The sequence below is a fragment of the Chionomys nivalis genome, chromosome 3, assembly GCF_950005125.1.
Source record: "Chionomys nivalis chromosome 3, mChiNiv1.1, whole genome shotgun sequence".
NCBI lineage: Eukaryota > Metazoa > Chordata > Mammalia > Rodentia > Cricetidae > Chionomys > Chionomys nivalis.
In genome coordinates, this window is record NC_080088.1 from 2,291,492 (window position 1) to 2,350,530 (window position 59,039).

At 46.5% G+C, this 59,039-nt stretch overlaps 2 protein-coding genes and 1 non-coding gene across 4 annotated transcripts; 2 read left to right on the forward strand and 1 right to left on the reverse strand.

Annotated features, from left to right (window-relative positions):
• Positions 1 to 11,729: 11,729 nt before the first annotated feature.
• Positions 11,730 to 56,098, reverse strand: Get1 (guided entry of tail-anchored proteins factor 1). Of its 2 annotated transcripts, none has more exons than XM_057764332.1 (5): positions 55,935 to 56,098; positions 49,787 to 49,952; positions 47,804 to 47,871; positions 45,554 to 45,668; positions 11,730 to 11,807 (listed from the first exon to the last, which is right to left on the reverse strand). In XM_057764332.1, the coding sequence occupies exons 1-5, from the start codon at positions 56,034 to 56,036 to the stop codon at positions 11,794 to 11,796; spliced, it is 465 nt and encodes a 154-aa protein (XP_057620315.1). In that variant the 5' UTR covers positions 56,037 to 56,098; the 3' UTR covers positions 11,730 to 11,793. The 2 variants fall into 2 exon arrangements, with proteins under 2 accessions (XP_057620315.1, XP_057620314.1); XM_057764331.1 differs by lacking the exon at positions 11,730 to 11,807 and adding an exon at positions 39,360 to 43,509.
• Positions 19,814 to 38,275, forward strand: Lca5l (lebercilin LCA5 like). The gene is made up of 8 exons (XM_057764329.1): positions 19,814 to 19,868; positions 21,802 to 22,133; positions 25,112 to 25,626; positions 27,043 to 27,180; positions 31,728 to 31,812; positions 32,792 to 32,895; positions 33,388 to 33,505; positions 37,599 to 38,275. Exons 1-8 carry the CDS (start codon positions 19,864 to 19,866, stop codon positions 38,273 to 38,275), a joined length of 1,974 nt encoding a protein of 657 aa, XP_057620312.1. The 5' UTR covers positions 19,814 to 19,863.
• On the forward strand, positions 54,191 to 54,263 carry Trnak-cuu (transfer RNA lysine (anticodon CUU)). The gene has a single exon. It is a non-coding gene; the product is annotated as a tRNA-Lys (tRNA).
• Positions 56,099 to 59,039: the final 2,941 nt, after the last annotated feature.

Here is a 59,039-nt window from a genome sequence, read left to right on the forward strand (position 1 = left end):
CACGACACACCTGTTGAATGTATGATCTCAGAGCAGCTGTGGTTACCTGCATAAGGCCCGCACAGGATCAAGCCAGTTAAAAGCCCCAGCTTGGAGAGTGGATAGGCTCCTGAAGCTCAGTCCTCGGCTAAGAAGCTGTTGGCAATACATGGTTGCTTGCAAAGGGAGGGTCACTTTTCTTTACAAGCGTGGCCCCCAGAAGATTTCCCGTGTCCCCACAGATGATTCCAGTACTGACTAGATTCAGAGAGCTAAATAAATTAGCTTAAAGTGGGAGGGGTATGTGATGGAAAGCCCTAGGGAGAGGGGTGGATATGGCCAAGACACTTTATATGTGTCTATAAAATGTTCAAAGAACAAATAAAAGTTTAAAATTTTTAAGTTAGCTTTAGACTTCAACATGCAAAGTTAACTATTCCCAAAATTAGGTCTTCCATGTAGAGGAAAACATTCTCCAAACTTGTCTCTAGAACTATTTATTTTCTCCTAAGGCCCTCTGAAGATTATAAAACAATTGTATACTTACTCTTTTCTCTGTTTTCAAAATATCTACACCGTTTATATACCGGTTTTCCTACACACTAAAATACTTTTCATGTCTTAAAGTCCATTATATGAGCATGATATTTTTCCCTCTGAAGACTAAGACAGTAATAAGCTCGGCATATTTACTTCCGAGATCAGATGAGAGTTTGGGCATGTTCAGGGTGGTATGGCCTTACCCCAGGTGTATTTTCTAATAGCTGTGTACATTAGAAATATAAACTGTGGCCGCAGTCTCGTGTTCTGTGGAGAACACACACCCCTGCTCAGAGGATAAAATATGTGTTCAATAATGGTGTTCCCTCCAACTGCCAACTGCAGGGTCCACGGAGAGAAACAGATGCTGGCTGAAGTCACAGCTGCCCGTATTTTGGAGCTGATGATCAGCCAGCTCCACTCAGGTATTTTGCACAAACCCCTCTTTGATAAAGACAACCTTACCTTAGCTCCCACTGAGGTGAGGACGTAGATCTGGCTCTCTTAGCAGGATACAAATGAAGCTCTACAAAGCTTCCCTCAAATCCCCAGGGCCGATGTTTCATCGAGTTTGTGATGGTTTTAATGAAAACGGATGGTCCCCATAGGATCATGGGGAGTGGCACTGTAAGGAGGTGTGGCCTTGTTGGAGTGGGCGTGGCCTTGTTGGAGGAACTGTGTCACTGGGGACAGGCTTTGAGGTCTCAGATGCTCAAGTCACATCCAATGGGTTATTCTCTTCCTGCTGCCTGCCAGTCTAGATGTAGAACTCTCAGCTACGTCTCCAGCATCAAGTCTGCCCACTATGACCATAATGGACTAAATCTCTGAACTGTAAGTGACCCCCAGTTAAATGTTTTCCTTTATAAGAATTGGTCGGATCATGGTGTCTCTTCACAGCAACAGAAACCCTAATTAAGACTGATTTTTTTTTAAGTAAACATTTTTGGGTTTTGTTGTTGTTGATGATGATTTGTCAGTTTGGTTTTGGTTTTCAAATCAGAGTCTCTCTACATAGCCCTGGCTGTCCTGTAACTCTCTATTGGAACTAAGCCACCCTCAAACTCACAGAAAATCCCCAGCCTCTGCCTTCCAAGTGCTAGGAGTAAAGGTGTGTACCACCATGACAGGCCCAAGTACATTATTTTTTAAATAACCATAAAGGTGTATACTTAGGATTCTGAAAAACTCAAGAATTCCTTAAGTGTTCCATTGACATTGCTGAGCTTGAAGATGACAAATCATTGTCAGATATTTCTAAGTCTTAAACTTCAATATATTTCTGAACTGTTTTCCACCTCAGACTGGAGCTGTGTGGCCACATAAGTGTGAAGGGGTGAACCACTTAGCCCCTGTGGTGGTTTGAATGAGAATGGCCTCCAGAGGCTCATATATCTGATTTTGATCCCCAGTTGATGACATTGTTTGGGAAAGATCAGGTGTGGCCTCGTTGGAGAAGGTATGCCACTGGGAAGGGCTTCGAGGTTTCAAAACCCACAACAGGCCCAGTTAGCTAGTTAGCTACCTCTCTCTCTCTCTCTCTCTCTCTCTCTCTCTCTCTCTCTCTCTCTCTGTGTGTGTGTGTGTGTGTGTGTCTGTGTCTCTGTGTGTCTGTGTCTCTGTGTGTGTCTATGTGTCTCTGTGTGTGTGTCTCTGTGTGTCTCTGTGTGTGTGTCTGTGTGTGCGCACACACACGCGTGCACCTTTCTTGTTTGTGGATCAGGACGTAAGCTCTCAGATACTGCACCAGTGCCATGCCCACCTTCATGCTGCCATGCTCCCTGCCATGGTGGCCATTGCCCTTTCAAACTGTAAGCCCCCAGTTAACTCTTTCTTCTATAACTTGCTTTGGTCATGGTACCATAGAGTTCCTGACCACAGGGAAAGGACCATAGAGTCAATCCAAGTATAATTAAAAGATTTATTAATTACTGCTAGCAGGACAACAGTCTTGGAGCCAACGTTGAGATTGCCACGCAAAAGGATGTGAGGGGAGAATTTTTAAAGTTGAGCATCTGCACAAGTGAGATTAGGTAGCAAGGCAACCTCAAAAGTCCTTCAATGTCTGCATAAGCGGTTACAGAAGCCAAAAGGTAGTCACAGCGTAACAAGGACATGGTCATGGCTGTACATTTTTGGGTTGGGGAAGGATCACTGAGGCAGCGTTACTGGGCACTTATCTTCCAGGAACTGTAATCAGAGACAAACAGCTGGTGCCTACCAAGATGGACGCCTAGCATAAAATGGAGTTTCTTTAGACATCACAATGGGAATACAAAAGTAACCAAAACAGTGACAGAGGCTATAATTCCAACACTTTGGGAAGTAGAAAAAGGAGGTCAAGGATTTAAGTTCCTGGAAGGTGACAATTGTATACAAGTACAAATTTGGCAATATATATATATATATATAAATTCTTTTTGTTGTAGGTTTTTGTTGTTATTCTTTTTTGCTATTGACTTTTCTGGGGATCTCTTTTTCTCCCAATCCCCTGTCTGAATCTATATAACATATCTTTAATGATATCTCCAACTCTGCTTCTGGCTGGAGAAGAGCTCAGCAGTCAAGACCCAACCAAGTCCTACTTTCTCAGAGGACCAGAATTCAATTCCCAGAACCAAACTGGAGTGGTTCACAATTCCAGCTCTCCACCTCCATGGGATCTGAAACCACAAGCACCTGTGCCTGCATCCACACATCTAGACAGGCACATACAAACAATTCAAATTAAAATAAAACTTAGATTAAGGACATGGTGGCACACACCTTTAATGCCAGCACTCGGGAGTCAGAGACAGGCAGATCTCTGAGTTCAAGGCTAGCCTGGTCTACTTTAATGGTTCCAGGCCAGCCAGCATTACATAGTAAGACCCTGTCTCAAAATAAATAAATAGGGGCTAAAGACATAGTTCAACAGTTAAGAGTACTTACTGTTCTTACAGAAAATCTGGATTTAAATCCCAGCACAGCTAAGAACAGGGGCTGGAGAGATGGCTCAGCAGCTAAGGGTACTGTACTTGCTGCTCTTACAGAAGACCTGGGTTCAAATCCCAGTACCCTAGGACAACTTAGAACTGTCTGCATCTCCAGTACCAGAGGACCCAGCACTCTCTTCTGGCCTTCTTAGGTACTGCACACATGCACCTAGTACGCACACACACACACGTGCACAAAATACCTAATTACATGACAATCGTGAGACCAACCTGGACTACATGAGATCCTGCCTCAAAAAAAAAAACAAAAACAAAAACCACACACACACATACAGTATTAAAGAGGGTAAACATTTTTAAAAACCTAACTCTACAGACACTTGAAAACAAAAGATAAATGACAGTGGGGCAGGGTGGCATATATCTGTAATAGGCAGAAATGGGATGATTTCTATGAGTTCAAACGCTAATGAGTTCAAAGCTAGCCTGGTCTATATGTGGAGTGAGGCACTGTCGGTAAAAAATATAAAAAAGTAACTGACAGGGCTGGAGAGATAGTTCACTGGTTAAGAGCACCAGTTGCTCTTCCAGTGGTCCTGAGTTCAATTCCCAGTAACCACATGATGGCTCACAACCATCTGTAATGAGATCTGGTGCCCTCTTCTGGCCTGTAGGTATACATGCAGGGCCTTCACACATAAAACAGAAATAAATAAAACTTTAAAAGGTGATTGACAACTTGGAAGTATTTACAACATGTATCACAGACTGTTTCCATACATCAAAAGTTCTTCCAAAACCAGATTTACAAAGATTTATACGAAGTTCAGAAGTAAGCTAAAAAAGCCAGGTTCACCCTAGTAGACCAGGTCACTTGGGAGGCTGGGTTGATAAAACCACTTAATCCCGTAAATTGGAAGCCAGTCTGGCCCGTGTGGTAAAATTAAAAGTAAAAACCCTCAGGCACTGGGTTGCATCTCCAGTAGCGATACAACAAGAGGGAGTTTGGGGGAGACTACAAAACAACGATAATGGGTACTGTGAACGGCATTCACCCCCCCTCCAGAAAAGCCACACCCATGCTAAAGATTCTAACATCTGATTGGCTAATTACATAATTTCATAACTGTGGTTTGGAACCAAATTACCCTGGGCTATCTTTAGTCTTAATAGCCTGTCACTGTACACACTCTGATTGACATAACATTTTTATGACCGTTAGGTAAATCGTTTTAGAAAGGACAAACAGACCCTACACATTCTCCTGGCTTGCTATAACCGGCTTGGTGTCATCTATTTTGCAATTGACTTATTATTTATTTTGCTCTGTAACTATCAAAACTTTACAAGACATCTACCATGTTGGAACATGATCTTTGAGGTAAGATCTATCTGTATTCCCAGGTCACGGTTGTTATGATAAAAATAAAATGCCGCAGGTCCCTAAGTGGTGGCAGTAGGCAGCGGGTCCCAAGACCACAGTGGGCCATGAAGGCAACCAGGTCCCAGGCAGGGAGCCAGGCCAGCAGGTCCTAGGCACAGAGCCTCATGGTAAGTGAGAGACCTAGATGGGTGGGCACACCATACAGAGCGAGGTTGGATACTTATTTAATGGGTTATGGAGGGGAAAGGGAGAAAGAGAGAGAGAGAGAGAGAGAGAGAGAGAGAGAGAGAGAGAGAGAGAGAGAGAGAGAGAGAAAGGGGGGCTCAGGCTGGAAGCAGAAGGAAGATCTGCCTGCCTCAGTGGTGGACTGGGGAGGGAGTAGGCAGGACTTGTCTCTTAAAGGGACAGGACAGACCATTACAATGGTCGCTCACATTAGTTCCAGAATAAACTCCTCTTCCTTGGAAGGTGAGAACCTTGGTGGTTGTTGTTGCTGTTGTCGTTTTGCGTGACACCAATAAAAATATTAAAACCACCTACCCTTCTTAGTAACTGGAAACTTACAATTAAAGATGCCAGTTTTAACGATCAAACTCATAAAATTCTACCATCTGAGTGACTTCTGTCTCAGCCTATAGTCAGTCTGTAAATTATTTTACACCAAACACATTGTTTTTGTGCTTGGATTTAGTGTAAAAAGCCCCGCATGTATAAAACCAAGGATCTCTGTGAGTTGGAGGCCAGCCCAGTCTGCAGGCTTCAAAGTTACAGAGCAGGCTTCAAAGTTACAGAGCCTGTCTCGAAAAAAACCAAAAAGAAAAAAAGGAACCACCAAGTTACCAGGGACACTCTGTTCCCTGTTCCCGGTCCTCTCCCTTCCTGGCACTGCCACCAGGAGCAGGCTCAGCTATAAATTCCTTCTCTGGTCGCTGCTCCAACTTCTCAGCACGCATGCACAGACCTGGTGCCCCGCCTCCACTCCTGAGCACCGCCCCCGCACATGCGCAGAGCACGCATGCGCACACCGCGCGGCCTGGTGCCCCGCCTCCAGCCCTTCCTGTGGTCCCAGGAGGCCCCGCGTGGTTTCCATGGCGACGCCCGCGCTTCTTTAGGTCCCAGGTTGAGGCAGCTGCGGGAGCAGCGCGGAGCAGGTAACGGCCTTGCCGCCGCCGTGGTCGTCTTCCCGCCTCCCCCCCCCCCCCGCAGTCATGGTCCGGTCAGCTGGCGCCGGTCTCCGCGGAGCCGCCCCACAAGCTCCCCGCGGGGGTGCGGCGCTGTGGGTCCCCCGCCCGCTCGGGCTTCCTGCCTCGCCTTACCTCGGCCGAGCTGGTAACGTAGCCCCAGGCGCCTCCCTCCCTGCCCAGGAAGTGCGGCCTGCACACACTGGAGCATGCGGTACCCGGGGTCTCTGGTCGTGGCCCTCGAAGTGAGGAGAATGCGTGTGGGGTCCGAACCTCGGTGCCCCCTTCCCGGCTTCCAGAGCATCGTTAGCCCGAACCTCCGTTGTGCATTGCCGCCCCGCTGGGTTGCTTTCCTTCCCTCGAGTGTTTTACAATTACATTGGCAACAGTTAACTCGTTTCCGGCCAGCTTTTGTTGGCCTTAGGTAACACTGACCCTGTTTTCTGTTTGCACGAATCACTTGGACGGATTCATCCAGTTCCAGAGACTCAAAGCCCACATGAATGCCAGTGAGCCCAAAGTGTGTCTATTCAGCCCCGGCCCCTTCTCTGACCGTCAGCCGGGTGGACTTAGCCGCAGCCTGACTGTCTCACTAGGTGCCCGAGGTGCCTGATAAGCCCGCAGCCAGGCTCCACCCATGCTTCCCAAAGGTACAAACAGTATTTTAGGCCGGGTGGCGGTGGCACAGATCTTTAATCCCAGAACTTAGGAGGCAAATGAAGCAGATGTCTGTAAAGTTCGAGGCCAGTGTGGTCTGGTCTACAAAATAAGTGCCAGGGCCACACAGAGAAACCCTGTTTTGGAAAAAAACGAAAAAATTCATTATTTTAGTATATGTTTTTGAAAACTCCCAATTTTAAGGCAAGACTACCTAAGCATGGTAGGGGTGACACAGAGGGGTTTCTTAAGAGCTGGACTCTTAGGGACCCCGTTAGTCCTTGGTTTAAACTGTGGAGAGAACTTTAAAAGGGACTGTACAGAAAAACAAACCCCAGAGCTGCCTCCTAACCCTAAGCTCTCCTTCTGTCCCCATGCCTTCTCTCCCTGGCTCCTTAACAATGGAGGTCCTCAGGTTCAGTGCCGGTTTCCTGTCTCCTCAGTCCCTGACACCAAGCATACAACCATAAGCACTCAGCTGAGTGACATCACTTCCTAATATTACTCGTTCAGACCCAGCTTACCGTGCAGAAGCAGTGCTTCTCAGTAGACTGAACAGGAACCTGGTCCAATGTAAAGCAGGGTGCCTCCACCCTTCACCCCACACCAGGTAAACTGCCCAGGCTTGGTGATGCGTTGTGTTGCCAGCAGCACCTTGCTTGGTTCAGGCGGCCACTGCATGTCAGTCAGCTTTGCACAGCTAGAGCCAGTACTGAAGATAGTCAACTTATAAAGAGCAAAGGTTGCTTAGAGGCTTCAGGCCAGGGTCAGTTGGCCCTGTTGCTTCAACCTGTGGTAAGGACCACAATCCCTATTGAAGCCATGTTCCAGGGACCTAAAGAGTTGGATCTTCCCTTTCAGACAGAGCAGACCCCTGAGACTGGTTCGTTGCCCACATAGGAGTTTCCCCCAAAGCATCCTCATTTCGTGACACAGCACATGGTTCCCGGCACGTGACATGTGGGAAAAGTGCCTGGAACGAGTGCCCGCTGCATACAGGATTGATGTCACTGCTAGGTGCTCTAGTACAAGTTTACTGACATAGAATAAAAAATATAGTAAAAAATAAACACTGGGGACAAGTAAAGTTAGGGGAGTTAGAAATAGACATTTCTCTGATGACCATACCAGCTTCCTCTGTGCAGAGCAGTCCACTAGTACCACCACTTGGTGGAAGCAGAGAGGCTGGGCTTCCAGCCCTGAAGGCAAGACTGCTGTGTCCATGAATTCAAAACTAGGTAAACGCCGGGCGTTGGTGGCGCACGCCTTTAATCCCAGCACTCGGGAGGCAGAGGCAGGCGAATCTCTGTGAGTTCAAGTCCAGCCTGGTCTACAAGAGCTAGTTCCAGGACAGGCTCCAAAACCACAGAGAAACCCTGTCTCGAAAAACCAAAAAAAAAAAAAAAAAAAAAAAACCTAGGTAAACGCTTGCAATTGGTAAATGTTCAAAACCCACATGTAACCATCCAAAGGCTCTGGAACTTGACACTTCTCATGTTGCAACTCTTTAAAAAAAAAAAAAAAGATTTATTTATTTTGTATACAGTGTTCTGCCTGCATCCAGAAGAGGGCACCAGATTTCATTATAGATGGTTGTGCACCACCATGTGGTTGCTGGGAATTGAACTTAGGACCTCTGGAAGAGCAGACAGTGCTCTTCTGAGACATCTCTCCAGCCCTCAACTCTTGAAGAGGGGTGTGGGGGGAGGGAGGGAGGGAGGGAGGGAGGGAGGGAGGGAGGGAGGGAGGGAGGGAGGGAGGGAGAGAGAAATGTGTGTTTCACTGATGGAATTCTTTTTGAGATAGGATCTCAGTATGTAATTCTGACTGGCGAGAGAGAGAGAGAGAGAGAGAGAGAGAGAGAGAGAGAGAGAGAGAGAGAGAGAGAGAAATGTGTGTTTCACTGATGGAATTCTTTTTGAGATAGGATCTCAGTATGTAATTCTGACTGGCCTGAAACTCATTATGTAGACTAGGCTGACCTCAAACCCACAGATCCCCTGCCCAACTCCGTTTGCAAAATGCTGGGTTAAAGGTGTGATCCACTATGCCTGGTTCACTTGTAGATTTAGAGTTGGGCCTTAGAAGTCATTGAGAAATCAGCTAATTTCCTGCCTTAGCAGATGAAGCTAAACAGCTACTTGTATTGGCAAAGCTGAAGTATAACCCCAAATATCTTGCCAAGTTCCTTTCTCTCTCTTTTTTCTGTCTCTTGGTGTTAATTCTTAATTTCCCTTTGTCAGTGTTTAGAGTCCTCAAATATCAAAAATGAGATACAGTATTAGAAGATACTGTGTTTGGAACAGCGTTCTTTGAAATCCTCAGATCCTTGGCCCTCCACTCCTGTACAGTGCCGTGTGTAAGCTCAGGGAAGAGCCTTTCCGGCCATTCTTCCGCTGTTCCAGAACATGCTCTGTCCTCTGCCTCATTTACTAAAGGACTGCTTTACGAGTTCTTTATAAATTAAGGAAACTAGCAGCTTGTCATGCATATTGGAACTAACCTCCTGTTTGTAGTACGCCACTTACATTTTGTTTGCTGTTGCTTCCATTTCAGCCTGGGCTTTATGCCAAATCTTATGGGGTTTTCTTGTTTGTTTTTTGGTTGTTTTTTTTTTTTTTTTTTTTTTTTTTTGCTTTTTGAGACAGGGTTTCTCTGTGTAACAGCCATGGCTGTCCTGGAGCTCACTCTGTAAACAAGGCTGGCCTCAAACTCACAGAGATCCACCCGCCTCTGCCTCCCAAGTGCTGGGATTAAAGGCATGCACCACCATGGCCTCAGCCAAAATGTTGTATTTTCATTTAAGATATTTTTCTTAACGCATATCTCTCAAATTCATCTAACAGTTACTTTAGGTTAGGAATGCAGTAAGAGTTCACCTTGGGTTTACAGATGGCAGCTAGCCCATGCTGGTCTTGTCACTCTGCCCACACTCACTCGTCCTGGGCTTCATGTGGCTATGCTCCTCCCTCCCATCATGTGGTACAGCTAGCTGCACAGGCACTGTACCCATGGCAGCTTCACTTCTTCCTGTCTGGGGGGCACAGCTCTTGTCACCATTCCTGTTCAGAGTCTCTATGTTCCCCCACACTTATTACAGGTGATCTGGTATCATTTTGTCCAATTTCAAGCCTTGATGTTTTATTGGGAATGGTTTGGTTATAATTACATTAGGGACAATTACATCTTTAGAATCTTTGTCATTATGGTGTAAGAACAAAGTATTTCTCTTTTTATAAATCTTTTAGTTATTTAAAGGTTCTCTTCATAGTAAATAGATATATTATCTATTTTCTAGGTCCTCTTACCCATTTCACAGCCTATACTTTTATTTAATAATTTTTGGGTATGTGTCATGCATGTGCAGGTACATGTAGGTGTGCATCTGTGTGGAGGTGTCTTCCCCACTAGATCACTACCTTATTATTTTCAGAGAATTTTAAAGAGTTTTGAAGTGTGAGTGTTGGTATGTGCATATGAGTACAGATACCCACAGACGCCAGAAGAGGGCATCAGATCCCCTTGAGCTGGAGTATGCACAGTTCTGAGCCTCATGGTGCTGACACTTGAACTTCTGTCCTCTTCAAGAGCAACAACTGCTCTTAACGATGGAGCCATCTCTCCAGCCCCATCTCCACCTTCATTTTAAGAAGGACCTTCCACTGAACCTGGAGCTCATCAGTCAACTAGACTGTCTGGCCAGCAAGCCCTAGGGATCCTTCTGCCTCTGCTTCCCCAGTGCTAGCATTGCAGACATGAGCCATGGGGCCCAGCCTCTTCCATGAGTGTCAGGAGCCAGAGCCCAGATCCTCATGCTCATATTAAAGTCATTGTACTGACTAAGCCATTGCCACAGCCCCATCTTTCTCAGTGTCTTACAAAGTGCTCTAAGGGTGCATTTCTGTTCTCTGCAGTTAATAAATAAGTTACCTCTCGTTTTCAGTATTTATACCTTTGGTTTCTTTCTCATGTGTGATACGTTAGTTGTGAGCCTTGCCTTTAATGGCTAAACCATCTCTCTGTCTGATTCCATTGTCTAGAACATGAAAAACAATATTAGTTACAGATAGAAGGTATCCTTTTCTTTATCCTTGTGCCAGCTTGATATCTCACCATTGGCATATTTGTTCATTTACCACACTGAGGAAGATTTCATTTAGAGCATTTTCAGCTGGGCTTAGTAGTAGTAAAGTTTTATCAGAAGTAATGAACATGCATACAGAAGTCATGCCCAGAGCTTTGTCATCTAGGTGGCTCTAGATCCTGACAAGATGACAATCAAGAATGATTATGGTTGGAGACTGGGAACATGGTAAAGAGCACTGGCTGCTCTAGAAAAGGAGCACTCATATGGTGGCTCACAACCATCTGAGACTCCAGTTCCAGGGGACCGATGCCCTCTTCTCTCCTCCAGGGACACCAGGCATACAAGTGATGCTGGCAGAACACCCATATGCAATAGATTTTTAAAGAAGAGTAACTGCAACTGCCAATAGTTGATTTCTCTTTGGAAGAAAAAAAGGCCTCAGTGTAATACTGCAGATGAACATAGTATCTCAGTTACTTTTCTGTTGGTATGAGGAAGCACCACGACCAAAGCAACTTAAAAAGACAGCATTTAATTTGGGGGCTTACAGTTCCAGAGGATTAGAAGGTAAGGAGGGTGTCAGCCAACAGACCGCTGTGGTACTGACACAGTAGCTGAGATCTTAGATCTGATCCAGAAGCATGAGGCAGAGAGAGCTAATCTGAAAGCCCACCCCCAGGGACACCTCCTCCAGTAAGGCTACACCTCCCAATCCTTCCCAAACAGTTCCACCATCTAGAGACCACGCATTTGAATACGAGCATTCTCGCTCAAACTACCACAGAGAAGTGATAGATAGATGATAGATAGATAGATAGATAGATAGATAGATAGATAGATAGATGATAGATGTGGTTCTTACACAAATGTGACTGTGAGGTTAACAGGTTAACACTTTTCTTCTGTAATATTTTAGGGTTTTTTGAAATATAGCCTTTATTTTAAAAAGAGACTAGAACATGTCAAAAAGTCCTACTTGGAAACTTCATGAGTCCTGCAGTGAAGAGTGCTCCGCGTGAGGCGTACAGTTCATCTCCAGACACCTTAGGGAATGAGTTTGGAAAAGAGCAACAGATATGCATTAACTCCTTAATAATTCAGTATGTGCTTTTTTTAGCTGCCTTATTGCAAAACCAGGATTGAAAAGCAGAGTGTAGAACCATGATAATTCATGTGTACACCTAGATCTAGAAGTTCCTTACATCTCTCTTTATAATACGCAGATATAATGAATGCAGAGGTTTGCTGCTGATAAGGATATTCTTATGTCTCCCTCAATAGTGGACAGACACAGTGCACAGGTTTGCTGCAGCTAGGAGCAGCCATCCCTTGGGTCTGGTGCGATCCGTGAGCAGACACCATTCAGACCCCCACTGTAACAGCTGGAACAATTTTTGTTTTTGTTCCTGATTCATGAAAGCAGAGAACCACCTGTGTACCGTTCACTGCAGAGTCAAAACTGTGCTTCAGATGAATAAAGCAGATAGCATCATACTGAAAACACTGCTAAAAGAACTCTAACTAGACACTCACTCCTCAGACTTGACAGAGCAAAGTCGGGCACTAGGCGGCACTTGCCTGCTTATTTCAGCATCTTGAAGATAGTTGGCTTCTCTAACCCCGCACCTAACAAGCACTAAACAAATATTCTCTGGCTGTGCTAAGTAATGAAGAACCGTGGGGCTGACCCAGGCCATTATGGGCCATGGTCATGTAAATTCACATGCAGAAACAGCGTAAGTGTTAATTGGGAACTGCTAAATGTGGCGAGTCATGATATTTCACAAACACACTTGAACAGCTCGTGTCAGTTAAAAGTGCACTCCTCCTAATATCAGTCATCAGTGAATTTATGACAGATCAGTGATGAAGCCAGCAAGTTGTAAACTCCAGAGAGCAGGGCACATCTCATTGCTGAGTACAGTTGCATGCAAGAGTCAAAACTTGCTCTTACTTTGGTTTATGTTGCCAATGATGGGTCCTATCTCCCAGCACAGGTGAACCCAAATAGCCATATTCAGCAGCAGAGGTAGAGAATTTAGTACAGTTTTAGGGTCCTGGGAATTCCAGAATCCTAATGTTCTGCCTCTTTGGAGGATATGATTTATGCTAAGTACAGGCACTCCTCCAGACAACAGTGGGACTCTGTTCTGTAACCTTACCATCAAAAATACGTTTGGGGGCACTAGAGAGATGGCTCAGCGGGTAAGAGCATGCAGTTCCCAGCACCACATGTCAGGTCACAGTTATCTGTAACTCCAGTTCCAGATCTGATGCCCACTTCTGACCTCTGAGGACACTAGCACACACATACATATGTGGTAGACATACCACACAAGCTTGGTGACCGGAGTTCAATCCCCCAAACCCACGTAAAGATAGGAGAGAACGGACTCTGACCTGCACTTCATGCCATGGTCTGCGTGTGCCCATCATACATACATACATACTTGGTCTGCATGGGCCCACACATACATACATACATACATACACACATGGTCTGCATGTGCCCATACATACATACATGGTCCGCATGGGCCCACACATGCATTATGCATTCACACAATAATAGTGAATATTTTTTCAATGTTAAGCCAGGAATGGTAGCACAGAGAGAAGCAAGTGGATCTCACAGAGTTCAAAGGCAGCCTGATCTAGTCACACATGATCTGGACAGCCAGAGCTACATAGAGAGACCCTGTCTCAGAGATCCACCTGCTTCTGTCTCCAGTACCAAGATTAAAGCACATTTCACTATGCCTGGCTGCAATCCCCTTCTTATCCTGGAGACACTGCTCTCTACTTCAAGGAAGGAATATGATGATTTGTCAAAGAAATCACTTGTCTCTTTCTCCAAATGGGTGGATGTCAGATTCCAGTGATCCTCAGCAGCCAGAAGTGGACAGTAAGGGTGTTACTTCTGTGTCCTGTTAAAACAGTTAACAAGTGGCCACAATCCAAAACTAGTCAAGTCTAAGTCAAAAGCGTTGACTCTAAGTGACTAGCATAGAAGGAAATGGAACTGGATTTAGTCAGGTTTCTTGTACTGTTTTTATTGAGCTGTGTAGTGGGAGCTGCGGGCTGTGTTCCTACCACCCAGCTCCCAGCCTGGCTAGCTTATGCTCCGAATTAACAACACACAAACTGTATTTTTTTTTTTTTTTGGTTTTTCGAGACAGGGTTTCTCTGTGGTTTTGGAGCCTGTCCTGGAACTAGCTCTTGTAGACCAGGCTGGTCTCGAACTCACAGAGATCCGCCTGCCTCTGCCTCCCAAGTGCTGGGATTAAAGGCGTGTGCCACCACCGCCTGGCTCAAACTGTATTCTTTTAAACACTGCTTGGCCCATTAGCTCTAGCCCTTACTGGCTAATTCTCATATCCCGATCAACCCATCTCTAATAATCTGTGTAGCATCAGTCTTACCGGGAAAGATTCAGCATGTCTGACCTGGCGGCTTACTTCATGGTGTCTGGCTGGGAGAGGGGAGCATGGCCTCTGCTCCAGAGAGCAGAGCTGTCGAGTCTGAGCTCACTTCCTCTTCCTCCCAGCATTCTGTTCTGTTTACTCCACCCACCTATGTTTTAACCTATGAGGGCCAAGCAGTTTCTTTATTACTTAACCAATGAAATCAACAGATTGATATATGACACTCCCACATCAGAGCTGTATATTTTTCTCCATTCCTCTCCCTTTCTCTCCCCTCCCCTTCTACCCTCTCCCATAGTCCCCATGCTTCCAATTTACTCAGGAGATCTTGTCTTTTTTCTGCTTTCCATGTAGATTAGATCCATGTATGTCTTCCTTTAGGTCCTCATTGTCTAGGTTTTCTGGGATTGTGAATTGTAGGCTAGTTTTTCTTTGCTTTATGTCTAAAAGTCTATTATGAGTGAGTGCATATTATATTTGCTTTTCTGTGTCTAGGTTACCTCACTCAATATGATGTTTTTTAGATTCATTCATTTGCCCTCAAATTTCAAGCTGTCCTTACTTTTTCTGCTGTGTAGTGCTCCATTGTTAAATGTACCATATTTTCCTTATCCATTCTTCAGTCGAGGGGCATTGAGATTGTTTCCAGGTTCTGGCTATGACAAACAGAGCTGCTATGAACATAGTTGAGCACATGTCCTTGTGGCACGATTGAGCATTCTTTGGGTATATACACAAAAGTGGTATTGATGGGTCTTGAGAAAGGTTGTTTTCCAATTAAATCGCCACACTGACATCCAAAGGGGTTGTACCAGCTTGCATTCCCACCAGCAATGGAGAAGTGTTCCCTTTTCCTCACACACACCTCTCCAGCATAAGTTGTCATCGGTGTTCTGAGCTTGGGCATCCTCACAGGTGTAGATGGAATCTCAGAGTCATCTTGATTTGCATTTGGATTTAGCCAGCTTTCAAATGCCAAGTTAACGTCAGGTTACATATGCAGGAACTTTCTGACCGAAGAGTCAGGTGAGAGCGTTTCTCTTTACTCAGTTTCCCTGCTTACCTAGTAAAGCTGGTGAGATCTCTGTAAGTTATAAGCTGATTGGCCCATTAGCTCTAGCCTCTTACTGGCTAACTCTCACATCTTGATTAACCCATTTTTCTGATCTATGTTAGCCATGTGGCTCAGTACCTTTTTCTGTGAGACAGATCACATCCTGCTGCTTTGGTGAGTGATCTGGGCAGGAGTGGGAGGAATCAGCTTCCTCCTTCCCAGAATTCTCCTGTTCTCATTACATCATTTCTACTTCCTGTCTGGTTTACCCACCTATATTTCTTACCTGGCCAATCCTCATTTATTTATAACATGATTGACAGAATACAGACAATTCTCCCGCACCAAAGTTCCAGGACAGTCAGGGTGATTACACAAAGAAACCTTGTCTCAAAAAATAAAAAGCAGCCGGGCAGTGGTGGCGCACGCCTTTAATCCCAGCACTCGGGAGGCAGAGGCAGGCGGATCTCTGTGAGTTCGAGGCCAGCCTGGTCTACAAGAGCTAGTTCCAGGACAGGAACCAAAAAGCTACGGAGAAACCCTGTCTCGAAAAAAAAAAAAAAAAGCAAAACAAACAACAAAAAAAAACAGAAAAAAGAAAAAGGAAAAAACCCTCATCACATTGTTAGCATGCTTTGGGTTGACTTTGAACATTCCTGGTCTCCTAGGCAGTAAGTACCTCATCCCCTTGTCCTACTCAGACCCAGCTCGGGCTGAGCTCGAGGAGCCGCAGAGCTGAGAGCAGGGAAAGAGAAGCAGTGCTGCTTTCCCTGTAGCATCCAGTGGGATGCCCACTGCCACGATCCAGTGGATAGTTTCTAGGCCTTCCGCAGGCACCCACCAGGTAAGTGCTGGACCACTCGGCTGTGCTGGCTGCTCCCTCCCTCCCCACTGTTCCTCCTTTCCACTCGCACTCCCTTAGTTCATTAAGCAAACAGTGACTAGAAGGGAACACTCATCCTTGGATAAAGGACATCTGTTTTTAAATAGCTGATATAATATCTAATGTGAGAGATTGGATGTTTTTCTCCTAAAACCCAAAACAAGACAAGACATCCAGTCTTGCCATCCTCAGAGGTTCTGTCTAGTGCAACCAAGCAAGAAAAAGAAATAATTATCCATACAGTGAAAGAAGTCAACTTTCTTTATGCACAGGCTACACAGTCACCCATGGAGAAGGAGAAAGTACGAGAGGCTGGGAGCTGGAGACACGGCTCAGTGTTGAAACAGGGTGCTCTCCCAGCACCCACATGTATAGCGCCAGCTCTGTGAGAGTCGGTACCCTGTGCTGACCTGTGCAGTTACCGTACTCTGGTGACATGCATACTTATGTGCAGGCAAAATACCTATACACATAAATAAATTCAGGTTTTTTTAAGTATGGGAAGATCTACAAAATAGAAGAACGAGTGAGCAGGCCAGACAAGGTTGCGTGAGACAAGATCAATATTGGAGCTCAGTGGCAGTCTGTACACCAACAGGGAACATGGTCAGTCGGTGCAACCATGCTAGCTCCTATAAAGTGTATGAAACTGTGAATGGACCTGGCGAAATTCACGACTTTCAGACTGCAACCTGTAGGACAGTGCCAGAAGAAACCCAAGACAACCTAAGAAGAGATGTACAGTGTGCTGGATTGGATTATCATGGTGGAAGGTTCCCGAATTTGTTTACAGATTATACACAATCTCTATTTTATTAGACCATTTTCTAGGCATTGACAAACCAATTTAGAAATTCATATGGAGCATCCAAACAGGCTAAGCTCCCACAAAGCCAGTTCATGTATTAGTATCAAAACCTAGTTCCATTGTCCTTGGCTTCTCATCAGCCTTCATTGTCTGCCATGTTCAGAGAGTCCAGTTTCAACCCATGCTTATTCAGTCCCAGTCCAGCTGGCCTTGGTGGCCTCCCAATAGATCAGTTCCACTGTCACAGTGGGTGGGTGCACCCCTCGTGGTCCTGACTTCCTTGCTCATGTTCTCCCTCCTTCTTCTCCTCATTTGGACCTAAGAGCTCAGACCGTTGCTCCAAATTGGGTCTCTGTCTCTATCTCGATCCATCGCCAGATGAAGGTTCTAAGGTGATATGCAAGATATTCATCAGTATAGGATTTGGACGCTCACCTTCCTGGACCTAGATAGAAGTGGGAGGACCTTGGTCTTCCCCCATGGCAGGGAATTTGGACTGCTCTTCAGTATCTAGAGGGAGGGGGAATGGAGTGGGGGGAGGAGAAGAGGAGTGGGGATAGGGGGAGGGGAGTTGGGGGAGGGGGCAATATGTGGGAGGAGGGGGAGGGAAATGGGAAACGGGGAGCAGGTGGAAATTTTAATTAAAAAAGAATAAAAATAAATAAATAAAAATTCATATGGAGATTCAAGGGACAAAATCAGCAGAATAACCTTGAGGATGAAGATAGGGTTGGAGGATTGACGCGCCTTACTTCAAGATAAAGCTGCAGCTTACACTGTGACTATGTGCTGGTCAGTAGAGCAGTGGTCAGTGGGAAAGGGACGGCCACAAACATCTACATGTGAATAGCTGAGTTTTGAAAAAAGTGAAAATTCTGTGGGAAATCAATTTTCAAAGCATGGTACCAGGCATGGCAGCACACACCTTCAATTCCAGCATTCAAGAGGCAGAGGCAAGCAGATCATTGTAAGTTCAAGGCCAACCTGGTCTACACATCAAGTCCCAGAACTTTGTCTCAAGGAAGAAGAAGGGGGAGCGGTGCTGGAACGACTGGCTATGCATTTATGAAGAGTGAGTGTTTTCTCAATACAGCAGCACCTAAAACACCCTTGTCCTCCAAGCTTCTTGGAAGTCTGGAAGGGCTGGCTGGCCACCGGCCTACCCCAGGTTCAGTGAGAGAATCTGTCTCTAAGGAAGAAGGCAGTGAATGACAGAACAAGCCACCCCATGTCCTCCTTTAACACGTGTGCACTGGCATTCCTCACATATGCATACATCCCAAACACACCACATGTGCATACACCACACATACATACTACACCCACCTAACACTGCACACAGCACATGCAGGCACCACACACACTACATTCACAAATATTTGAGATAAAAGTCTCATTATATAGCCTTGACTGGCCAGGAATTGGCCATGCAAACCAGGCTGGCCTCGATTCAGAGATCTGCCTCTGAAGTATGAGGTTAAAGATCTGTGCCACCACACCAGCCAAAAACGTACAATTTTTAATTGCATCCAAACATGTGGAAATGTCTTTTATTATATGTGTGTGTGTGTGTGTGTAGCTTTATTAAGCAAAAAAAGTTGGCCTATTGATTGTATATTTTAAAAATTATGTGTGTTTTGGGTTGGTGTTAAAGAGAACTCTAAAGGAACAGACCTGGGTTCAAAACTCAATTGTCCCCTTTACAAACTGACTTTGGACAAGTTATTTATCTTTTCTGAGCCCCCACTTCATCTATAGAGTGGATAACAACCATCTCACAGGACCACCTCCTGAATGGGTAAGCTCTTGCAACAAGGCCCTCAGCTCTTCTTGGCACAGGGCAGGTGGGAGCAGGGATAGCGGCGACATTCAGGCTGTAAAGTGCTGGCTGTGGCAGCAGAGCGCTAGGCCTGAAGTTACACAGGGATGAGACGGGGCTCCTATCTTCAAGACTTCTCAGTGAAGTGGAGATTTTCCAGCAGTGTCTCTTGATAGAACAGATGCAGGGGAAGGGTCACCTTTTACTTGACATACCAGCAGTGCCCTTGACTGTCCTTGTTTGTCCCAGAATCCCTCTTCCAGGATGAGAGCTTGTAGCATGAGTAATTAAAAACCCAGAGAGAGATTTTGGGGTTCAAAGTGAAGATCATAAGAGCAAAGCAGCCAACGATAGAGAGTTCTTACCTCTACCAAGGCTCAGACAAATAAAGGGATGATCCATGTACACAAGTGTCTTCTCACCTTCATACCTGTACTCACATGTGAGCACTCACTCACACACACACACACACACACACACACACACAAATGCTTGACTTTAAAAGGACAGGGCCAGCAAGAGGGATGGCTCAGTGGGCAAAGCACTTGCTGTACGAGCCTGAACTTGATTCCCATCCTCCACCATGGAAGGACAGAACTGAGTCCTACATGTTATCTTCTGAGCCCCCTGGAAAGAAAGCTTTGTGCTGCCCTTATGTGAAGTTCTACTCACCGTCCACATTGTAAAGCCAGAGAAGGACCCAGGCCTGAACTGCACAGCTTGGATGATCACCTCCCCTTTGACCTTCTGTGCAGTGAGGATTGTTGATGCGTACATGGTCTGTGCATCATAAAAACAACAGTTAAACAAAATGCTGGTATTACTAGTCAGGTCATATGGCTAAGATGATTTGTGGGAAAATATGAATCGCATAGTATGCTCCATCAACCAAGGAGAAGGTTTAATGCATTAAGCATATGCAACAAAAGGCAGAAACCAACTCAGGGAATACAAAGCTCCCAGTAGAGAGTGTTGCATTCCTGTTGCAAAGGATCTTACACAAGCTAATAGTACCTCTTTTGCTTTCTTGATAAAACAGAATTGAGAACTGAATGAAAAAGACATGCTTTTAAAGACGCCTGCGATGGATTGGTTTGTTTCATTCTACTGATGAGGTAGGCTACTATGCAAGAGCTTCCAGTAGCCTGATCCTTCCTAGTACAGAGCCTCATAAAGAAGTGTTGAGCCTCTGTGTTCCAGCTCAGGTTGTTTTGAATGCATCTGTTGGGGACTCTTCTTGTGTGTGACTCCCTCTTCTGTCCATAGCTCACACCAAGAGAGACCTAAGTTTCCACCTCTTAGGCCACTCAGCAGCCACTTAACAAACCACTTAGACCTAACTGATCATGAGAGGATGCCTATAATCCTAGTGCTGGGGAAGCTGAGGCAGGAGGATTGGAGTTTGAGGCCAGCTTGGTCAGAGATAGCTGTCTCAGTAGATAAAGAAGCTTGCCACCAAGCCTGACATTAAGATGCCCAGATGAACTAGTTCTGGCAAGTTGTCCTCTGACCACCACATATGTGCACCTCCACTTCATAAAAAAATAAATTAGAAAATATATTTTGAGTAATGGTGGACTGGACTCCAGATCCCTTTATCCCTTTAGAAGGAAGAGCCAATGAACAAAGAGAACTCATTGCTTTTGTTTTCCTTTTCTTTATTTAAACATAAATTGTGGCCACCTGGGGATACACCTTTAAAAGGGGCAATGGCTCAGCAGCTAAGAGCATCTGCTGTTCTTGCAGAAGGCCTGGATTATGTTGACAGAGGTTTCTTTCCCACCAGGTCCTACAGCCATTCAGCCCCAAAGAAACACACAGAGGCCTACATTAATTATAAACTGGTTGGCCTAATAGCTCAGGCTTCCTTATTATCTAATGCTTACATCTTAAATTAGCCCATAATTCTTGTCTGTGCTGGACACATGGCTTGGTACCTTTTATCAGTGAGTCATTCTCATCTTGCTTCCTCTTGGTCTGGGTGACAACTGCAGACTGACCTTTCCTCTTCCCAGAATTCTCCTATTCTGGTTGTCCCACCTATACTTCCTGCCTGGCTATTGGCCAACCAGCATTTTATTAAACAAGTACAAGAGACAAATCTTCACAGGGTACAGGACCATTGTCCCACAGCAGGGCCAGGTTCCTAGCACCCCTCTGCTGGCCTCCACAGTACTGCATACCTGTGGTGCTCAGATACAGACAAACATCCATATACATAAAAATAAATAAATCAAAAAAGTTGCCAGTGTTGTTATCAGATATAGTTTTATATTGCCTGTGAATATTATCAAAGTTTGACTCCAAGGTCCTATTTTCTTTTTGTTGTTGTTGTTTTGGTTTGGTTTAGTTTTTGTTTTGGTTTGTTTTTCGGGACAGGGTTTCTCTGTGTAGCTTTGGTGCCTGTCCTGGAACTAGCTCTTATAGACCAGACTGGCCTCAAACTCACAGAGATCTGCCTGCCTCTGCCACCCAAGTACTGGGGTTAAAGGCCGGTGCCACCACCACCCAGCCCAAGGTCCTATATTTCATGTAGGAAATAATTTAAGACCATAATTGAGACTGTTCCAGAAAATGCATTTTAATAATGTATTGTTCTGACCTGATGGTGGCACAGCCTTTAATTCTAGCACTTAGGAGGCAGAGAAAGGCAGACCTCTGTTACTTTGATGCCGACCTGTTCTACATAACAAACTCCAGGCCAGCCAAGACTGCATAATGAAATCTCGTCTCAGAAAACAGTACTGTTGGGCTGGAGAGATGGTGCAGAGGTTAAGAGCATTGCCTGCTCTTCCAAAGGTCCTGAGTTCAATTCCCAGCAACCACATGGTGGCTCTCAACCATCTGTAATGGGGTCTGGTGCCCTCTTCTGGCCTGCAGGCATACACACAGACAGAATATTGTATACATAATAAATAAATAAATATTTTAAAAAAAAAAAACAGTACTGTTTCACTTCTTCCTCAATGTAGTAAAGAAAATACACTAAAGCATGGGCCCATTTTAATGCAGGTATCCATAAACTGAAGCATCCTTTTTTCCTACTAGGTTGCGGACTATGTCTTTTGCTGATACAACAAAAGCACACACAAATGAGCATTTCCCCAGCCTGGCACTAGGAAGCAACAGGAAGTCTGCAGAAGGCAAGAGTAGCCCAGGCGCTGGCGACCTGTCACGGAACAGCAGGGCTTCCAATGGGAGCGTGGATTACAGCAGATCTCAGTGCTCCTACAGAAGCCTGACCTCCCACTATGACTATTCAGAAGACTTTCTTTCTGAGTGCTCTGAAGCAGCCACCAACAGACATGAGTTAGAGCAGCCTCTGGGGAAAGAAAAGGAGGAAAGAAAGTATAGCCCTTCTAAAATCCCCCAGCCTAAAGGTAAAACGTCAGGCATCCCTGCCAGGCTGCAGCCCTGGTCACGGTAACGTTTTTGTTTAATGCTAGTATCTTGTAGTGGCCCACAATCAGTTACAGGTGTATGTTCCTAAATATTCCATATATAGCTGTATAGCTGTCAAAACACTCTCCACATCTCCAGTTCCTTTCAGCTTTGTTGACAGCAACACACTTCTCTCTCTCTCTCTCTCTCTCTCTCTCTCTCTCTCTCTCTCTCTCTCTCTCTCTCTCTCTCTCTCTCAGGCTGGTTCCACTCCCTGTTAGCAGCTCTCCTCGGCAGGGATCCTACAGCTCTGCATTTCCAACATCTTGGGGTCTCCAAGGCAACCCAGGCTTCAGCTTCACAGCTTCAGGCAATGGCTCTCTAGGCCCCTATTTCAGAGACGCCCCTGACACATGCCTGACCTCAGCAGCTTTCCTTAGTCATGGAGGCAAATTACATAGCCCCTTTCTTCTGTCCTTAACTCCAGAACCACGTGGCCAGAGCTGCCATGTTTTGCTGCTTGCTGGGGCTGGAATGTGGCTCCCTCATTCAATTCCATCTTCACCAGTTTTCTGTCCTTCATTGCCTAAGTTTGGCTTTTCTGGAATTTTCTCTGTAGGCCAGACTGTCCATAAACTCAGAATTCTGCCAGCCTCTACCTTCCCGGTGCTGGAATTAAAGATGTGCAACACCACACCCAGATCTGAACTTTAATTTCTTTTCACAAATTGGAAAGTCAGTTGGGTGGGATCTTGACCTGAGGTCACCACTCCCTTTATCCCATTTCTTAATCTGTTTATCTCCTTGAACAAAGAATTTAGCTTCATTTCACATTCTGTTCTGGTGCTCTTTTTCTTCTCAAAATTTACTTCTTGTAATTCACCCTATTCAGCTTGCTCCTTTTCATTGTAAATCTTCACTAGAGTTAACACTAATATAATCCATAGGACAGAGTCTATACTAAGTTGTTTTGAGATTTCTTCTGCCAATGGAATTTATCCAAAACTCTTCACTTTAGCCTCAGGCAGACTCTTTGGACAAGGGCAAAAGGCAGCCACAGTTTTCACCAAAATATTTCTAGACAACATACTAAATTCTTCTCCTCTGAACCCTCTTGAGTAAGCCCCCAGCAGTTCAGATAACCTTTAGCACCTCTGTCTTCCAAGCTTTCACTGTGTGGTCCATTAACCAGTGCTTAAAGCATCCACTGCTTTCCTAACCCGAAGTATCAAAGTCCAAATTCCTAAAAACAAACACAAGGTCAGGTCTACCACAGCAATACCCCAGTCCCTGGTACCAACCTCTGTATTAGTTAGGGTTTCTATTGCTGTGAAAAGACACCATAACCATGACAACTCTTATAAGGAAAACATTTAAATTGAGGTGACTTGCTTACAGTTTCAGAGGTTCCATTCCTTATCATTATGACAGGGAGCTAGGTAATGTGCAGGCAGACATGGTGCTGGAGCTGAGAGTACTACATCTTGGCGTGCAGGCAACAGGAAGTCAGCTGACAATGATTATCACACTGAAGGAAGCTTGAGCAAAAGAGACCTTAAAGCCCGCCCCCACAGTGACACACTTCCTCCTACAAGGCCACATCCCCTAATAGTGCCACTCCCTATGGGACCATTTTATTTCAAACCACCACAATGGGTGAACTTTTATAGAAAGAATTGGGAAATAGATAAATTATGGATAATTATACAATAACAAGAAGCTGTAGCCTTGTCCCCAGTAGAGCTGACCCTCCCAGCCTACTAGTAAGGAGGGTTCTGACTTTAGTTAACAGGCAGCCTCAGCATGGATACTCGGTGCTAGCTTTTAGCCTTTGGTCTTAGCTAAAGGATCAAAGTCTGAACTGCCAATGAAATGCTAGTGTCTTGTCCTGACACCCAAGAAGACAGTGTTTCAAGTCTGGTGAGGATGTTGACAGTCTTTAAAACCAACATCACCCAAAGGGCTTTAGTGATGTCTTTTCCTTGTGGCCTTTTGTTTTGTTTTTAGAGATAGTATCTTATTGTTAGCCCTAGCTGTCCTGGAACTCACTTCGTAGCCCAGGCTAGCCTTGAACTCACAGAGACCTGCCTGCCTCTGCCTTCTGAGTGCTGGGGTTAAAGGTGTGCGCCACCACTGCCCAGCAAAGTAGAGTTTCTTGTCTGCTGATGTAACTCCTTTCATAGAAAGAGGGGCAGGCTCTCTCTCACGTGGTAGTTGGAGATCAGATGCTGCAGGTTCCATTTCTCCCCACCCCGGAAGAACGGAAGACCTCCATGATGTGTACCCTGTGAGTGTTTTCCTAATAAACTCCTGACATCCATTTGAATGGGTCCTGTGGATTTGCCTTTATAGTCTACAGGCTGGGCCCTCACCACCAATCACTAAGAAAATGCCCTCCAGGCTTGCCTGATCTCAATTTTCCTAATTGAGGTTCCCTCCTCTCAAAAAAAAAAAAAAAAAAAAAAAAAAAAAAAAAAAAAAAAAAAAAAAAAAAAGAACTTTAGTTTGTGCCGTTGACATAAATCTATCTAGCACAATGGTTTTGAATAAAATTTCTGTTCTGTCGTGTTCTGTTTGAAATGGCATCTCATTTAGTGCAGGCTGTCCTTGAACTCCTGATCCTTCTGCCTCTTCTTCCTCAGAGCTGGATACAAGAATGTGCCTCCACACCTGGCAGGATGTTTTAATAACTTTTATAGCAGATATTTAAACAAGGTGTGGTTTTCCAGTCCATTTTCTGTCACTTCATGGCTATACAATCTTGGATGACATAAACCTCCAGATAAAAATAGATGGAACTGGACGGAGGAGCTGTCAGTGAGACACACGTATGTAAAGTGCCCAGCCAGCAGCAGGCAGATTCAGTGAGCTTCCTTTAGCTACCTAGGTCCATGGCGTTTATGTGTGCTTCGGGGTGCCCACACTTGTGTGACCTCAGTGTTCTTCTGCTAACCATCTGCATTGTCTGCTCACACAGGCCAGAAGGACCTCCCAATAGAGAAAAGGCACACCTGGAATGCTTCATTTCTCAATTCTCAAATTCAAACAGTTACCAAAAGAAGAGATGCCATGACACACCGCATACTGTCAGCCCGACTTCATAAGATTAAAGAGCTGAAGAATGAGCTAGCCGACACACGCCGGAAGCTGGAAGCCACTGCCACAGAGAACCAATTCCTGAAGCAGCTTCAGCTCAGGCATGCAAAAGCCATCGGGAGATACGTGAGCTCACAAGACAGCCTGCCGCAGGTCACAGTTAGACACCAGAATGAGGTGAGGAGCCTGCGGCAGCTCCTTCGGAAATCCCAGGAGAAGGAGCGAGCTGTGGCGAGGAAGCTTCGAGAGACTGACAGTGAGCTGCTGAGGACCAGAGATGCCTTGCAGGCCCTACAGAAACTTTCAGAAGACAAGAGCCTTGCGGAAAGAGAAGAACTGACTCACAGGTTGACTGTTCTGACAGCCAAAATGGAGGCAAATGACAAAAAAATACAGGTTTGTATCTCAGAAGGTCCGGTATTGATAGAGAGGGTGCGTGTAATTCAATCCACGGCATGGGCTGTGAGCCAGCTCACCCGGAAGTGATTGTGTTTAGTATCAAGTGGGGAAGGGAGGCAGAGCTGGAAGGAGGAGCACCTGTCTCAGAGCTGGGCATCGGCTCTCTCTCGCCAGGCTGTGTCTGGAAACAACTGGTCCGACAGCCACACTCGGTACCAGTGTGAGGAAGAGGCCTTCTGTGTGCTGTGGGAGTCGCCTTTTGAAATGAAGGCCTGTGTTCAGCTCCTGCTGAAAGGCTGCTCCCCTTGCAGAGCATTCTATCTGTCTGTCTGTCTGTCTGTCTAGCTCCCTTTGCTTTTGTCTCTCCTCAGTCTGACAGATTATAGACTTGTTTCCACATAAACAGTTTTAGTTATTTCAAAATCATGTTTCTCAGGGAAGAAGAAAGGAAACAGCAGGGAGGGTAACAGAGAGGAGGGGAAGGGGAGAGGAGAAAGTGAAGGAGGGATGGAGAGAGGGAGGGGAGAAGGGAAGGAATGGAATTAAAATAACTGGAGAGATGGATGGATAGATTTTCCTCAACAGACCCTGGTTGTCCAAAGCCAGGAGATGTCACCGAAAGGGACACTAATCACAGAGTCCTGCCCGTTTACGTGACCTTTATGGACATAAATACAGATAGAGTTGACGCACTGTTAATTCTTCGATACTTGATGGTGACAGACACTTTCTTTGATAAGAATTAGGTTGTTTCACTCACATTTTCTGAACAGAAAGAATAATATTATTCTGCTGGAAAAGTTCTCTACTTTCAGAGAAAATTGTCTTCCGTGGAATGGGTGTTGGACAACAACAGCACTGGGTATCCCATCTCTGCTACACCTAGATCAGCCTCTGAGGTGCTAGTGCAGGGGGGAGCCATGCCTAGCAGGCTTCTGTTTTATCAGTTATAGTCCAGCACTGTAGAGGGTAGCATGAAACCCATTACAACCTTCATGTCTGTTCTCTAGGGATCTCTGTCCATCATGGTCTGCACTGAAGCTGGACCCTCTAGGGAGAGGGGCCAAGGGTCACCATCTGCAAAGACAGCAGAACGGCGCATTTGGGCCCCATGTTAAGACTCTGATTGTACTTACTGGTTCTTCAGGATGTGTTTGAATATTTTTTATCAGTATCCATGGTTTGTAAAGAACATTGGGTATTGGGCTAGAAAGGTATATTTATTCTCTAGACCTGAGATCTGGGACTTGCTGGCCGATGTTTCATTTTGTTTTGTTCTAATGTTTGTCCACTAAATCAGTGACTAAAGTCATATTGAAATTTGCACCTGTCATAAATGTAGCTCGTTTCATTGCAGTCAAGTTTCATGACGCCACGCTGGCACAGAGTAGTTGAAATATATACTGTTTTCAGAACTTGGAAAAACAGCTGAGGCTGAACAATCGATCCTTTGGTCGGCAGTTGGCCAAAGAAAACCGGAAGACATTAACGGCCCAAACAGCAACAAAGACTCTGCAGGGAGAAGTGCGGCAGCTGCAGCAGAAACTTAAGGTATTTCTTCCAACACAGTGTGTCCGTCTGTCCAAACACCATCACAGTGTGTCCGTCTGTCCAAACACCATCACAGTGTGTCCGTCTGTCCAAACACCATCGCAGTGTGTCCGTCTGTCCAAACACCATCGCAGTGTGTCCGTCTGTCCAAACACCATCGCAGTGTGTCCGTCTGTCCAAACACCATCGCAGTGTGTCCGTCTGTCCAAACACCATCGCAGTGTGTCCGTCTGTCCAAACACCATCGCAGTGTGTCCGTCTGTCCAAACACCATCACAGTGCATCTGTCCAAACACCATCGCAATGCATCTGTCCAAACACCATCGCAATGCGTCTTTCCAAACACCATCGCAATGCGTCTATCCAAACACCATCACAATGCGTCTTTCCAAACACCATCGCAATGCGTCTATCCAAACACCATCGCAATGCGTCTATCCAAACACCATAGTACCTACACCTATGTAGATGTCTTCAAGTTGTTTCTTCAGACGATAGTGAACAGATGGAGGAGAGAGAGTGGGCAGCCAAACCGCTGTGCACTGTGGTTAGAAAAACTCACCCTCTCTTCACAAGACTGTCTTCCCTGCTCCTCCGCAACAGTGAACAACAGTGCATCTGACAACATTCTAATGTTTTTAACTTAGAAATCAAATCACGGTAATGTTCAGAGTAAGTCTAACAGCCCTCAAGTTTATTTAAGGTCCTACTTGAGATGTAGCCCACTGGTGATGCATTTACAAGGTGTGTGTGAGCTTGCAGTTTCCAACTTCACAGATGCAAGGCCAGTAGTTTCATTTGCAGTGCCAGATGTGGTGGAGACAGGAATGAGTAGCTGAAAGTCAGCCTGGGCTTTCGAGCCAATCTGGGCTATGTGAGACTCTGTCTCAAAAAATAGGGCTGGCATGGCAAAGGGGCTTGCTGCTTAGCGTTACAACCTGATTTAGAACCCTGGGACCCAGGTGGTCAGGGAGAAAACCGAGTCTCCCAAGTTGTCCTCTGACCTCAACACATACACAGTGGCATGCATGTGCACATACATACATACATACACACACATACATACATACACATAAATACAAACACAAACAATAAATAAAATGTAAAAAAAATTAAGAATGTGTGTCTTTTAAAACATTTTTTTTAGATTTAGTTTACTTTTAAATTATGTGTTTATGCATGTTCCTGTGTGTGGATATATTTATGTGAGTGTCCACAGAGCCTAGAAAGAGGTGTTGGAACTGGAGTTACAGGCAGTTGTGAAGCCCCTGATGTAGGTGCTGGGACCTGAACTCAGATCCTCTGGAAGAGCAGCGAGTGCTCTTAACCACTGAGCCATCTCCCCAGTCTTGTTTTTAATTTATAATTGTGTGTACATTTGTATGTGAGAGTGTGGGCTTGTAATCGTAAGTATAGTGCCCAAGGAGGTCAGAGGGGCACATCAGAGCCTCTCAAGTTGGAGTCTGGTCAGCTGTGAGCCACCCAACATAAAGATGGCTCAGCAGTTAGGAGTGCTCACTGCTCACGCAGAGGACCTGGTACTGGTCCCCAGCACCACATGGCAGCTGACACCCAGCTGTGACTCTACCCTCTTCTCATCTGCCCAGCTCCACACGCTGTGCTACATATAAACTTATGCACACGCATTTAAAATAATTAAGTAGAATAACCTGAATAGACACTTTTCAAAGAAGAAATTCAAATGATACAAAAATATAAAAACTGATCATATCTTTATTCATCAAGACAACACATGTCCTTACTCCCATGGGATCCCACTTCACCCCAGCAGAAGGCTTGTTACCACGGGAAAATGCTGCCAAGGATGCGGAGGGAAAAGACCTGCTGGTGGGAATGTAGTTAGCTGAGCCTGAGGGTGGTGAAGGCTCCTCAGAAGGCTAAAAGCAGAAGGGCTATGTCAGCAGCAACAGCACGGATACACACCTAAAGGAAATGAAGTCCACATACAAAAAACGCTCCAATACCTGTGTTTACACCTGCACCACTGGCAGGCGCAAAGACGTGAAATCAGGGTGGGCGTTCAACAGCTTAAAGGATAAGGCATGATCCATATACACACAGGTCATTCACCTGTGTCGGGTGTGCATGTGCATCCAAGTGTCAGTCAGTTGTACACATATGGAGTGTACAAACTATATGTTGACTAATACTTAGAGGAAAACTGTCAGGTGTGGTGACTAACACAGTCTCAGCACTTGGAAGGCAGAGACTGGAGGATTGTGAGTTTGAGGCCACACCTGGGCTAGATAGCTAGATCTATGCCAACTGGGCTCTTTAGTGAGATTCCATGTCAAACACACACACATTTACACACACCAAAAAAAGATAACAATGTGAGATTCTGTCTCAAAACACACACATTTACACACACCAAAAAGAGATAACAGCGTGCAGAAGAAAGAGCACAAGGGCTGGCCACAGAACACACACTCGGGGCACAGAACTATCGTTTGTGATTTTAAAACATCATTTTTGAAAAAGCCACTGTTTTTACCTTTCCTGTGTGAACTCCTAGTAACCCAACGGTGTGAAGGGCCATTCCTCCTTATAAATCATTCCAGTTAGCAAAAAGTTCACAGTGAATTAATTGTTCTAATCAATGGCTAGTAATTGCCACTCAGTTGACAAAAGAGAATCCATAAAGCATGCCCTCCCTGGTGTAAAGCTCATGCCAAAGAACCACCCTGATCCAGGCCACACACAGCTCTGAGGAGTAAAGGGCTCCACAGAGAAGCTGTTAGCAGCACCCCCTCTCCTCTACGCATGTCTGCCACACACAAGCAGTAAGCACCCAACAAGCTGCAGGTGCCACCCTCAGCTAGAGAACACGAGGTGATGCCGCACAGTACCGGGCACCTCGGCTGGATCATTTCAAACTAACTCTGAAAACACTGAAAGACAACGGCAAAAATGTGAGACTGGATCTGATGGCGCTGAGATAGTGTTATTCCCACAAATAAAGTAGGAGCACAATAAAAACACATCATAGCAACCATGCCTGAGAACTTCAAACACAAAAGACCAATGAAGGAAGCAACCCTCTCGATGGATGTCAGCCTTCCACAGCTCCTAAGGGAGATGCTATGACCTGGGCGTGCAGGCAAGCTCCAGGGAGCACCTAGCAAGATGCTGCCGCCTCCTCTCACCCTGAGTTGGTTTTATTTCCTAGGAGCGCAGGGGTCATATTCACTGTGGATATCCCACATGTGCTGTCATCTGTGGTCCATCTTTCTTTTTCTGTTGACCAATCACACAAGTACCCTGGGTTGTGTTCCAAACCTGCTGCCTTGGTGTGGCCCAGCTCCAACTACGGACCTTGAACCTCTCTTCTAAGCCCGAAGGAGGGCTGTCCCTTGTGTTGTTGCTTCCTTCTGACTGCACTCAACCCTGCATCCTCTCTGCTAAACTATGTTAATATCAAACGAAAAGACAGGATGAGCTTTCCAGAAAACAACATGTTTGTTCCTGTAGACACCAAATCTTCACCTAAAGCCATGTGGGTGAAATCACTCTAGGGCTGGGAGGTGGCTCTTCAGTTATGAGCACTGCTGTTTTTGCACAGGACTTGGGTTTGGCTCCTAGCACCCACATAGTGGCTTACAACCATGTTCACTTAACTAGGTTCAGAAGGTCCAGCACTGCCTCCTGGCCTCCATGGGCTTAACTGTTGGCGTTTCTGATCTCTGAGCTAAAGGTAAAATAAAAGAAAGCAGAAAGGAGGAAGTGGACCATAATACTTTGTTTCTGAAAACATACATTTTAGAAAAGATATTATTTCTTATGCATGTATTACATATCAAAATAAAATTTTATGATTAAATAGAGCAAAAAAATAAAGGACTAGAGCAGCACCTGAGTGGTTAGGAGCATTGGCTGCTCTTGCAGAGGACCCAGGTTCAGTCCAGCACCCACATGGCAGCTCACACCATCTACAACTCCAGGTCCACAAAGTCTAATCCCCTCTTGTTGCTTCCGCAGGTACCAGGCTCACACACGGTGCTCATATATGCATGCAGGCAAAACACTCATAAAGATAATTTCTTAAAAACTTTTAAGAGTATAAAGCCTATGCTCTACAACTCAGACACATGGAGGTCTGTAATGTTTCCTTCGCTGACAGGGGGAATGGTGATGGCCTGGGAGACAGCAGGCTTGTCTCAATATATAATTCAAGAGGTACATTTCAGGTCTTAGTTCCTTTCTTACACCCCAACAAGTTAAGACTTAGAAAGCTTTTGTTTTGCCATTATTCAAAAACATTAATTTTGGGGTTTAGAGCTAAGCAGTGGCCTTCCTGTTATCGGCCTTACCTACCCCACCATGTGCGCAGTCCCGACAGTAGCTGGGATGAGAGCTCATCTCCGCTATCCCATACTGTGGTCACCAGGTGTGGGTAGATTTTGATTTTGCTTCACTTTTAAATTACAGCATGTAACCAGTGCTGCTATAGCCACAGTGCTTTTCGCTTTTAAGTCAAGGTTATAAGGCAGGTGTTTATGGGAGACTGACACTGTGGCTCTTCTTAGGAGAAGGATCGTGAGCTGGAAATTAAAAACATCTACACTAATCGAATACTTAAAAACTTACATGAAAAGGAAGACTACCCAAAAGGTAGGTTTCAGTTTCTTTTGCTCAAAAAGTACTTTTAAGTATCTGCGCATAGTTTCCTAGTTTACATAGAAAATCTTTAACAGCCGCTTGACTGGGTGCTGGAATGCATTTGGTGATTGTAGAAAAATGAAGTTGTGATACTGTCCGAAGAACCAGAACGCTCTGTTCCCACAGGGCTCCGAAGCAAAAGGATGCCAAACGCAGCCCTCTAAGGAGATGGGTAAGCCGGTGTGGAGCTTCTGAATATTTTATGACATGTCCCCGTGTAACCATCACTCTGGTCAGAATCACACGCACAGCAAGGTCCCTGAGGCCCGAGCAGGCACTGGGTTCTCACTCTCGAACTCCATACACAGCTCTGTTCTGTAACAGTTCCCTTTGTTCAGCATGGTGCTCCCGGCCGGTGCTCCAGCCCTGCAGTCTACTGTAACGAGACAAATGTGCTCATGGGCTCTGCTCCCCTCCCAGCCTCAGGCTCTGCACAGAGAAGGCACCGTGGAACCCTCCCCTCTAGGGCAGTAGAAACAGCCAGGTTTGCTGTCTTGGCCTCCATTCACTCTGGACTGTAATCCCGAGTAATGCCTACCAGAAAAGACCGTGGTGTCTGCTGTCAACATGAACATCTCCGTGTCCACGGCTCTTGTTCACATCATGGACAATCTAGTCAGCAGGCCTCAGGAGCTCTGACATGGTGCGGCAGTAGCTTGGCCTCTCACAACCACCAGAGAAACAAAACAGCGATGCCGCCTCATCCCAGAGCCTATGGCTTCCCCTTAACTCTGCGATGCACAGAACCTGAGGCCTAGCATAAGACAAAGATGGGACAAGAGGCGAACCCTACGATGTGCTGCCCACTTAGAAAGTGTCTCCTACAGTGTGTATCATGGTCCTATTGGACGCTTAGGGCTACTTCATATTCTAAATCAGTGTAGCTTCTGAACATTAAATGTTTCTCACATATAATCTACCTATTTTATAGTTTCTTCAACAAAATCAGTACAAGCAGACAGAAAAAGTTTGCCGTCTATAAATATGAGACACCAGGAAACCCAAAAGTCAGATGTGCCACTGTGGACAGCAAAGGTATGTGAGCTCCGCAGTCTTGCATTGTTCTGAAAGTCTTAACAAGAATCCCAGCACTTGGGAGGCAGAGGCAGGCGGATCTCCGTGAGTTCAAGACCGGCCTGAGTTCCAGGATAGCCAGGATTGTTCCTCAAGAAACCCTGGGGGAGGGGAGTAGCTAAAATATACAAAAAACACTGATATTTATTTAGAAAATTTAGATATTTATTATATAAAAATATAATTTAAGAGGCTGGAGAGATTGGAGAGATGGCTCAGAGGTTAAGGGCACTGGCTGTTCTTCCAGAGGTTCTGAGTTCAATTCCCAGCAACCACATGCCTCGCATGGTTTACAACCATCTATAAAGAGATCTGGTGCCCTCTTCTGGCCTGCAGGCAAACATGCAGGAAGAACACTGTATACATAATAAATAAATCATTTTAAAATTTTTATTTAAAAAATGTAATTTAAAATTATAAACATGCACTTTTTACTGCTTTTCTAAATTATAGGGTAAAAAGACAACAGGAAACATTGGCCATAAAGAAAAACCAACTGAAATAAACCACGACGTTTCTTGCTATATGTGTAAACTACCAAAACAAGAGGAGTCTAAGCGAAACTATGAAGGTAACTGAACAGTTTTAAAAAGTCTCCTGCCCACTAGGCACTAGTGGCACACGCCTTTAATCCCAGCACTCAGGAGACAGAAGCAGGCAGATCTCTGTGAGTTCGAGGACAGCCTAGTCTACAGAGTGAGCTCCAGACTGGCTCCATAGCTCCTAGGAAACCCTGTCTCAAAAACCAAAAACAAAGTCTCCTGCCATGCATAATGGGCCTCACCACAAGTTCAGAGCCACTCAGTGGGCAAGGTCATGAATTAGTCAGTAGGTCCACAGCCTCTGCCAGGCTCCTGTGGGCAGATCCAAGACAGGAAGAGGCAGAGGGTGAAAGGGCTACTCAGAGGCCCAGACCTCAGATCACCAAGGTCAAAGCAAGATGCCTCTCTGGGTGTGAGGAGCCTCAGCCAGCCAGACTGCAGGCTGAGTGGGGTCAGTCCTCTAGGTAGAGGACTAGCTCCCCTGGTACAGAGGAGCCTGGAGGGAAACGGGAGTGGAGATGTGGGGGCTGGTCCTGGCCCGGCTGCCAGGGATGTGGCTGGGATCTCCCGGCGTCCCCACAGGTTCAATCCCCACCTGCTTCTCCACTGAATCTGTTCATAAACCCTGCCCTCATCTCTGCTCAGCAACCTCCCTGTCTCAAGAGCACACCACCTCCTAGAGCTTCTTGGGGACAGGTGGCCATTGGGCAGGTCTGTCTCTTTATCTGGAATGTCACTCTTAGACCCAGACAGATGATAATCACACAGGTAAAAAGTCTAGGTTATTGTAAGTAGAGACTCTGCTTTGATTTCTCAGCCACCCAGACCTGAATAATCACACAGAAACTATATTAATTACAACACTGTTTAGCTAATAACTTAGGCATATTTCTAGATATATATAGATAAAGATATATGTATGTATATATGCATACATTTTTATTGATATTTATTGAGCTCTACATTTTTCTCTGATCACCTCCCTGCCTCTTGCCTTCCTTCAATCCCCTGCAAGGTCCCCATGCTCCCAATTTACTCAAAAGATCTTGGCTTTTTCTACTTTCTACTTCCCATGTAGATTAGATCTATGTAAGTCTCTCTTAGTGTCCTCATTGTTGTCTAAATTCTCTGGGGTTGTGGTTTATAGGCTGGCTTTCTTTATGTTTAAAAACCACCTATGAGTGAGTACATGTGATAATTGTCTTTCTGTGTCTGGGTTACCTCACTCAAAATAATGCTTTCTAGCTCCCATCCATTTGCCTGCAAAATTCAAGATGTTGTTAATTTTTTCTGCTGTGTAGTACTCCATTGTTAAATGTACCACATTTTTCTTATCCATTCTTCAGTCGAGGGGCATTTAGGTTGTTTCCAGGTTCTAGCTATGACAAACAAAGCTGATATGGAACTTTGAGCACATGTCCTTGTGGCACGATTGAACATCCTTTGGATATATACCCAAACGTGGTATTGCTGGGTCTCAAGGAAGGTTGTTTCCTAATTTTCTGAGAAATCACCACACTGATACCCAAAGGGGCTGTACCAGCTTGCACTCCCACCAGCAATGCAGAAGTGTTCCCTTTTTTCCACAACCTCTCCAGCATAAGTTGTCAACAGTGTTTTTGATCTTGGCCATTCTTATAGGTGTAAAATGGAATCACAGAATTGTTTTGATTTGCATTTCTCTGATGACTAAGGATGTTGAACATTTCCTTGTCTTTCAGCCATTTTAGATTCCTCTGTTGAGAGTTCTCTGTTTAGGTCTGTACTCCATTTTTTTTTATTGGATTATGTGATATTTTGGTGTCCCATTTCTTGAGTTCTTTGTATATTTTGGAGATCAGACCTCTGTCTGATGTGGGGTTAATGAAGATCTTTTCCCATTCTGTAGGCTGTCGTTTTGTCTTGTTGACTGTGTTCTTTGCTTTACAGAAGCTGCTCAGTTTCAGGAGGTTCCAGTTATTGTTTCTCTCAGTGTCTGTGCTGCTGGGGTTATATTTAGGAAGTGGCCTCTTGTGCTAATGCGTTCAAATATACTTCCCACTTTCTCTTCTATAAGGTTCAGTGTGGCTGGCTTTATGTTGAGTTCTTTGATCCATTTGGACCTGAGTTTTGTGCATGGTGATAAATATGGGTCTATTTTCATTCTTCTACATATTGATATCCAGTTATGCCAGCACCACTTATTAAATATGCTTTCTTTTTTCCATTTGATATTTTTTGCTTCTTTATCAAAGATCAGGTGTTCGAAGATGTGTGGATTGATAGTTGGGTCTTCTACTCAGTTCCATTGGTCCTCCTGTCTGTTCTTATGCCAGTACCAGGCTGTTTTCAGTACTGTAGCTCTGTAGTAGAGTTTGAAGTCAGGAATTGTGATGCTTCCAGGAGTTCTTTTATTATACAGGATTGTTTTGGCTATCCTGGGTTTTTTGCTTTTCCATATGAAGTTGAGTACCGGTTTTTTTGTTTGTTTGTTTGTTTGTTTGTTTGTTTGTTTGAAGAATTTTGCTGGGACTTTGATGGACATTTCATTGAAGCTAGCTAGTTCTTACATTTTAAATAACCCATTTCTATTATTTTATATTTTACCATGAGGCTCATGGTTTACCAGTAAGGTTCTGGCAGCTACATGGCATCTCTCTGACTCCATCTTCTTTCTCCCAGCATTCAGTTTAGTTTTCCCACCTAGCTCTATTCTGCCCTGCCATAGGCCAAAGCAGCTTCTTTATAAACCAACAGTATAAACACATTCACAGCAACCATATGGTGGCTCACAACCATCTATGATGAGACTTGGCGCCCTCTTCTGGCCTGCAAGCATACATGAAGGCAGAATATTGTATACATGATAAATCTTTTTTTAAAAAGATTTTAGGTATATGGGTATTTTGCCTGCATGCAGAGATATGTGCACCACACACATGCCTAGTATGATGCCCCCCCCCCCGGGAATCAGAGTTACAGACAGTTGTGAGCTGCCTTTTGGGTGCCAGGTATTAAACCCAGGTCCTCTGGAAGAGTTGCCGGTACTTACACTGAGCCATCTCTCCAGTCCTTTCCAACTTATTTTTAATCCACTTGGAAAATTTATTTGTTCATTTGACAAATTCTATTTGAGCATATATGATGGTAAGGCATGGTTCTAGGTGTGTGTGCACACATGCGTACACACACACATACACACACCAGCAGCAGCAGGAACAAATACAAAATACCCTGAGCTCCTGTTCTAGTGTAGAATCGTCATTCCCATAAGGCCACTTGCCCACAGTTACCCAGAACCCCACAGCAGCACGCTGCCCTTAACTCCCCTCCCCTGCACATTTGCAGAGTTGGACGGCACTAGAGCGTGCTTGCTGTCTGCACAGCCCTGCAGCCTTCTGGTTGTGTGGGGTCCTAGAGATTAAAGTGCTGGGCCGAAGGACGTCGTCACTTAAATTCCACTAGAAACTGCCTACACAGCTATCACGGGGCCATTCCCTCAGCTTCTGACAGAAATGGTTCCTGTTTGATGAGCACATCAAGAGAATATTTTCTTAGTATTTGTGCATAAATATTTTTCTTCTTTTCCTAATTCCCATTTATTTAGAACAGTCTAGGAAAGTTTATTAATAATGACCCCTTCTGTGTGTTAGTGCCCTGTGCGTATTCACCTCCTGTACCATTTCAGTGACATGTCTGAAGTCTCGGCAGGTGTGCCAACATGCCATCCCGAAATGGAAACCCACTGAGCTAGCCCTCCCCTCCCCCTCCCCCTTCCTCCCCTTCCCTCCCTGGTTGGTTTTATGGAGCTGGGGCAGGCATGCTAAGTAAGTGTTCTGTTACCGAGTTACACTCTCGGCCCCAAATACACCGTTTGAGAACCGGCAGGCCACCATGTCTTCTTCCTCCACTGCTCTCGGCCTCATTGCTTCAAGGCAGGGCTGACTGAACAAAGCTAGCTAGCGTTAGCCTAGGCCCACCACCAATGCTCAGGCCCGACTCTTGCCTCGGCCCCACAGGCAAGTTCTGGGGGTAGAACCCAAGCCCTCAGCTTGTTCCCTCAGCCACTGCACCATGGGGAGGGGGGTGCTTCTAAAATCTATTTCTTGTTTGAGGGCATTAATCTTAATCTTTCTAATGCAGATTTATCAAAGGAGGTTGAACACCCAAAACCACAAGCCTGTCTGGAAACTCTTAGGAAGCAAGAAGAGAAAAGGAAAGATCAAGAAAAGAAAGTCATCCCACCAGAAGTAGAGCCAATTGCAAGGGCAAGTGTGGCCCCTGCAGACCCAGAGGGCGAGGCTCCGGCCAGGGAAGTGGCTGCGGTGGCTGCGGTGGCTGCGGTGGTCCAAGAGGGAGCGGCCGATGATGTGGAGCCTGGGCCAGCCCCGAACAAGACCCCTCGGCCAAGGAAGCACTACTCCTTCACCGAGGCCACTGAGAACCTGCACCAAGGGCTGCCCACATCCTGTGGGCAGGCCTCGGGCAGCCCACGCTGCCGCCACGGCATGGGCAAGCACCGCAGCGACCAGGACTTGCGGCTGGAGCCCGCCAGCTACGAGCCCTCTTTCGGCAAGGCCACCAGGGTCAAAGCCAAGGAGCCAGCCTTCCGGGACAAGAAGAGCAGCCTCATGGAGGAGCTCTTCGGTGCAGGCTTCGCGGGCAGGAGTGGCCCCACCAATGGCGAGGTGACTGGCAAGGCCCAGCAGCTCGGACCCAGCCAGGCCTCTGCCAGCAACGCCTTCGGGGACTCCAGAGCCACCGTGGTGCGGTCCTGCCAGGCCTCACCAGCCGAAGGAAACAGGAAAACGGTTATTTAAATGCAACAGGGGCCTAATACATTCTGATTTATATACTAGTTACGTGCCTTTAATCTTACTTACCATATGAGGGTTTACATAGTGTCTGTTTTAGTACTTGGGTGGACGGCGGGTAATTTGGGTAATTTATTGCTATCTAATAAAATAATCCACTGTACCTTGGTCAATGGTAACATTTTAGATACAAACTTACACCTTTACTATGAAGGTAAAAAACGTCCACTCTTCAGGCAGACTGGTTTATCACAGAGCTTGGAGATGCAGGACTCACAGCGACTCTTGTTCAGCCTAAGGCATACAAACTCTATCAGCAGGACTGCTGTCAAAACGTCATGGAAGAGGCACTGGCCAGCAAGAGAGTCACCAGACTCAAAAAGACAGTACAGAGATTCATGCTCTGCCTCACGGTCATTGCCGTGGTCTCCTGCTCAGCGGAGCAGTCTGAGTGCCCTGCCTTTGTGAGCCAATCTGTGCCTGTATAGGAGGCTGTATTTTTTGTTGTTGTTGAGATATATTACTCTTTTGTTACATACTGATCTCTTCTCTTAAACTTGTCCTAAAACAACTGTACGCTCGAGCTAGCTGCTCAGGTCTAAGAGCTTTTGTTGGAGCTATAAAGGGTCTGGATCCCAGCCGACACTGTGTAACTCGCCTTTAGCTATAGGAGCAACAGTTCCATATCTGGAATTGGCCACACTGTCTCCAGATGTTTATACACTAGTGTATATTAGCACCGATGGCTCAGTGCCTGCTGAGGGGTGATGCTGCTCCGCCTGTGGCTGCTCTCACCCACATCTCAACACTCAGGAGGCAGAGGGTGCTCTGAGTCTGGGCCAGCCTGGTTTTCATGGTGGGTTCCAGGCCAGCCAGGGCTGCACAGGAAGACCCTGCCTCAAAAAAATTAAAATTAAAAAAAAATTAATTTTGGTTTTTCAGGTTTTTTCCTTTCATTGTTTTTAAGTGCATGCACAGCAACATTCATAAACACTGACCATCTTGGAGAACCCTAGGAAGCAGGTAGCAGTGAAGCGTGGAAAACTGACAGGGCAGAGGGACAGAGACACTTTCTGCTGCACCTTTCCCTGGTTAATTCAATGTTTATTACCCATTTTTAAACAAATACAATTCTGGGGGGAGAGACAAAGTGATATCCCCCAGTCAGCCTTACACACATTATACACGGGGACATGAACAGTCTTACATTATACACACGGGGACACGAGCAGTCTTACACACATTATATACATCAGGACACGAGCAGTCTTACATTATGCGTGTGGGGCACTAACATCTGGGAACAAACTAACCCTTTGTCACTGTTTTCCTGCAGTCAGCTGACATCACACATCCCTTGAGAGGCCCAGGTCTGGATGGCATAAGCACCATTCCAGATCACAGCTCACTACAAAAGGACCAGGTGCAAGCATACCCTCCCCCACCCCGAGTGCCGAGCTCCTGAAGCAAGCCCAGATTCTGCAGCTTCCAGTGCCGTTCCAACCTCCTCAGATCCTTGACTGAGCGGTGGGGATGCCGGAGTGGATGGGCAGGCCAATGTTGGCAATGCCTACTGCTGCACACCGCTTGTGCCCTTTATACACCCAGCCTAGTCACCCTGGTACAGTCTGCAGCGTCTGCTGCTCGGGCGGTGCTCCATCTGACACTCGCCCTACTCACAGTACAGTCAGCCAGAAGAACAAGCTGTTTATGAGATCGCTAGGAAACATAATATAAATATGATCCTTCAAAACCCAGTGCTGTGCCTTTAATCCCAGCAGCTAGGAGACAGAGACAAGTGAATCCCTGTAAGTTCCAGGTGAGCCTGGTCTACATAGTGAGTTCCAGGACAGCCAGAGCCGTGCAGAGATATGTGATGGTGCTAGCTTGTAGCTTTTCTGTGCTATGGCTCCCCAGAGTCTAGGCTATCAGCACTGGCCAATACTATTACTAGGAAAAGTGCTTCAAAAACAGACTTGGAGCCAGGTGAAGCAGCAAACGCCTTTAATCCCAGTATTTGGGAGACAGAGGCTGGTGGACCTCTGTGGGTTCAAGGCCAGCCTGGCCTAAGGAGAGAGTTCCAGAACAGCCAGGACTACATTGAGAGACTATGTCTCAAAAAAACAAAAGATAAACACTGAGACTTGGCAGAACTCTGTCTTGTAACTTCATGAGCCAAATGAATCTCAGTTCAAATGAACTGATCAGACCCCAGCTTGCTTCACTGTTCCACTTTAAAGACATACTTCATTTGAAATGCTTTAAATAAACACATAACATGGTCTCGTGAACACACACGGGAACCACTACGAAAAGTTAGCAGGCTCAGATACATGGCGATGCTTTTCACGCGGTTTTACGCTGAACCTGGTCCAACAATGACATGTCAAAGAGGAGGACAAGCACAAGCAACATCCACTAGTGTCATTTTCAGGTGAACTTCAAGAAATAAAAAGCAGAATTCTTGTAGTGGTATTTTTTTCTTTAAAAAAAATGTGTGTGGGTTTTTCTGGGTTTTTTTCTAAAATTAAAAATGGCACCACTGGACAGTGTGTACCTGGCCAGCTTGAGCTCCCGCTCTGACTTTCTTTAGTGATGGTATCACACTCAAAGTGTGTTCATCCTTAAGAGTCAAATTACAGGAAACAAAAGGACGAATTTAGAGGAATGTGGTCATGCAACCTCATTCTGTCTGATGCTTAGAGCCTCATCTACTGAATACAAAAATATACAAAGCTTCTGCCCCAAACCACATAGAGCAAACGTGAATGACGTTTTGCAAAAGGCAGAGATTAAAGAAATTCTTGCTTCTGATGACAGAGATTTCTGCTACAGTAGAAAAGACTCATGTCCCAAAGTTAGCAGGGACGGTTAAAGGTAAATCTGATGGAATGGAAAGACTCAGACAGGAAAAGCAAAGAAAGAGAACAAAGAGGAAAGACAGGATCTGCTGGAAAAGAGGAAAATACAGCGTGAATTAGCAAAAAGAGCTGAGCAGGTAAATGAGGAGGATGAGGATGAAAACCAAGATACAGCAAAAGTTTTTACAGAGTACCGCCCTGGAAAACTCAAGCTCAGGTTTGAAGAAAAAGAAAGGCAAAGGAGAGAAGGTGAGGAGAGAAAAGCCGAGGAGGAGGCCCGGAGGACAGAGGAAGAGAGGAAGGCATTTGGGAAGCAAGGAGAAGCACAGTATTAGATGATTACATAAAACAGTTTCTCAAGAATCTCTGATGCCTGGAAAACTGGAAATTAATTTTGAAGAATTATTAAAACAAAAAATGGAAGAAGAAAGACGATGAACAGAGGAGGAACGGAAGCATAAACTGGAAATGGAGAAACGGATTTGAGCACTGGGACAAGGAAGGGGAGAGGAGGAGGAAGAAGAAACTTTTGGGCTGAGAAGAGGATATGAAGAACTAATCAAATTAAAGAGAGCTTCTAGCCAGCTGAAAAGCTAAAAAACAAGTTTGAAAAAACTGCAGTTTGTCTGGAAAAGAAATACAGAAAAGGGAGCAAAGAGGAGAGCGACTGACCTTGAAATCAAAGAGCGAGGAGCAGAAAACTTCCACAAGGTACATTATTATTGTATGTTATAACTTAATCTTTTGTGTGTGTGGTTTTGAAGTTGGCCGTTAAATATTTTCCTTGCCACTTTAAAAATGTGTTAACAGAGCACCAGATGCACAGATAGACTGTGGATTACAACTGTGCACTCTTGGCTCGTTAGAGCCAATTACACGGGAAATTCAGCACAATTAAAGCTGTGGTTCCGCTGCTGTATCAAAGCCGGTTAAACAAGCTGAGTACAACACAGCCTGAAGTCTTATGGGATCTCAAAGTGTAGGCACTTTAGCTGTGAGGTCCAGCAATAGTTCCAGTCATTAAGAATTTAAGAAATTTTTTCATAATAATTTATTGATTCACTGAACAATCTGAAAAAGTCTTTAAAATTAACTAAAATAACAACCTCCTGAAAGCTGAACTCTGACTCCCAAAGACACACTGTGGGACATACACAATGTAATAAAAATAAGAAATATAAGAAACTAATTTAAAATCAGAAAAACAGGACTTAGATGTAATATTTGGGCAACTGCCATAAACTTTCTTTTGAGATGTTTGTAAGGTGTAGTTAGAAAATTTTTACCTAGATCTTGCTCAAAAAAAACTCAAAATGCAGAACTCTGACAACTAGACAAATTTTCAAAAAGATTTCTATGTATCATCCAGAGAAGGTCTGGGGTGATCTGGGGTTCGGTCTGAGAGCATTGCATAAGATGCACCTGGGAAGACATTCAGATAGAATATGTCCACGGAGCAGAGCGCACACGGAACAGTTTGCCAGCTGCCAATATCACACAAGGCTGAATGCACATTAACACAGAAACATTCTGATTTGTCATCTCCCACACAGTCTGCTGTGAGAAATGAGGAATTTCTTCAAACTGACATGAAGTCATCACTCTGCGTGGCCAGCGTGTACAGAATCAGAGCGGCCGAGGGGCGGTGCACGACCCTGACACCCTCCCTCAACTGTGAGTCTATTCCAAGGGATCCCAAATGTTCAGGACTAAAGGCAACACCTCAAGTGTGAAGCCAGAGAGAAGACAGCTGTGGACTTGGCTCTCCCTTGCACGATGTATGTTGTGTCGGGACCCAGATGCAGTGGCATCGTGTGAGGGCAGAGCACAACCTGCAGGTGCCCTGGGGAGGGACCTCGGCAACAACACCTGTGCCCACAGACTGATCTCACCCTCCCAGGGTCATAGGTCGTGTCTGCAGAAACTACTGAAATGAACATCATTTCCATGTCTTCTAGAACACTAAAGTGTTTTTGTTTGTGGTGCAAAAAAAAAAAAAATGGCACTATGGAGTTGTTAGGAAAGTCTTTGCAGCTGGCAACAAAACCAACCATGCAGAGCGAGCCCCAGCATGCAAATGACACTTGAATTCACAGCCCAGCGGGCCCAGAACCGCGTCAACAGCACACTAACTGTCACACCGGTCTTTTTCCGGCTCAAAGACAACTGTAGAAAATCCTGACTTGAACAAGACTCCCGGGTGACAGACAAAAACATATTCCAAAACACAAAAACAAGAGCCTGTGGGCTTCTGTGTGGTCGTCTAAATCCTCCTGGTAAAGTTCTGTAGCCGCACATCCTCCGCTCAGCTGAAAGGGTGGAGTACAATAGCCACAACTTTGTTACAGACTAAAATCCAACAGGTGATTCCAATTCCACCTAAAAAGAAAGAAACTCGTGTCAGAGGATACAGTGGCAACACCTACAGGAGGAAGATGCCAATTCCAAGTGTTGATGGGTAAGAGAGGGAGCGCATCAGACTACAGGTCACAGACAGATACACTGTGTACCAAGCTGAACAATGGGCACTGTCTTATGTCCCTTTCCTGCCAGAAATGTCCCTGGGTATATCAACAGGCTACAACAACACCCTGACCACTATTTTACACTTCTCAAAAAAGTATTAAAAAGCTGGGGGAGGGGATGGTGGCGCACACCTTTAATCCCAGCAGCTGGGAGGCAGAGGCAGGTGAATCTCTCAGTTAGAGCCATCTAGTCTACAGAGCAAGTTCCAAGACAGCCAGGGCTACACAGAGAAACCCTGTCTTTAAAAAATCAACAACAGCAAAAAAGCATTGTACACAAAGTTATGTCTTTGGCAAAGAAATTTCCTGACAGAGTGCTATGCCCTGCAATGTCTGCCCCCTAATTCATATGTGTCAGTCCTACCCTGGGGACAGTATTAGGCAGGGTTGTGGGGTCGCCTTAGGAAGAAGCTTACACAGCACAGCCTACAGTCTCCTCCTCCTATCCAAGGACCCTTGACAGGGGCCATTTCTGAGACACAAAATGGGTCCTAATGACACCAATCTATGGCACCTTCACCACGGACTCCAGCCATCAGGAAGCAGATCTGTATGTTACCTGCTGTGGAAAAATCTTTACACACTGGGAAATATATATTGCTACCGTTGTTAACAATGGCAGCCAGGCAGAAAGTAAAGGCAGGACAACCAAACTAAGGATACTGGGATGAGGAAGGCAGAGTCAGAGGGTCACTAGCCAGACACAGAACGAGTGGGACACACAAAGGGGGCAAGAGGTAAAAGCCATAAGCCTCGAGGCGGCACACAGATTAACAGAAAAGAGCTGGTTGCAGAGAAACCCTGACTCGAAAAACCGAAAAAAAAAAAAAAAAGAGCTGGTTGGTAACAAGCCTGACCTATCGACTGAGCATTTATAAGGAATATTAAGACTCGGTGTGTTTATTCTGGGGCCAGCAGTCAGGACAGGGAAACTCAGACTATAAGTACCCACTGTATTTTATTATAGCAGACTGAACATACGAGACACACAAGAAAGTGAAAAGGATACAGAGTGAGTTAAGCCAGGTGGCCTCGACCATCTTAAGACAGACGGCAAAGACACACTGGAAGACACAGACCACAGCTCGGCTTATCTGTAACTGGCAGGAACTTTTTTACCCCCATTTTTCTAAGTAGCCCTACCTGGTCTGAAACTCCCTGTGTAGACCAAGCAGGCCTTGAACTCACAGAGTTCCTCATGCCTGTTAACTGAGTGCCAGGCAGACTAAAAGTTTACACAAGGAAACTGGCATGTTTTTTTTTTTGGGGGGGGGGGCTTTGTTTTGGTTTTTGGTTTTTCAAGACAGGGGTTTTTTGTGTGTAACAACCCTGGCTGTCCTGGAACTCACTCTGTAGACCAGGCTGGCCTTGAACTCAGAGATCTGCCTACCTCTGCCTCCCAAGTGCTGGGATTAAAGGCGTGCACCACCACCTGGCTTTTTTTTTTTAACTGGCATTATTTTTAAAAAATTGTTTCCATGTTGCCAGGGCATGGAGGAGCACACCTCTAATCCCAGAAGCACTGGGGAGGTGGAAGCAAACAAAACTCTGTGAGCTCGAGGCCAGCCTGGTCTGCAGCAGAGCTCCAGGCCAACTGGGGCCACTCCTCCAACCCAAAAACTTATTCCTGTGTGTCTGCTCATTCTTCAGTGACACAAACGACCTTTAACATCCAGAAGCGAGAGCCAACAGCAGCAAGCTGCTCAGTGTGGCAGCCACAGGGGGGAGGCAGTGACCTCTGAGAGCCTGGGCTGTAACTCTGCTCCTGAGCATTCAGAGTGACCTGCAGGCAGCTTCTCTAGACCCATGCGGCTGAGGCAGGAAGGGCGGCTTGCGAAGGGGACAATGAGGACAAAGGCGGGTGGCCTGATCTCCCACCACACACCTCTACTGCCTACCTGCCACTCGAGTAGGAAAGGCCACCAGGCGGTCTAGCGGGGTGATCCACTTGCTGGGCACCACGGCCACAGGGACGGAGTAATACTTCCAGATGAGCGAGATCATCAACGCTGCCTGGAGGAAGAAGTCATGGGTAGAGAGGCCTCACACCCGTCAGTCCTTGCAGTACACACACACACACACACACACACACACACACCAGTCCTTGCAGTACACACACACACACACACCCGTCAGTCCTTGCAGTACACACACACACACACACCCGTCAGTCCTTGCAGTACACACACACACACACACACCCGTCAGTCCTTGCAGTACACACACACACACACACGTCAGTCTTTGCAGTACACACACACACACACACCCGTCAGTCCTTGCAGTACACACACACACACACACACCCGTCAGTCCTTGCAGTACACACACACACCCGTCAGTCCTTGCAGTACACACACACACACCCGTCAGTCCTTGCAGTACACACACAGACACACACACACGTCAGTCCTTGCAGTACACACACACACACACACACCCGTCAGTCCTTGCAGTACACACACACACACACACACCCGTCAGTCCTTGCAGTACACACACACACACACGTCAGTCCTTGCAGTACACACACACACACACACGTCAGTCCTTGCAGTACACACACACACACACACACATCAGTCCTTGCAGTACACACACACACACACACCCGTCAGTCCTTGCAGTACACACACACACACACCCGTCAGTCCTTGCAGTACACACACACACACACACACCCGTCAGTCCTTGCAGTACACACACACACACACACCCGTCAGTCCTTGCAGTACACACACACACACGTCAGTCCTTGCAGTACACACACACACACACACCCGTCAGTCCTTGCAGTACACACACACACACACACACCCGTCAGTCCTTGCAGTACACACACACACACACACACACACCCGTCAGTCCTTGCAGTACACACACACCCGTCAGTCCTTGCAGTACACACACACACACACTCAGGACTTGAGAGAAAATGTCATATACTGGTGACAGGTGGGTGAGCCTCCTCGTAGGAACTGGCATTTTATCCTTTAACACAGAAGTCATATAGTCACTATTTAAATTAGCTGAGTCCACCCACAATGTCTATCCTGAGTAGCTGAACTACATGCCAAATGTAAAAGCACTCGTGACTCCAAGATCCTAATAAGCACAGTCCTCCCTACACAGTAGAGGTGCTCCCTTTGGCACCCCCATCAGTTTCAAGCTGGTGAAAATTAATGTTTCATTTCTTGTCCTTTCCCAGAAGCAGCTTCTGTTGCCCCAAACTCTCTGCTCAAACGAGCAGACTGAAGAGGGTGCCTGCCAGAGGCCTGGCCCTCCATGAAGCACAAGCTTGTCAAATAAGTATCTCGAGCCACGTCTCTTCAGCCTTTCTCCAAGCTTCGTCTCTAGAGGAGCTGGCATGGGTGTTGTAGCTCAGGAAAGGCCCACACGCAGCACTAAATCCCAGGTCGCCCGCATGCCGGCCAGTCACAGCCATGCATCAGCAGCACCGCCAATCCCCCAGAAGGTAAGAACGCCAGGGGCCAAGGAAGGAGAAAAACCGGTTGGTGGGCTAGCGATGGCTCAGCATTTAAGAGCACTGCCCGCTCTTCCAGAGGACCCAGGTTCAATTCCCAGTACCCACGTGGTGGCTTACAACTGTCTCTAAGTCCAGTCCCAGGAGATCTGATACCCTCTTCTGACCTCCAAGGACACCAGGCACACACACGGTGTACACACACAGATGTGGGAAAAACACTCATACTCATAAAAAATGAATAAATCTAAAAAAGAAAAGAAACAGGGAGCAAGGGGCTTCTAGGACAGGGCAAGGTAAACCAGCTCTAAGGACCTGGGTCTCCAACAGATGCTGTTATTTCATTCTCAGAAATTCACAAATGGCTCAGCGGCTAAAGAGCTTGCCGTGCAATTTCGATCCCCAGCGCCCACACAGATGCAGGAGAGCAAAGCATCCCGTCTACATTTCAGAGCTCATGAGATGAAGAGTGAGAGAATCCGCCTCACTCTGTAAGATGGAGAATAGTACAGTCAAGGAAGACACCTGGCATCCACCTCCGGCCTCCGTGCACATCACACACATGTGCATGAGCACGAGGAAAAACACTTAGACACACGCACATACACAAGCAGACGGAGGAAACAAACAGCTGTCCAGAGCCCGGCCGGCACCGCGCACTTACCTGCAGTATGTAAAAGGCGACGCTTATAAACCACTTGATCTTGGCCAACTGAGCTGTCCGTGCTTTCACTGAAAAGGAAAAGAGGTGAAACATGAACTAATCCTGCAAAGTTGAGAAAATACCCAAATACACAGAAATGTCATTTTCCCTTACAAAACACCTTCTAATTATAAATAAAATAACCAATATACTTAGAAATCTCAAACAGCCATGATGAAACTCCTCAGCTCGTATACTAACTCAGAAAATCTGAAAGGTGGTATTGTTATGCTATCTCAGACCGCATCCTGGAATCCCTGCACTCTTCCGGACGCGCTTGCCGCCAACCAACAGAACTAAACATCATCTCCATTCTCTAACCTGCACTATCTCTGAATCTCCAGCAGGAGTTCAGCTCCCCCAGGCCTGCATAGCCCCCTGTGTGCTCCACAGTGTGCAACCTACTCCACCTTACGCGGTCTCTAGAGACACGTGTGTATGCACATGCGTGTGTATGTGAGAGAGAGACGAGAAAGAGTGTGTGTGAGAGAGAGACAAGAGAGAAAGACAAAGGTGAGAGAGAGAGAGAGAGAGAGAGAGAGACGAGAAAGACAAAGGTGTGTGTGTGAGACAGAGACAAGAAAGACAAGTGTGTGTGTGTGTGTGTGTGTGTGTGTGTGTGTGTGTGTGTGTTACTGTGGAGCCCTGACTAGCTTGAAACTCACCATGTAGACCAGGCTGGCCTTGAATTCAAAGAGACCTACCTGACTCTGCCTCAGAGCGCTGGGACTCAAGTGTGCACCACCCTTGGCACAAGAGCTGCTCCCTGACATCTATACACTGTGGGCATGCTCCTGAGAGTGAGACAAAGTACCCTGAGGACCCACTGTGTGCTGTGGGACAATGGTCTTGTACCCTGTAAAGATTTGTCACTTGTACTGATTTAATAAAATGCTGACTGGCCAGTAGCCAGGCAGGAAGTATAGTCGGGGTGATCAGAACAGAATAATTCTGGGAAGAGGAAAGGCTGAGTCTGTAGTCATCACCCAGACTCAGAGGAAGCAAGTTGAGAATGCCTCACTGATAAAGGCACCAAGCCACGTGGCTGACACAGACAAGAATTATGGGTTAATGTAGGATGTAAGGTTTAGTTAATAAGAAAGCCTGAGCTGGCAGTCCCTATGGTGGTGGAAGTGGTGGATATGGAAACAGCAGAAAAGGGCTTCAGTTCTTAGCAGAAGAGAGCGAGGAGTTGTCAGGAAAGCTGCAGGTTACTTTGAGACAGTCGTCCTAAATGCATTAGAGGAACTGTAGAAATCTGCCACAGAAGGAGCGATGATCCAGTCAGAAAAGTTACAGCAGCTTAAACAGGAGCCCTTCTTGTTCAGGACTGTCAGAGTTAGAGTTTGTGGAAAGTGCAGCCACCGATTAGTGCAACGCAGTGTCAGTGAGATGTGCATTCCTGAGGTCTTTGATCTGTTGTAGCTCTGTCTTTCTCTTTTTATTTTCATTACATCAGGAGAAAGAAAGAAAGAAAGAAAGAAAGAAAGAAAGAAAGAAAGAAAGAAAGAAAGAAAGAAAGAAAGGAAAGAAAGAAAGAAAGAAAGTAGGCCTGACCTAACAGGCCAACCAGTTTATGATTAATGTAGGCCTCTGTGTGTTTCTTTGGGACTGAGCGGTTGTGCGACCAGGCAGGACCAGGCAGGACAGAAACCTCCGTCAACAACTGCGTGATCTTTATCTGGACTTTCCTCAGCAAAGCATCAAACCTGGAAATGAAAATCTACAGAGGATGAAGAAAAATCTACGATGATTTCTATATCTAGAAAGCAAATGTTTACCAGCGAATAGGAAGAAGTAACTGTGGGAGATCCTGCATACAGCTAACAGGTCGCATCACCGTAGGCCCTCTAGGACACATACACCTCAAATCCATCCACCAAGGCCCTCCCCGATCGGCCCTCATAACACCTGCCAGGTTACAAGTGACTGTAAGATGAGTACCGTGAGTTTTGAGCTTGTCCGTCATTTTGTTGATCTTTCTTTCCAGCCTGGCATATCTGGCAAATTCGTCCATCATGTTGACAGTGGACAGCTCCTGCTTCATGTCCTGGATCTCCGCCCTCATCTGCGACTCCTGTTCTGCATCCTTCTGCAGCACCCTGGACACCTGGCAGGGAGGAGGCCAGCATCAGTGTCCTTCCACATAGAGAAGAGTGGGTTCCCGAGACCCAGCCAATCCAGGACTGGCCTTCGAACAGGCCCAGCAACTGCACGGTTTAGGGGCTGCAGGAAGACACTGGGGAGTCGTGTGAAACAGAAATAGCCCCTGCAGCCAAAGCAGAGCAGGACAGCAGCGGCCACCAGGTGGCGCCCACCAACTATCAGAGCTTGTCAGGGATGGTGCAGAGCAGAAAGGTCAGACCAGCCCCATCATCAAATGGAATCGCTGTGTATACCAGTGGATGTCAGATGCAGTAACAGCACACTGTCAGGAACCCTCCAAACACAGCAGCGGCTCTGCAGAGCCCCTGCCAGAGTCAGAAGCTCCCCCCCCCCCAGGCTGGAGACATCAGTGATCACCACAAACACAGTCACGGTGGAAAGAACCTCATCTAATGAGAAACTGAAGCAGGCCTTTGACACATTTGTCACTGGCCCTACAGCCAAAAACTGCTCACTCACCAAAGGGCTGTAAGCTTACTTTCAAGGGTTCGGAGGGACGGGGCGGAGCGGGGGACAACGGGGACACAACTTCTTTTTAAACTGTATGACTAACTCCTGCATGTGACATTTTGTCCAAACTTTTTTGTTTGTTTGTTTTTTGTTTTTTGAGACAGGGTTTCTCTGTGGTTTTGGAGACCAGGCTGGTCTCGAACTCACAGAGATCCGCCTGCCTCTGCCTCCCAAGTGCTGGGATTAAAGGCGTGCGCCACCACCGCCCAGCCCAAACTTTTTAAGAATAGCTGTTTTTTAAAGATGAAAAGCAGAAATATCTGAAGTGTACCTGGCCCACAGCAAGTGTCATCCTCTGCTTGTCACACAATAGGACAACTGCAGTTACAGCCAGAAGCAAACCCTTCACTCCAGTGCGCACACACAGTCCAGGTGCACAGCAGAGCCCTGTACACTGAGCTCACTACTGGGTCATGTCCGAGGCTGGTACACGGAAAAGGTATGCAAAACAGCCTCTCTTTGCTACCCACGATCCACCGCTCAAATGGAGCGTTAGTCCGGCCTGGTCCACCCTGGAGACACAAACAGGAATGGACCAAAGTCCCTAAAAGTCACCGAGGCAGAATGCAGAGTACTCAGGGGTTAAGAGCACTTTTTTGTTTTTTCAAATAGAGGATCAGGGCTGAGTTTGCAGCACCCATATGGTGGCTCACAACCATTTGTGACTCCAGTTCTAGGGTACCCAATCCCCTCTTCTGAATCCATGGGCACCAAGCATGCAGGTGATATACAGACATACATCATACATGCAGGCCAAACACCCATACGCACATAAATAATTTTAAAGGTCATACACCATTTTTTGCCATTTCTTTCTATTTATTTTTATTTTATGTGCATTGTTGTTTTGCTATGGGTGTCAGGTTCCCTGGAACTAGAATTACAGACAGTTGTGAGCGGCCATGTGGTTGGCAGGAACTGAACCCAGGTTCAATTCTGGAAGAGTAGTCAATGCTCTTAACCGCTGAGTCATCTCTCCAGCCCCCATACACCATTTAATGGTAGTCACAGAGCTCCCATTCAAAATCAGGGGCTCTATGAAGGCTGCTTAAACAGGAAACAGGAGCAAGCCCACAGCCCCATCGCTACAGAAGCTGGGCTGGGGGTGCACGCCCACTGCCCCATTGCTACAGAAGCTGGGCTGGGGGTGCACGGCCACTGCCCCATCGCTACGGAAGCTGGGCTGGGGGTGCACGCCCACAGCCCCATCGCTAGGGAAGCTGGGCTGGGGGTGCAAGCCCACTGCCCCATCGCTAGGGATCCAGACTCACAAATGCCCTGGAGACAGAACCGAGGCACTAAGTTTGTGAAATTTCTATCGAGATGACCCAGGTGGTAGAGACATCCAGAGAAATGAAGGACAGATGCTAGCCTTCCTTCCCACCCTACGGGCAATTGACTTGGAGTTACTCAGGGAAGGGCCAAACCCCGATTCTACCACTGACAACCCAAGGGCCAGACAGGTCTGAAAGCTGGTGGCAGGAATTAAACAGCCCGGCTCCTCCCTCCTGGAATTCCACAGGCAAGCACAAAAAGGGCCAACCCAGGTCACCAGCATGGGTGTGTCTCCAACACCCGTCTCATCTCACGAACGAGCCACGACCCAAAGACAGAAAGTCCAGAGGTCTGCTGTCCTCAACTAGTACCAGATCATCTACAGCAACTCCTTGGGCTGGACCAATCTCCTCCTGGAATGCTGGTTCCCCACTCGTGCCCCCTCAAGGGCCCTGTCAGCCAAACACTCCACCCATCACCCCAGGAACACACCTCAGTCAAGGCTCTAGAAGTAGATCCTGTTAGATTACTATGTCATCCTAATACTTAGAAGCCACAAAATCCTGTCCCAACCAGTCATGGTGGTGCATGCCTTTAAACTGTGCACTTGGTTGGCAGAGGCAGGCAGATCCCTGAGTTCGAGACCAGCCTCCTCTAGAGAGTGATTTCCAGGACAGCCAGGGCTACACAGAGAAACCCTGTCTCAATCAATCAATCAATCAATCATCAATCAATCCAAAACTCCCAAACATTGACCTTGCTAATAGGCTGGTCCGTAGAAATGGAATACCTAAGGAAAATGCTCCAGACAGGTCATGGAAGGAGCTGGCCCAGGCTTGGAGCAGAACTGAAGGGTTGTGAACACCAGCCGGGCCCCAGAGGCATGCGTGTGGCGTGCTCCTGCCAGGAAAGCAGGGTCTGTCAGGAAGTCCACACGGGCACCTGCACACTGCAACTCTCAGGGCTGCACTCCACTTCTGCCAGGGCAGTCCCTTAGGCACTTGAACATCAGAACTCGCCCTGTGTCTGCCATGTCAGGCCTGGGAAGCATCCCAGAGAGCCTATCCAATCTGTACATGTGAGTTCGGGGGCACCGGAGCAGTGTGCCTCCCATGCATGTGCACGGAGTGTCCTGTGTCCCCTTAAGACAACGCTGGAACCCCTACTTTATGAATTAGACAGTCTCATGCACAGGCAGCAACCCCACCCCAGCAGTCACCCTGCAGCACTAAGGGTGCTCACCCTCCTCACTGCACTGATGCCCAGAAGACCGTGAGCAAAGTTACCGCTCAGAATCGCAGTGAGGGAGGCTACATTCTGAACACCTAAGCTCGGTGCTATGTTCTCAACTCAACCATCTTGTCATCATCAATTTGTTACACTTGGTCATTCAAATCAGAGGCAGGGGGTAGAGGTACTCTAACCATTGTGGGGCGCAGTATGCTGGCCTCATATCAGGGTGTTCCCAATAGCTCCCTCCCTGGAAACCCAGCAACCAAACAAATGGGCTCTCTCCGTGCTCTCCCCTGTTCTGAACACCAATTCAGATGGGCTGTTCTCCACTACGGTATTAAATCATATATTATCTTTCTGCACCCAGCAACTATCCCGGGTGTCACTCCCAAAGGGTTTGACTCATGGATTCAAGGCAGAGGCCACACAGCATGCGGGACAGCCCAGGTCAGGTCCAGGTGCCTCCTCCCAGCACCGATGCCCTATGCACCCAGGTAAACACTCAGGCATGGACACCTAAAGTGGCAATCCTTTCTGACGAGTCTTGTAAAGTTATACTTGAGGACTTGAGATGACGTCAGGACCTGCATCTCTTCCCTATCTGCCTGCAACTGGAAACTCATGACAAATTCACTGAGGACAGCAACACACGGCCTCCCTGAGCAACTGAGCTCTGTTTCCTTAGCTCCGCTGTGATGAAACAGCACGAGACACGGGATGGAAGAGAAGGAGCCACACAAAGGCAGGGGGGTGGCCCAGTGGTTAAAGCTCTTGCCTTACACGCATGAGGAAGCCACCTAAAAGGTGGATATAGTAGATGCCCCTCTGTAATTCCGACCTTGGAAGTCAGAGACAAATCCCCACAGCAAGCTAGCTAGTCAGACTACCCTATCAGTGTGCTCTGGGTTTGACAGAGACCCTGCCTCAGTGAATAACGAGACTGACCGAGGACTATCCCGGATATCAACCTCAGTCCTCCAATCACACATATATACATGCCCACACACACATATGAGATTGAGAAATAAAACTACATAAGGAACCAGGATGAAAACACACATAACCCGTAGCGCACCATGCCTGTCCGCGCTCTATGTGCTACCATACACTTTGTGAGCCGTGTAGTGGGAGCTGCGGGCCTGCTTTTTGTCCTGCCCGGCTCCTGCCCAGCTAGCTCAGTCGGTAGAGCATGGGACTCTTAATCCCAGGGTCGTGGGTTCGAGCCCCACGTTGGGCGCCAGATGAAGGCGCAAGTCATAAACAATCCCACACCAGTTTGGAATTGTGATTAATAGGGTGGTATTTATTTAAAGGGGAATAAACTTACAGATCACCGTCCCAGACAACAGCCCTCTGCGCACGCAATTAGGAAGAAGTCTAGTTGCCGGAACAGGAAGTAAAGAGAGAGAGGAGGGAAGTAGCCGCTTTTTTTAAAGGGAAAGAGACCACGCCCCAATGAGCTGGTATCTCGGCAGCTATTGGCTGGAGGAGCGGAAGGACCTCCCGCAACAGAGCCGGGCAAGGGGTTGGAGATTGAAAGACACACAGAGACACACAGAGACACGGGTCATCCTTGAAACAGGAATACCCCCTTTATTGTGTCCAGGGGCAGCTTATATAGGGATCCTTAACTGATAGCCACGCCACAGCCAAATGCACCAGAAACCACTCCCTTGCCATCAGGAACTCCTGAGGGTCTCATGCTCAGAGCAGCTGCAAGCATTACAAGTTGTTTACCAGAAATTCAGGATCTGGGGGTTCACGGCTCCCAACAATAACTGGAATGAACCCCACAAAGGGTTGCTGTCCCAACACTTAAGGCCCTCGCTCTAACCACCAAAACAAATGGATTACAGAGACGAAGGAGAGAGGCTTCCGCAGGAAGACCCAGTTTCTGTCTCTCCCCTCAGCCGCCCACACACAGGCGGCTGCTGTGATCCCAAATGTGTAGGCTCACTAACTAGGTGTTCTCCACGCCAACCTGCAGACACGGTCAATTTCCACAGTCACCACCTCAAACCAGTCATCAGTCACACACCTACAAGTTAAGAGTTCCTCTGATCCTTCTTCGGGCTCCACTGATTTGCTAGTCCAGCTCACAAAACTCAGGGAAACGTGCTTGTTCTCAGGTGTATTACAAAGAATGTTTTCTAAGGCCACAGGTAAAGGCTGGGGGAATGGCTCAGCAGTTAAGCACACTTGCTGCTCTCGCAGAGGACCTGCGTTCCCAGCACCCATGTGGCAGCACACACCATCTGTAACTCAGTTCCAGAGAGTGTGACAACCTCTTCTGGCCTCCACAGGCAACTGCATTCACATGGTACAAATACATACACTCTGAACACACACATAAAATCAACAAATAAATCTTTAATAGCTACAGACTGGGGGGCTGGAGAGATAACCCAGTGGTTAAAAGTACTAGTTGCTCTTGCAGAGGACATTGGGTTCAGTTCCCAGAACCCACAACTGCGATTCCAGTTCCAGGGGATCCAACTCCCTCTTCTGGCCTCAAAGGCACTGCACACGTGTGATGCACTTACATACATGCAGACAAAACACACATAGACATAAAAATCAAAAAGAAACGCGAGTTGAGCAAGAAGGGTATGGGGCGGGGGAAGGGCCCTCTGCAGCCGGGGATCTGCCGCTCCGGGACCCGGCACCCGTAAGGATGCATGCCTGAGGCTGCTGCGTGGAAGTGGGTTACCAGCGCGTCCCATCTGAGGCTTCCTGCTGCCAGAAGGCGTGGCTCCGGGAGTCCCCACCCTCCAGGGCGCAGTAAGCGGAGTTGATTGGAACCTGGCGACCTGTTAGAAGCTAGGAGCCGCTGAAGGTAGAAACCTTGCAGCACACAACGGGCAAGGCCCGGCGCCCCGGGATCCGCCACCCCCCAGCTGCTACTTACAAAGGAGGACAGCGACGGCAGGAGGATCCGCAGCACGTTGCACCCGAACACGAAGCTCAGCACCAGCAGCCACGCCCAGCGGTCCGCCTCGGACTCGCTCATCCCGGCTCCCACGCACCAGCACCGCTACTGCAGCGCCATGGGGACCACGCCGCCGCGTCCGTCTGCGCCTGCGCACTGCCGCCCCGCTCCGCGACGGCGGCTCCCGGGAGCCCGATCTGTCAGCTGCGCCTGCGCCGGCACTCAGCGACTACGGCAGCACCATGGGAATCGGGCCGCCGCGGCTCGCGCCTGCTCATTTACCCTCTCTGGGGCTCAGCGGGATGGTACTTAGGACTCCTCTTCGCCTTTTGCCTTCCCGGCTACCGTAGCCACGTGGCGCCCATACAAGTTTTAGCAAACCGTGATTGGGTTGCGCTGTGTCTGTAGTATCTAGAACAATTATTTATGTTCTTACCGAATTACGTCACCTTTATGTTTATTTATTATTATTAATTTTTGGTTTTCCAACCAGGGTTTCTCTGTGTAGTCCTGGCTATCCTGAAACTAGCTCTGTGGCCCAGGCTGACCTCGAACTCACAGAGATCCGCCTGCCTCTGCCTCCCAAGTACTGGGATTAAAGACTTCTGCCACCACCGCCAGACAACTCACCTTTATTCTTAAATAAATTTATTTCAGGATAAGTCTTTGCATGCATAGAAACCTGCTTCATCGTAGCAAGTAACTAAAAACTGTTTTCTAATCAGCCGCCGCATGATAAATGACTTGTCTAAATTTTTTAAACACTAGTAAACACAAACAATGTATAAAATTGTATTTCTAAAAATAAGTTTATTAATCAAAAGAGGAGGAGGTTTTACAGTGAGCTTTTAATGAAATTGCCTAAATTAGACAATAATGAATATTCATAACAAAAGAACCCGATTCACTTACATATGGTGAATAACGTGATAAAATGAAAGATAATGGGCTGTGTTTTCTGGATGTTAGAGTCTGAGAATGAGGAACTGATAGGAATGAGGACTAGTTCTACACGTTAGGTGCAAGGAAACATGGATGGTTATCTGCTGTTAATCCCGCCATCTAGAATAAGACCTCTACCACAATCTGAAGCCAAATTTGAAGCAAACTTTAATTAAATACTGACAAGGTGATGGGCTCTAGCCAGGTTCATCTCTGGGTTTCCAAAAGATGTCCCAGAATCAAAGTTTGCAGCAGCTGAAATATTTCCCACTAGGTCCAACCAGGGGCAAGCATACATCCTGATGTACTTCCAGTCTACATCCAATCAGGGGCAAGCATACATCCTGACGTACTTCCTGCCTGTGAACCTCCCTCCCACATGTGATCAGCATATCCAGTGAGCTGGCTCAAACAAATTTGTGTAGGGGAGTGAAAACAGGCATCTTCTTTTCTCCCATAAACAAGAGCCTCTGGCATTTCAGGAACGCTCTGTCCTTGGCAAGGGTCTTGCAGATCAGAGACATTTTTGTTTCGTGGATAGGCACAGTAATTAAAATTTAAAATGTAACTTTGGCTTTCCCACTACCAGTAGTGGTCGAATGAATGCTGACAGGTAGATTCCCTCTCCATAAGCTTCCCCTGCAGCTAGACTACCTAATGCTGCAACAGGATGCCAAATCCAACACACTGGAGCTTTAGATGGACTAAAGAGTAACCGCCTCATGAGAAATGATGTCTTCCTCTCCAACATCCATCCACCCTATCCACCAGTCACACCACTCCAGGAGGACCATTCTGTCCCTGGCGAGGCAAGATGCTAACAAAATTACTGGTGAGTATCCTGTAACAGGATACATGCTGCCAAGGTGGACAAGCTCTTCCTGGCCTTCGGGAGCAGCTCAGTCTGAACGATTCAGCTCAGCTTAGTTCTGGGCTCCACTCTGGATTCTCAGTTGAAGACGGAGTTTTAATCTGTATAAAGAAAGTGTGAAAGCGTCAGTAAAGATCCGGTACAGGTTGTGGTAAGCAGAACTCCTAACGAATCTTGCTTATTTATTAATTCTGCTAGGGTGACAGGGCATGACAGTGCAGATGTTCCTCCATCTTGTATTCTTGCTGAGGCCATCTCAAGTTTAAATAAAATTTAAACTCCTTGATGAGAATCCCATGGAAAATTACCCAAAATGACCTTCTGGGAACCCAAGGTCAAGATGGCCCAGCTAACAGATCTTCTCTTAAACTGCCTGCTTGTGCAAATCTCCCCTTCAAGAAGAGATGCTAGGACATGATTTCTGCCTTTCAAAACCCATGCTCTGGACACTCAGTGCTACATTTAGGTACAAACACCTAAGTGTAGTCTTAGCCGACTGGAATAAAGTCTTTCAATTGACTATAAACTGTGTTTGAATAGTCATCTCTAGTGGGCTCCCCTTAACACTGTAATAAATCGCCACACATTTAGGGCTTGAGTTTGCATGAATCTGTCACCTTGTAGTCCTGGAGTTTAGAAGTCTGAAGTAAGGCTCACTAGGCTAAAAATAAACAGTCTTCCTTCTGAAATTCCTAAGGCGGAGTCTATTTTCTAGCTTTTTCCAGCATTTGAGGCCAGCACTCTGGCCTCATGGCTCTCGTCCGTCTTCAGAATTGGCTACCCCAGCACTCTGTTTGGGCTCTCGTCCGTCTTCAGAATTGGCTACCCCAGCACTCTGTTTGGGCTCTCAATCTGCCAACATTCCCACCTCCCAATTTCCTCTTTCACTGTTGGAAGCCTTATGAATACACTGGATCCAAAGATAATCTTCCAGGCTAGGAACCTTTAAATCAGGCAGGAAGATGTGGAAGAAGACCAAAAATTCAAGGCTGCAGAGAAGAAAAAAGGAAAGATAGAGAGAGGAGAGGAAGATGCCTATGGCCAGGCAGTCCAACATCACCAGCCAGCAGACACAGCCAGCAGACACAGAAGAAACAGGAAAAGTGGGGCATACAGAAGGAAAGAAAGGTAAAAAGCCCCAAGGTGCAAAGGATCAAACCCAGGATTCCATGCACACCAGGCAAGCAGTCTATCAACTGAGCTTCAGACCTGTTTGAAAAGCTCTGTACCCAGAAACACAGCCTGCTACTACACAGAGAGGACTGAGAGAG

Excerpts from the sequence above, each read along its gene's own strand:
- Lca5l (XM_057764329.1), top strand. Across the intron at positions 22,134-25,111 it reads TAAAATCCCCCAGCCTAAAG|GCCAGAAGGACCTCCCAATA; the intron begins GTAAAACGTCAG and ends CTGCTCACACAG. Across the intron at positions 33,506-37,598 it reads GTCTAAGCGAAACTATGAAG|ATTTATCAAAGGAGGTTGAA; the intron begins GTAACTGAACAG and ends TTTCTAATGCAG.
- Get1 (XM_057764331.1), bottom strand. The coding sequence starts at position 56,036 with ATGAGCGAGTCCGAGGCGGACCGCTGGGCGTGGCTGCTGGTGCTGAGC. Across the intron at positions 49,953-55,934 it reads TGCCGTCGCTGTCCTCCTTT|GTGTCCAGGGTGCTGCAGAA; the intron begins GTAAGTAGCAGC and ends CCTCCCTGCCAG. Across the intron at positions 45,669-47,803 it reads TCGCCTTTTACATACTGCAG|GCAGCGTTGATGATCTCGCT; the intron begins GTAAGTGCGCGG and ends TTCTTCCTCCAG.